Source organism: Tasmannia lanceolata, unplaced genomic scaffold (genome assembly GCF_043159265.1).
Source record: "Tasmannia lanceolata isolate RefF3 unplaced genomic scaffold, GAP_Taslan_0.1 ptg000037l, whole genome shotgun sequence".
NCBI lineage: Eukaryota > Viridiplantae > Streptophyta > Magnoliopsida > Canellales > Winteraceae > Tasmannia > Tasmannia lanceolata.
In genome coordinates, this window is record NW_027518714.1 from 31798536 (window position 1) to 31866211 (window position 67676).

The 67676-nt window shown below is 39.7% G+C and overlaps 3 protein-coding genes across 6 annotated transcripts; 2 read left to right on the top strand and 1 right to left on the bottom strand.

The window, feature by feature from the left end:
• Positions 1-108: 108 nt before the first annotated feature.
• Positions 109-1658, top strand: LOC143861393 (uncharacterized). Its single transcript, XM_077372313.1, has 2 exons — positions 109-690; positions 786-1658. The coding sequence occupies exons 1-2, from the start codon at positions 109-111 to the stop codon at positions 1656-1658; spliced, it is 1455 nt and encodes a 484-aa protein (XP_077228428.1).
• A 34739-nt stretch (positions 1659-36397) lies between these two features.
• LOC143862400 (uncharacterized) lies at positions 36398-42032 on the top strand. 4 transcript variants are annotated; one of them, XM_077373442.1, is made up of 4 exons: positions 36398-36720; positions 40796-40879; positions 41100-41248; positions 41516-42032. In XM_077373442.1, the coding sequence occupies exons 1-4, from the start codon at positions 36573-36575 to the stop codon at positions 41528-41530; spliced, it is 396 nt and encodes a 131-aa protein (XP_077229557.1). In that variant the 5' UTR covers positions 36398-36572; the 3' UTR covers positions 41531-42032. The 4 variants fall into 4 exon arrangements, 3 of the variants coding, with proteins under 3 accessions (XP_077229557.1, XP_077229559.1, XP_077229558.1); XM_077373444.1 differs by having other exon boundaries at positions 36402-36720; positions 40796-40892; positions 41177-41248; XM_077373443.1 differs by having other exon boundaries at positions 36404-36720; positions 41177-41248.
• A 1569-nt stretch (positions 42033-43601) lies between these two features.
• On the bottom strand, positions 43602-47675 carry CLV2 (Leucine-rich repeat (LRR) family protein). Its single transcript, XM_077372751.1, has 2 exons — positions 47372-47675; positions 43602-46364 (listed from the first exon to the last, which is right to left on the bottom strand). The coding sequence occupies exon 2, from the start codon at positions 45912-45914 to the stop codon at positions 43683-43685; it is 2232 nt and encodes a 743-aa protein (XP_077228866.1). The 5' UTR covers positions 45915-46364; positions 47372-47675; the 3' UTR covers positions 43602-43682.
• Between the last annotated feature and the right edge of the window lie 20001 nt (positions 47676-67676).

Consider the following 67676-nt stretch of genomic DNA (forward strand, 5'->3'; position numbering starts at 1 on the left):
ATAGAAGAATGAATAGAAGTTACGAAGAGGGATCTGAAAGCAATAAAGTAAGAACCTCATGAAACGTTTACCTCTTTTGTAAGAAGATGGAGGAGAAAAGCGGCCCAGATGACTAATCGCCCTCCTGAAGAAGATCAGATCAAAATTGTGGTCAAGAATTTGTCTCCGCAGTATTACCACTTCATGGCGACACAGTATTATTCTGATTTCAATCACTTGATCAAGACAGGAACCATAACTGAAGATGCGTTGCTGAAGGGTTCTCTGGCGAAGTCATCTTTTGATCCGAGGAATGGAAAGAAACCAATGGTAGCTTCAAAGCCCGAAGTTAACAATGTGAGTGTTGCACACCCTGTAAGAAGAGCTGTAGCAGAGACAGAGCAGCCAGCGAAGAAAGTGCAAAGGCATTTTGATCCGCTACCTTACCCCTTATCTGTCACTCTCAAGAAGTTACTAAGAGACAAAAAGATCACTCTCTTAGAACCGAGACCTCCACCACCTGTTCTCCCCAGATATTGGCGTGAAGATCAGTATTGTGCATATCATCAAGGAGCAGGGCACCTAACAGATAACTGCATGGCCTTGAAGCATAAAATGCAGGATATGATAGAAGCGAAAAAAATTGTTGTATCTATGCCAAACATTACCCGGAATCCATTACCAACTCATGCTGCACGACCTCCACCTACAGTTGGGGCGGCTTTTACTGAAGAGCCTATTCTTGACCCTGCTTCCTTGATCTGTGCCATCACTTCCGATTCACCGACTTCTTGGCATTTGGCGAGGAAATTGAAGAAGTAGAGGAAGAGAAACCTTATGTGCTGGGCGGAGATGAAGGTGACTATGCCGAGTCTTCTGTTGGTCCCTATATTCTTCATTGTGATGAAGAGGAAGCCCAAGATATTGCTCCGTATGTTCTTAGCTTTGATGATGATGACTTTGATTTCTTGAACGATCAATGTGACGAAGTCCGCCATGTTACTCGTGGTGGGCGAATCTTCAAACGTGTTGAGTTGAGAGCTGAGAACCCAGCTGAAATTGTAAGGGCCGCAGAAGCGCAAAAACAAAACAAGCCAAGTTGCAAAGAAGAAGATGAGAATCTTTTACGTCAACTTAAAAGGACCCAGGCTAATATTTCAATTTGGGGTTTGGTTATGGCTTCCCCAAAGCACCGTCAAGTTATACTAAGAGAGTTGAATGTTGCACAGGTATCTGTAGATATTACACCTGATGAACTGGTTGGTTTAGTAGTGATGGCTATGGTGTCCAAGACTCTTTCTTTCACTCATGAAGATCTGACATCTGAGGGTAACAATCATGCACGCTCATTGAAAATCACAGTTATTTGTAACGGGAAGAAGGTCCTAGACGTACTAATTGACAATGGGTCCACATTGAATGTATGCCCATTAACTACTGCTACTATTCTTGGATTTGGGCCGAATGACTTCATCCCTTCTGAACAAGGAATTTTGGCATATGATGGTACGAGACGCGATGTTATTGGAACCCTAGCAACCGAAATTCTGATAGGAGGAGAAATCTTTGAAATAGAGTTCCAAGTGCTCGATATCAAAGCGTCTTTCCTTCTCTTGCTTGGCCGACCTTGGCTCCATAAGGTTGGGAGTTATCCCTTCTTCGCTGCACCAGAAACTTAAGTTCATCAGAAACAACAGGGTGATAACAGTCAAGGGTGATCCTGATTTAGAGGTAGGCCAAATTTCGCAAGCGGGTACCTCAGAAAAGAAAGGTGATGTTAGTCTGACCGGGTTCTCGGTAGAAGTCACAGCCATATCATTTGAAAAAGCAAAGAATGAAGAGATTTTGTTCCTCACCAGCACTAATCCCCAGGTTGTAAAGATGATGCGTAGACAGGGGTACCTTCCCGGTGCAGGTCTGGGTCGCAATCATCAGGGGATAGTCGAATGGCCTGGCATGAGAAAGAATGAAGGGTTGTTTGGACTCGGATATGAGCCCACTGTAGACACCCCATTTTGACCGAACCCTAAACCGTTGTTTTTGTTAAAAAAATTCCTTTAAATAGGTGAATTTGATGTTCCAAAATATGTCCTAACATAGGTCAGGGTCCCATTTAGGTCCCTCTAAAATTTCAGAAAAATCCGTCGCTGTTTGCATAGCAAACGAGAAGGGTAGGTAGTGTTGTGTAAATTTAGTGTCGCAGAAGGGGGTGCATTATCCTGACCAGGAGGTGGCCTGGTGGGAATAAAACATGGGTGATTTGCTGCAGGAGGGTGTCCCTGGGTAACCAGAGAGGCACGAATTTATCTCTTTTTTATCTCATTAAAATTTTTACTCATGGGCCACCCTTTCCAGCAAATTAATGTAAAAAAATACACAGAGGGAGTGTCCAAGCAGCTCAAAAGGGGGCGTCCAAGTAACTTATAGGGCTAAAACATTAGGTAAGTTTTCTATAAATAGCAATTCGAGCCTTCATTTTTGGGGATCTTCTCTTAGAAGCTAGGGTTTGTTCTTCTTTTAGAGAGAGGAAAAGAGGAGAAAATTAGGATTTTGTGGAGAATCTCATTGCAAATTGCATTATTTCCGATCATTTACCCTTTCTTCTCCGGCGAATCGTGCCGGATCTCGGTCGAAAATTCCGGCCAGCCTTGTTCTTTTTCTCAAATTACTTCTTTTTCTTCTTTAGTTGGATTTAGTACCATTGCATTTTGTTTTTAATTGACTCTAATCTCTTGAAAACCTTAATTTCAGCCAAGAAACCCTAGATCCATAACCTTTTGTTTTGATCCACAAAATTTTAGATCTTTACAAAGCAGAGAGAGAGATTAGAGATTAAGACACCGAGATTTGAGGTTGAGAGGAAGAGATTGAGAAATTTGAGAAGAGAGATACATAAAAAGAGAGAAGAATGAGACTTTATCTTCTCTGACCGATAGATCGGAGCTTCAGCATTCTCTCTCAAATCTGGTTATTAGAGGGGCGAAAGGAGAATCGGCAGACTCATTGATTTACAAATTCTGGCAATATTCTTTTGCTCCTATCACCCTACTTCTGTTTTTTTTATCTCTGAAAGGGGATAAGGAGAAGAAGAAGGTAATTTTTTTTTTAGGTTTATTTCTTATAATTATATCTTCTTGATTGAGGTAGAGGTGTGCATGCATTATGAATTCTAATTTCAGCTCTGATTTGTCCTTTAGTTACTTTCTTTATACGATCTTTAAAAAAAAAGAAAAAAGAATAGGAATGCCTAAAGGATTTCATATAGAATTTCCAAGGCCTTTTGTTGATTGATTAGAGTCCATTAGTTTGGATTATGTGTTTGAAATAATGCTAGATCTCTCCAGTGCCTGAATCGAAATTCATATGAAAATTAGTTTGATTCTCTTATTTCTTGGCTTCATTTTTTGTGCTAATTTTTCTTCAGTTACAATAATGCTTGTCCTTTACATATCCGTAGTTGGCTGTTTCTCTATGATGCTTCTGAAATTTCATTCTTCATTCTTCATTCTTCTTGTTCGAGTATTATTAGTAGACAGTCAAGAGAAATTACTTCATTATTCTTTTCGTCATTAGGGAACCTAATTCACTGTAGCCATATTTTGTTAAGAGCACTATGTTAGCTTGTCTTTTCTTTTTCATGTGGCTTGCCCCTTTTACAATGGCGGTTTGAATCTTTTAGCAATCCCTTTGAACATCAACAGGCAAGCCCCCACCTTGGTGTAACGAAGTCAGCTCACAATCCAGCCCCTGTTCTATGCACGTTTTGAAGCACAATCCAGCCCCTATTTTTTGCATATTTTAAGCCCATGTTTCAGCTTTGCTTTGGTACAAATTCTAGTCCATGCATCAACCCCATTTTAGCACAGGGTCATCCCATAAGTCAGCCCTGCAACTTGCATTTCAGCCCATGAATATGCTCCCTGTTTTAGCATTTCAGCCCATGAGTATAATCCTTTTTTTAGCAGTTCAGCCCTCTAATCAGCCCCCATTTTTAAGCACATTTCTACCCCTGTTTGAGGCACGATTCTGTCCCTGTTTCACCCATAACAGCCCCTGTATTACCCCATAACAGCCCCTGTTATTACCCTCATTTCAGCCCCTGTTTCACCCCATAAGTCAGCTCCTGTTTTACACTAAATTTTGTCCACAAGTCAGCCACATTTTAAGCACATTTCAGCCCTCATCTTAGTCCCTGTTTATGCACATGTTCATTCACGGTTCAGCCCCTCTTTTGCATGCCATCAAATCTTTGTGCCATAATGTCCGTGCACTGTGCTTTGAGAAGGCATTAATTGTTTTAATGCCATGTCGCGGACTTGTGGTCCTTTATTTTGTTTATTTCCCATTGTCATTGGTCTGTTACTTTCAATATTTGGAAAAACAAGATGAAGTTTTGAGTAGACTGGTGTATCTCGCATGGGGTAAGGCTGTTAGTACTAAATTGCAAACCTGATCTGCTCATTGTATGATCTATAGTTTGATGTGAGGGTCTATAGATCTCAGAATATAATAGGGCGTGCGAAATCAGTCTTTGATTTTGTGTTGAATCCGCATTGAATTGACTTTTAAATTCGAATTGTATTGAGCATAGCAGATTGTAGTGTTAATAAAAGGAAAAATAAGATGGTGTGATTGGGAGCGGTTTGCTCCGATAATATGTGGTATTTGGTTCACATTAGTAAGTGTGTCTATGCGTATATATATGAGAGTGTGTGTGTGTGTGTGTGTGTGTGTGTGTGTGTGTGTGTGTGTGTGTGTGTGCGTGTGTGTGTGTGTGTAAGAGAGTATGTGTGTATGCTCCTAGGTATGGTGATCCTTTTTTTTTTTTTATAATGGTAGGTATGGTGATCCTTACACTGTCCAGTTCTGATTTTTTTCTTTTTCGACCTCAAACGGTGAAAACTTTTAAAAACAAACATCATCAATCTTGTAGATCTCGTCGAGCCGGTCAGTTCGACATATGGCGGCCCAAATTTGGCCAAAAGACGAGAGAGTTATGCCCGTTTAAAGTTTTCAGTCCATAATGATGTCAAGGTTTTTTTAGAAATTATCATGTCGAATAATGTTTGGGCTGCTTCTGATCGGAATTGTTCGAAACTGTCAACTGGAAAAGTGTTCGTTATAATATCTCCTAAAACTGTCTTATTTAGCAAATTTTTCCATAAATGCTTTTTAATATGTCAAAAACGACTTGCAAGCTTCAGTTTTTCTGAAACAACTGTCATTTCTGCAACAGCAGCTTGTTGGCCATTTTTAGGCTATTCCAGGTATATTTCGACGGAAGCCATACAAAGAAAAAATGTTCTTCAAAAGATTTTCTAATACTTTGTCCTTGAGTGAATTTTTCCAGAAACGATGTTTTAAGTGTCAAAACTGAGCCCAAACTTTCAGTTAAAATACTAATGTCTTTTAATGGCGATGGATCGGAAGAGGCCATTTTCCAGCCACTTCTGGCCAGATCCAAACAAAGTGGTCACTGAGAGAATGTTTCTTATGCTGAGATCTACAATTTTGATTATTAGAGTTTTTGATGGTTTTGATGTTTGAGGGGTCCAAAAGTCAGTGCAAAGTTGTATTTTTCACACTATGTCATAATTGTGCTATTTCTTGAAAATCATGGACAACTTGAGCTCTATTCAATTTTAATGATTGTTTTGGATGTTTTGAGCTTGGTAACAAGTTTTAAATCATATATTGAATAATATTCATGAATTGTTTGGCAGTTTTCTACCCTTTTTGGTGAAAATTACATGTTGAGTGGAAATTTCATCTTTTTTTTTTTAGATTGTTTTGAGCCTATATTGATTCCAATGCTTGTATTGAGACATGATGAGCATGCTAGCAAGTAACAAATCATATATTGATCAATTTTCATGATTTACTTTATATTTTAGAGCCTTATCTGTGAAAATTGCCTATTCTGTAGAGTGCTTTCAAATTTTTTTTTTATGTTAAATGAGTGGAACTCGTGCTATATGTCAACCTAGACATCTAAACTTCTAGGATCAGTTCCAAATCATGTCCAGACCTTCCAAATTCCATGAGTCTCATTTTAGGGGACACACTTTGTCTCATTAGAATGTTTTCCTTTTTTTGGAGACAAGTCTTGTCTCATTTAGAGAGTTTTCCCTTTAGAAGGCTTACCTAGCCTCATGTTAGAGCCCTCTTTTCTAGAGCGAGCCTTGACTCATTTGACCTCCTTTATAGAGCAATAGAGAGTCTTAGACTCATTTGCTTCCCATTTAGAGTTGGTTATCCTATATCTTAGGAGTTTGCCCCATAGCCTTTTGGTTCGTCTGTCTGATAGGAGTTTATCCTTTAAGATGCTTTTACCTGCTAGGGATCTTAGATCATTTTCATTGTTCTTGGGACACCAGTTACTTGTTGTGGATCGTCTCTTTGAGACACTAGTTGCTTGTTCGAGGTTTCCCCGTTGGATTTAGGGTTTTGCCCTAGTTTGTGATGTTACTTGCGTGTTCCCTTTAAAAGTGAAAACATTTAAAGGTCCGAAGCATTTGAAAAGCTTTAAAATCCAAAAAAAACATTAGAAATTTGAAACTCAAAAACATTTGAAAAACATTAAAACCGTTAAATCATTTGAAGTGTTAGGAGAGTTCGTTCCGAACTACGTTGGCTTGATCCTCTTTCACGAGGTACGTAGTGCAGCTTGGGATCCATATCCCAAGTCCAGCCAAACTTTTTGTAAATAATATTTTAAACCTTCTTCAAAAACCTTTAAAACCTTGTTTTCAAAAGATCTTCCTCTAGAGTTAGGAGTTTCTTTTTTATAGGGTGTTTGATTGTTTGTTTGTTGTGTGCTTGTTTTAGAGTTAGGGGTCTGTCCTAGAGTTATAGGAGCGTCTCCGTCCGGTCAGTTGGCGATTCACATCGCCGACTGATGACTAGGTCTTGGATACGTTAGTGATCCCATTGTTTTCCTTAGGAAACACAGCCTAGTTACACATAGGTTGTAGGAACCACCTGCATTAGCTTAGGGCTAATCTGCATTTAGTTAGGGCATATAGGGTGTCCTAAAATCTACAATTCATTGGAATCTAAATGATCGCTTAAGAAGCTTTAATAACTAGTCCGGTCTTTTAGTTCGTGTTTAGGATAGAGGTTTAGATGTCCTAGGCATCATAGCTTAGAATAGGCGCGAAGAACTACATTGCCTTGATTCTCGTGGAGGCGGGGATACGTAGGCTTCTTTGGATGTGCCATGTCTAGCCTGAGTGTCCTGGGTGCTTTCACGTGTACTTAGCACTGTGCTTAATGACATCGTGTAGCCTTTCTTGTCCCGCATAAGTGCATTGTGTGCGTGCGTCCGGGCCTTGCGTTGCGACGAGCAGCAAAGGCAATCGAGCGGCTGTTTAAGCAGGAGATTCAAAGATCCTCAATACCAACTAACCGGCTAAAAGCAATTAAGAATTCTCAATGGGTACAATTTTTGAAGAGAGTAAGTCAACCCTCGTACCGGCAACATCAGATCATCTAAGAACTCGGGCTTAAACATTAGAGTCTTAGGGTCTGTTGTTAGCAATTAGGGCTTGTGTTTGTATATCGATTCTTACATAGGATCGTGATAATTTGTGTTCATCTCCTTGCTTACTTACGTACTTAGCTATAGCATTTACCTGCTTATGTGTTTTACCTAGTTGCTTAGTTGTAGCTCTTACTTGCTTAGTTGTAGCTCTACCTGCTTAGCTGTAGTTCTCACATGCTTAGCTGCAATTCTCTATCGCTATTAGGTTATTGATTATTATTTCTTTACTATCATCTACTGACGTTTGCTCATTGCGCAGGTTCATCTTTTTAGCTGTAACACTTTACGGTATTACTGCATTTTTTATCTGTTATTTACTGCTTTCTAGATGAGATGTGTTAGGATTTGATATTAGGCGCTATGTATTCACCACATTGTAGATAGGCGCTATGTGCACGCCATAGGTTTTTATTACTGCATTTCCTATCTGTCATTTACTACTTTCTAGATGGGATGTGTTAGGATTTTATATTAGGCGCTATGTATTCGCCCCATTGTAGATAGGCGCTGTGTGCACGCCATAGGTTTTTATTACTGGAATTGCTATCTGTCATTTACTGCTTTCTAGATGAGATGTGTTAGGATTTTATATTAGGAGTTATGTATTCGCCAAATTGTAGATAGGCGCTATGTGCAGGCCATAGGTTTTTATTATTGCAATTGCTATCTGTCATTTACTGCTTTTTAGATGAGATGTGTTAGGATTTTATATTAGGCGCTATGTATTCGCCCCATTGTAGATAAGCGCTATGTGCACGCCGTAGGTTTTTATTTCATTATTCTGTTATTTACCTGGCATTTTTTTATTCCTTATTTCATTTACTATTCATGATTAACTGTTAATTTTAGATTTACTTTTATGTACAAATCCTATACCTTTAGCTGTAGCTTGCATGTGTATGTCCACCAAAACTTAGACACCCATTAGGCATGTCACTCATAACCTAGCTTTGCTTAGGTGACACATCTCTCATTTCATTTTGTGTATGCTTATTTCTTTATCCTCAGGAAATGTATGCTTAGGTAGACGACTCTTAAGGATTGTTCCCATTTCATATGATTCTCGCGCGAAACTCTTCGAAGTTAATAATAAATGGCATAAGAGACCAAGTGTTCACACTCGGACGAATTGGGGGTGCTCTCAGACCTTCTCCATTCGTAATTAGGCACGAACCCATATATTTCTGGTTATCCATGGTATACAGAGCATATTTTGTTTAAGGATCCATGGCCGTATACCATGGATGGCGAATCTGAGTTTGTTTAGGTACGTTTCGAATCCGGACTTGTTCCCGAATCGAAATGTATCTCTTTTATATCGCCACTCATGCTATGCTATGAGGGTGGCACCTGTTTCGAGAGTTCCTTGGTAGAGCTCTCCTTCACACGTGGATGATCCAAGAGGCCGCTGGGGGCTCGTCCCCCACCTCTCTCTCGGATCGGGGTCCACACCCACTCGCGAAGAGATTAGAGAAATGAGAAATTACATGTGGAAATGGTCTGAACTCCGTCGTCAGGGTCTAGAACTGCCAATGAAACCATTTAGTCTGATCAGAAATGGTAAGTACCGCAGAGAGGGAGATGACTTTGCATTCTGTGGGTTCGCAGAGCCGTGGGTTGATGAGTTCACAGGGCAGGAGTTACTAGGGTTCGAGATATTTTTCAATATGGAGCTGCCAGATGAGTACCCGAGTTTGCAGATTCATGAGATTGAACCAGAGGTTGATTGGGCTGATATCCTTGAGCAGTGTCTTCTGAATTCCCTGTTCCAGGTTGAGTTACCGACCGTAGCCATGATCGGAGGAGATGCGCTGATTCTTGATCCTGAAAGCCTTATCACCCCAGCCGAGGGACCTCTCACTAATTGGAGTTCCCAGGTCATACCCCAAGTCGTCATCCAGTACAATCCTGTTTCTATCAAAGAGTCCATTGTCTCTAGGTATATGTCCATTTCTGAGTCAAAAATAGAGTTTGCTATATCTGATGTTTCTTTTGATGCAGGTACATTCGTGATCAAGCCCATCGATGAGATCGATGAGGAGTCTTTTGATGCCGCTTTTCAGTCCGATGCAGAGTCTGTTACATCTCACGTTGAGTTTATAGAGTCTGTTGAGTATGTTCTTACTATAGTCCAGTCTGATGTTGAGTCTGTGAATATTTCTGAGGATTCCAATACTGAACTTATTGAGGGCGCGTCAACAGATGTAACTTCGGTTTCTTTGAATGAAATAAAAGACTCCTCTTTATTTGCCTGTCTCTACTTCAATTTCTGCTTTTTTATCTGATCAAATTAATAATAATAATAATAATCAAGACTCCCCCTCTGATGAGGATGCCGACGAAACTCCCCCTGAAATCAAACACATGATTAGACAGGAGGAGGAGCGTCGAGGAAAACCACTCGAAGAGGAAATTGAGACCATCAATATAGGTGATGAAACCCTAATTCAGGAAATTTGAATTGGCAAAACATTAACTCCTGAAGAGCGTGAGGAATTAATTACCCTATTAAAGGAATTCAAAGAAGTTTTCGCCTGGTCCTTTGATGGCATGCCGAAATTAAGTGAAGACATTGTTCAACATAGACTTCCCCTAATCCCAGGTGTCAGGCCGAAAAGGCAAAAACTCTGAAAAATGAAACCAGAGTGGGACTTGCTAGTCAGAGATGAAGTTCAGAAATAATTGGATGTCGGCTTCATACAAGTTGTTGAATACCCTGAATGGCTAGCCAACATAGTAACGGTGCCCAAAAAGGACGGAAAAGTCAGAATATGTGTGGATTTCAGAGGTCTGAAAGATGATTTCCCTTTGCCACACATTGACATCTTGGTGGACAACACAGCAGGCCATGCTCTCCTTTCATTTATGGATGGATTCTCATGATACAACCAGATCAAGATGGCTCCTGAAGACATGATCAAGACGGCCTTCATCACTCAATGGGGGACATATTGTTACAGAGTTATGCCATTTGGACGCAAAAATGCTGGAGCAACATATCATAGAGCTGCTACCACTTTATTGCATGACATGATACACAAAAAGGTCGAAATATATGTTGATGACATGATCGTTAAAGCGAAGACCAGGGAAGAGCATGCAGGGGCATTGAGAAAGTTCTTCCAGCGAATTCAAAAGTTCAAGCTCCGTCTCAACCCGAATAAGTGTGTATTTGGGGTTACATCAGAAAAACTGCTGGGATTTTTGGTTAGCCAGAGAGGGATTGAAGTAGATCCACAGAAAATCAAAGCTATCCAAGAAATGGCACCTCCAAAGACCGAGAAACAGATTCGTGGGTTCTTAGGCAAGGTTCAATATTTGAGAAGGTTCATTGCACAGTTGACAACGACTTGTGAACCAATTTTCAAGCTCTTAAAGAAGAATGCTTTAAAGAAATGGAACGAAGAGTGTCAAGAAGCTTTCGAGAAAATCAAGCAGTGTTTGGCTTTACCACCAGTTTTGTCACCAATCATACCAGGACAACCGATGTTGCTATACTTGTCTGTTACCGACACAGCGATGGGGTGTATGTTAGCGCAACAAGACCCGGGGTCGAACCGAGAAAGAGCCATTTACTACATCAGCAAGAAAATGTTCGAGTACGAGCAGAAGTACACCATCCTCGAAAAGACATGTCTAGCACTGGTTTGGGCTACTCAAGAGCTTAGACATTATCTGTTATCAAATAAGGTCCTTCTCCTCTCGCGGATGGATCCGTTGAAGTACTTGTTTGAGAAGTCAGCCCTCACCGGAAGAACTATCAGGTGGTTGTTGTTATTGTCTTAGTTCGATATCGCTTATGTCACTCAGAAGTCAATTAAGGGGCGCGTGATAGCTGAACAGTTAGCTGATTCACCAGTAGAAAATAATGAATTTTTGAAAGCAGAATTTCCAGATGAGGAAATAATGACCGTGGAACATGAAGTGCTAGACACAAAGTGGTTGATGTACTTTGATGGAGCAGTCAACAATCGAGGCCAAGGTGTAGGGGCAATGTTGGTGTCACCAAGAAAAGAGTATATCCCTATATCCATCAAACGTCAATTCAAGTGCACAAACAATATGGCAGAATACGAGGCGTGTATCGCAGGTTTGGAAGCAGCCATAGCCTTGCACATTCAGGACCTAGACGTATTCGGAGATTCCATTCTGATCATCTGCCAAATCAACGGAAACTGGAAAATAAGAGAAGAAAAGTTGATTCCATATAATACGTACCTAGAGTCTCTGGTCAGAAAAATCAGAAATATCACATTCACTCTCCTATCTAGAACAAGGAATCATTTTGCGGATGCATTAGCTACTGTGGCTTCAATGCTCTATAATTCTGCAACAATGGAGGTTCAACCATTAGAAGTAAGGCTTCAATGGGCCCCGACGCATGTTAACACCATTGAAATAGCAGCGAGGTGTTCAGATGGCAAGCCTTGGTACACAGATATCCAAAAATTCATCTCAGGCAAGGGGCATCCACAGGAAGCTTCAGGAAAAGAGCGAAGGTCTCTTCAGAAATTGGCCTCTAATTTTGTCATCTGTGGTGAAGAGTTATACAGGAGGTCGTTTGATGGAATCCAACTTTTGTGTATAGATGAAGATCAAGCAGCTGAACTCATAGAGCAAACACATGAAGGAGTCTGTGGACCGCATATGAACGGAAAGATACTGTCAAGGAAGATTCTCAGACTTGGATATTACTGGCCGACAATGGAAGCAGATTGCTACGCTTATGTGAAGAAATGTCACAAATGTCAGGTCTACGCCAATCTCATCCATGTGCCTCCTTCTCACTTGCATTCTCTCACTTCACCGTGGTCGTTCTCGGTATGAGGAATTGATATCATTGGGAAGATAAGTCCGAAGTCTTCAAGTGGACATGAGTATATCTTGGTCGCCATTGATTACTTCACAAGGTGGATAGAAGCTGCTTCGTATGCATCACTGACCTCGGCTTCTGTTGCAAAGTTCATCAAAGCAAATATCATTTGCAGATATGGAGTACCACATGAACTAATTTCAGACAATGGGTCCCATTTCAAGAAGGAGGTGGCGCGCCTGTGTGAGGAGTTTAAGATCAAGCATCATAAGTCTTCGCCCTATAGACCTCAAACAAACGGAGCTGTTGAAGCTGCTAACAAAACCATCAAAGTAATCATCAGCAAGATGACTGAGATTTACAAAGATTGGTCGAACAAGCTCCCATATGCTTTGTGGGCCTATAGGACGTTGATCAGATCCTCTACAGGTGCAGCTCTGTATTCTCTGGTGTACGGAATGGAAGCTGTCTTACCTGTTGAACTGTGAATTCCCTCCCTGAGAGTGATGATGGAAGTTGGGTTGCCAGAATCTATTTGGGCTCAAGCTAGATATCAAGAGTTACAAATGATTGATGAAAAGAGGTTGAGAAAGCATTGTACCATGTTCAGGGGTATGAACGTCGTGTCGAGAAAGCCTTCAACAAGAAAGTTCGTGTTCGAGACCTTAAGAAGGGAGATCTTGTTCTGAAATCCTTTTGGGCACCGGTATATGATCCCAAGGGTAATTTCAAGCAGAAATGGTCAGGTCCATACATTGTTGACGAAGTCCTGCCTGGAAAAGCCGTCAGACTCCTCGATGAAAATAGAGAAAAGCTAACAGAGCCAACAAACCTTGATCAACTCAAGAAATACTATGCTTAGCGCACCAGGAGGCCTTCCTTGGCCGACCAGAACTTCAAACTGAAAACCCTTTAAAAACAAAAAAATAAACATATCAAAAGAATCCTTTGCAAAACCCTTTTGAGCTTACACAAAATCAAAACCATTCTCTTTTCAAAACCAATAAAGTAGGAGCATTTGTGCCTTGAACTACGCCCGACCTGATCCTCATCCTTTGGGGGTACGTAGGCAGTCTGGCTAGTCCATATTCGGTCGAAACCTTGGAAAACAATTCTAATTCTATTCTTTCAAATCCTGACCTACCTAAAAAGTCCTTTTGGTGCAGTAAGCAAAGGTTTGTAAAAAAAAAAAAAACAAACAATGGAGTCTGAAGACCCGTTAGATTGAAAACCCGCAAGGGCGATATAAGCAAAAGTTAGGGTCATTCACCTGCTAAGTTGAAAACCCAAAATGGCGGCTTAGGCAAAACTCAAGGTGTGAGCTTGCTGGATTGAAAACTTGCAAAGGCAATTCAGGCAAAAATTAAGGCAAGCGGTTCGCCAAATTGAAAACCAAGCTGAACAGCTGAAGGCAGACAAAACTTGTAACCTAGTAATGGCATCATCAAAGTCTGAGTAGTCCCAGCATGACTTGTTTTGATCTTCCTCTAAATTAGGGGCATTTAAGACTAAGCAATCGAAGGGGTTTAATGACCATGATGGTAATACCGAACAGGGTGTGAGCTGACTTGTCAGCTGGCAGATTTGAAAGAGACCTTTCAGGCAGAATTGATCTCATGGTTTTCATGTTTCCTCTACACACAGAGCTTTGTAAATCCAATATTCATGAAATGAAATATTTGTTTCCTTGCATTTGTATTGCTTTATTAAGACTCTAGTCATGGAAGTATAAAATACACTAGGGGCATCTTTTATGACTTGGCAAATCACCCCAAGTCATAAAAGCTGTCAAATCCACAAGGACAATCAGAATAAACCAATGTCCCCAGCAAGTTGAGATGAGAGAAGCTCGAGCACATCTCAAGTCAAATCTCCAATTTTCCCAGCTAAGCCTGCTCTACAGCAAAGTCAACTCATCAGCAAAATCAGTCCCCAGTGGAGTCTAGAGTCTACTTCCCTGAAAGTACGTTGTCAACTGCTCGAAGTATCCAACTCTCAGTAGAATCCAATTCTTTCAAAAATGGTCAATATCAAAAATCCCAACAAATCAACTGAGTCCCATCCTCGGCAAGGAACTCACACTCCTCTTTTTCTCAGCAAGAGACAAAGCAATTCTCAAAGGGATCAACCTGAATCAATCAATCAATCAATCAATCCAGCAAGTATATCAACAAAAAAAAAGTTTTCGCCCGCAAAACAATGCTTTCTCTTTTGATTAGTGCGTGAGGGTTCCGCCTAATTAAAGTTCCCCTTTTGTTATCGTGTGAGGGTTCCACGTAACAAATTTTCCCTGCTTGTTACTGCGTGAGGGTTACGCATAACAAAGATTTCCCTTTTGATTAGTACGTGAGGGTTCCGCCTAATTAAATTTTCCCTTTTGTTATCGTGTGAGGGTTCCACGTAATAAATTTCCCTTGCTTGTTACTGCGTGAGGGTTCCCCATAACAAAGCTTTCCCTTCTGATTAGTGCGTGAGGGTTCCTCCTAATTAAAATTCTCCCTTTTGTTACTGTGTGAAAGTTCCACATAAAAAAATTTCCTTGCTTGTTACTGCGTGATGGTTCCGCATAACAAAGCTTTCCCTTTTAATTAGTGCGTGAGGGTTCCACCTAATTAACATTTCTCCTTTTGTTACTGTGTGAGGGTTCCACATAACAAATTTCCCTTGCTTGTTACTGCGTGAGGGTTCCGCATAACAAAACTTTCCCTTTTGATTATTGCGTGAGGGTTCCGCCTTATTAAAATTCCCCCTTTTGTTACTATGTGAAGGTCTAAAACAAATCTTCCTGGCTTGTTACTGCTTGAAGGTTCCGCATAACAAAGCTTCCCTGTGGTTAGAGTGTGAAGATTCCACCTAACCAAATCTCCCGTTTGTTACTGCGCGAAGGTCCCGCCTAACTAAAAATTCTTTTTTCAGGGCATGAAGGTTTAGCCTGATTATTCCAGCCTCATTTTCAGTGCATGTGAGTTCCGCCTGATTGTTCAAAGTCCAAATTGCCATTTAATAAAAATCCAATCCCTTTTGTATCTTTTCATTTAAAATTTCGGGCCGATCAAAATGTGTTGTCTCTTCAGCTTTGGCATTCGTGCGACAGACGCCCTCTGTCAAAGAGGGGCATCTGTAGACACCCCATTTTGACCGGACCCTTTTTCTTTAAAATCGAATAAATTTCTGAAATCGAGTAAATTCTCGAATAAAGTTTTGAAGCCTAATCCCAAAATTCCTAATGGAGTGGGCCCCAAGTGCGAAGAAAATCCAAAATGGTACTAACCTGTTGTGCACATCGACAAGTGCAAAGTTCCCAAAAGATAGTTGATGTTTCAAAAAGGGTGCTCACAAAATTTCAGGTAAATCAGATAAAGAGTCACAAATAAGACAAGCAGAGGCGAGTGCAAAAATCAAATGGATGGAGCTAACATTATTTTCTTAGTCGAATAAGCAGAAGAAGGGTGCATTATCAAGGCTAGAGAGTGCCCGGGTTGATCCCAGATCTGTTGGTGTAGAAAGGACAAAGCAAGTTGGGGCAAATATTAAATCATGGCTGTGCTACTATCATTTCTATTTCTTTGTACAGAAGGATAGTGAATTGAGCACAGAGAGGTGTGCCCGTACCAAGTTGATAACCACCAAAAACCTCCTCTATTTGCGCTTCATTTTCACCCCAAGACCACCCCTTGTAGAGAAAAGTAGTTATAAAATACACTTAGAGGGGCTGTCCGAGGAGGAAAAGGAGGGGCAAATTTATCATTTCCCTTTTTGTGCTCCCTTTGCTATTACTTGAACCACCCCTGTGGAGTAAAAAAGAGTAGTCATAAATTCACTAGTGGCTATCCAAGGAGGGAATAGGGGGTGTTAATTAATCATTTCCCTTTAAAAGGTCCATTCGATTAGGTTTTGGGGAGGTTTTTTTGAGGAGCAAGAAAAGACCTAGAGACAGAGAGGGAGTAGCAGAGAAGGGTCTTGAGCTCCATCGGCCACCATTTTCTTTGGCCAATTTTCTCCCCCTTGCCACCATCTTCCATAGCCACCACCACCAAGCTACCTCCGCCAATCCGAGCACCCTTACCTCACCATCTTCCATAGCCACCACCTTCTTCTACCTCCACCCTCACCTCTAAAACCCACTTCCATCTTTGATTATTACAACCCCTTCCATCAGCCACCATTTTTTCTTCCCTTGATTTTTTATTTTTATTACTACAAACCCACATCAGAGCCACCATTTTTGCCGGCCACTTCGTCTTCTCCGACCATTCCCTCCGGTAAATCTCCATTAATTCCGACCACCCTACCTTCGATCCGACATCCGACCATCACACTCCCATTTTTGCTTCAATTGCAGCCCCACTTCGTCCAAACAACCATCTCTCCCACCTCCACCATTAACCCATCTCAGCCATCCTCCATTCCCCATTACCATTTCAGATTTTCTAGACCCTCCTCACTATCTCCCACCATTTCCAAACCCTAGATCCAAACCCATTTCTGTCAACCCCAAAACTCAGCCATCATCTCCATTTCTTGGATCCGAGCACCCCAACACCAGCAATACCCATTAATTCCAGCCCGGAATCCGGCCACCCTCCTGCCGGTCAAGCACCACCATCACTACCTTCTTCTACCACCACCTCAAACCCATTACCCAAACCCATTTCCACCATTAATATCTACCCCCAGCAAACCCACCTCCTTTTTTCTTCATCTCCATAGAAACCCTCTTCATTTGCAACTCAAACCCATCTCACCTGCTTCCATACAAAACCCATTTCCACCATTAATATCTACCCCCAACAAACCCACCTCCTTTTTTTTCATCTCCATAGAAACCCTCTTCATTTGCAACCCAAACCCATCTCACACCTGCTTCCATACAAAACCCATCCCCATCCACATCATAGCCATCACCATCACTTCCAAAAACCCCATTCTTCATTATCTCAAACCCAATATCTTCCATCAACCCTCTCCATTCTGATCTGCTACCTTCATTTCCATCATCAGACCTTAGATCTAGGGCATTTTGGGATCGGATCCACTTACTATCAGCTTAAATCCGAAAGCTGTTGGAATGGAGCTCAGCCTTTTTCTTCGTTGATCTCATTAGCAGTAGTATCTATTCCTTCTTGATAATTTTGGTTGCAACTCAGGTAACATCTCTAAACCCTTGTATTGCTGAAATTTGTACGGTTATTTATCTTATCTTCTAGTATTACGGTATAAATTCAGGGGTTAGATATTACGGCATAATTTTGGATGCAATCTGATTTTCTGTGTTGAATGGATTATGGGGTAATATGTGTTAAATATAAAATTTGAATCAGATGATCATCTGGCTCCACGTTGTGGGCTGTATGATTATATGGTTCATTTGATGGAGTAGTTATCACCTATTCGGTTGGATCTAAAGCATTTCTATCATATTTAAAGTTATTCTCCTCTTCACCTGCAATGTTCAGCTGGTAGTATATGATTGTAGTTTGATGATAATCTCGCATGATTTGTGTCAATATTTCTTTGTGACGTTCATCTGGGCAGCAATAGCACTTCCAGTATTATAATAACTCGGTTTCAATGATCATTTGTGGGCTCATGGTTGGAATTTTGTTCAGAAATTATTGTTCTCGTGATTCATTGTAATCCTTCTCTAATGATCGCTGGATGATATATGGTTGTGTTTTTGTTTGGCTACTTCTTTCCTATGATCAGTAGTCATGCCTTAGTTTAACCATATGTAATGCTTGTAATGAATGGCAATTCTTCCTTTCTGATCACTTGGACGTAGTCATTATGGGGTGGCATTTGGGTGTTATGGATTATAATCGAATTTACCTTTTAGTTTTCATAACCATCAGGGCATATTTCAAGTTCAATTATGTACACAATGGTGGTTACTGGGCATGAATTGTTGGATGATAAACGAAATATTTTGCCTTTGAGATTGGGGATTACAAACTTGGTACAGCAATGTTATGTTAGGTGATCACATTAAATGCTCCAGTTTGTGGTCACATTGTTTGATCCCTCCCTTGATTTAGTGGAAATACTTTTGTGGGATTTCTCTATCGTTCAGTGAGCTTATGCTTTGATGTTTTGACACTTCTTAGCAGTTTGTTCGACTGGGGGTATAGTCAGTGTCAAGTGTTTATCAGTTTTAGCATAACAGGGTATCTTGTTGTGAAGTACTTAGTGAGTTACAGGATGTTTTGGTAGCAGATGTACTAGAATGTTCAGAACATGGTGGCTTTAGTTATATTTCTCTAGTCATTTTCTTGTGTTTACAATCTACATCTCTTCAGGGTTCGAGTTCTATGGTTCAAATTACTTGAGAGGCTTTTCTTTCAGGAAGCAATAACATATATAGTGCTTTAAATAACCTAATTATGTTTGAGTCATCAAAGGTTGAATTTGTTTTGTTGATTGTTCAGATTACTAATTGAAAAGAGCATATAATGCGTTTATTTTTCTTTTAGGCAAGCCGATGGTGCCTAATACTCAAATAGCATATGCAATCTGTATTTTGAGAAGCCTTTGGTAGTGGTCTGTATTAAACTGATTTACCCTCTTTGAGAGAATGTTTTCTTCTTCTCTATGTTGAAAAAAAAAATGTGAGTCATTCTCTGGAGTATCCCTTGTGAATTTTAAGGTCCCTCGTTGTTGTTGCTTGCTATGTGCATGAAGTGCCACCAGTGCAATTATCCTTGTAGTGTCTCTAAGATTGACTCCTGCTTTCACTCGAGGTAAATACAAAATGATCTTCTTTCATGTAGAAGTGGGAAGCGCGCCCATATAACTGGCTGTTAGTTAGACATAGCGATGGAATCTACAAAGGAACAGAGTGTTCGAGTGGCTGTTTTTCACTTCATTAGATCATTGAAAGGGGATTTACATCAGGGGTTTGCTACCTGTCCTATGTGCCCAAAAGAGTCTTTTAGTTTGACAATTTATAGAGGAAGACCATAAGATTTCAGGTGAGTATCGTACATGTTTGTCTGACGCGTTTTGAAGAAGAAGGGAGCGATCTAGTTCAAATATCTTCATAGTCATAGTTTGTTTTCCTTCCTTTACTGACCCATAATAGAGACCTTGTCTTCAGCACCTTTGTAGGGGTTGACAGTCGCATCATCTCATTCAGTGGGTCATGGCTCTCACCAAGACATTATTTCTTTTCTTTTCTCTTTCTTTACCTTTAGCGACCTTCTCTGTAGTTTTCTCTCGCTAGACGATGACGGAATGTTTCTTGAGCCACCCCTTTGCCCTTCATGTCTCTTTGCTTATCTCATCATTTCTCATGGGCTTAGGGATTGTCCCTTCTTGGAGGCCATCCTTTTTTACTGGGCTTAAGGATTCCTTCCTCTCTGAGATGATCATTTTCTGCAGGGTTAAGGATTCATTTCTTCCCTTCTTCGGGTTCATCTTTTCACACGTTCCTTGTGATTCTCTTTGCATTTCGGGATCCCCATCGATTTTGGGAGCACTCGTCGGGTTAAGGCTATGACAGACGGTAACCTCTTGAGCTAAAACCCCCTTCAATCAAAAGGGATAAAAATACATAAAAATACAAAACAACAAAAATCCAAAAACAACAAAAAAATATCAAAAAACACTCAAAGCGTATTTCGAAAAGTTATTTCGAACTACGTTGGCTTGATCCCTTTCCACGGGGTACGTAGGCAGCTTGGGACCGTCATCCCGAGTTCAGTCAAACTTTTCTCAAAAATCTTTCAAACTTTTTAAGTGAAACCTTTTTAACCATTTCAAAACAAAAAACCAAAAATGGGCAAGGATGATGATTGCCAGGTCATTCGGAGCCCTCTTTTCATCCCATTTCCGATCTTGATCGTGGTTTTCCGGTTTTCATCGGTTTTCCGACGTTTTATCGGGTTTTGGGACGGGGACGACGTAGCGTGGCCCCTTCAATGGGATTGTCCTCGCTGAGCCCAACGATAGACTATGATGATCGTGAGACTTGTCCTGCCGCCGGTGAGTTTCTTGCCCTCTGCGAGCCCCTGGTTCTCCGAGACACTGGCTCCCCGACGAAAACCCGAGGCTCCTCTTCTCTATCCGATGGTGAATTCACTTCTACCACCGGAATTATCGCCCCTGGTTGATCATCGCCGACGAGCTCCTGAGACATTTTCAACAAAGAAAAACTGAAAGAGAGGGAGAAAGGGGAAAGAAAGAAGATATGGCGGATAATTCTTTCCCGTACTCCATTTTATAAGGATCGCTAGTCGGGAAAATCGAGCGGGATTTAATGTCCCGCCAATTTTCGAAATCTCCTCCAAAGCGGGAAAATAACAACCTGACCCGCTTTTCAAAAAAACGCGCAAAAAAATAGGCCGGATTCAAATGTTTCCGCCGTTTCTCGAAAACCCATAAGAATAGAATAACGCGCCAATCAAACGACGTGACACATTGAATTCACCCACCGATTCCCAATAAAGACGCTTCAACTCCATCATCTTTAGAGAGTCGGCACCGGTTCACCGCTTGAGAATTTAACTACTTCCTTGACTCTTACAAAGGGACAAGAAAGTAGGAGGGCAGTATGTTAGGGGTAAAATCGGTATACACGGTACCGACCCTCAAAACTATCCTCCGACACCCTTCCAGATCAATTCAAACCTCCTCGGTAACGCTCGTTAATGGAGGAGATATAAATCCCTTTAATATTTCTCCTTAGCTAGGTGCCGACCCTCGAAAGAAGTCCAACGCAATCGTGGAGATCCCACTCCCAAATGGCCAATCCGGACGACGGTTATACGTAAGGCACGGCTTTTGAATTCGAAACATCCCGCCTAAGCTACCACCCAAGATCGCGAATCTCCTCCCCCACCCGGAATTGCGGGAAATCATATCTCCATGATCTCATTCTCCATCCATCACGCACCACGTGGGCTAAATTAAAGGCCTAATTGATATCTCCAAGATCGTAAATCTCCTCCCCCGCTCGGAATCGCGGGAAATCATATCCCCATGATCTCATTCTCCATCCATCACACACCACGTGGGCTAAATTAAAAGCCTAATTGATTTCTCTAAGATCGCGAATCTCCTCCCTTATAAAAAGGGGTCTATACACTCAAGCAAAAGATCATTCCATTCTTCCTCTCCTCCTTGGGTCTGGTAACTTGATTGAACCATCTCCCATTCGACTTGAGTGTCAAAGTCGTCGTCCGGAGCCACAACTCCGGGCCCACTGACGCTTTTTCTGTGAGCACAGGATTACAGGTTCTGCGAAGCTAGTTCGTGCAGTCAGATTTTGAGCTTCATCAGGGACATATTGTTCAAAGTCTGTTTCTTCTTAGCAATAAATGTGATGTTGAATGAGAGCAGCCACCTCATGAATACGACAAAATCTATTGAAAAGTAATCCTATGTGGCCTCTCTCTCATGCAACAGCCAGCCCGCGAAATGGCTTTTGCGATGGTCCCTAGCAAATTCCATATAAGTAGCAGTTGAAAAAATATTTAGACAAAAGAAGACGGGGAATGTAAAAATCTGCCCTCTTTATAAAACCAAAAACTAAAGCCAACTAAAAAGAGCACAATATCTGAAATTTACAGTTTAACAAAGATTTACCAAAACCTAATAAAAATCAACCACCATCTAACTATAGTGAGAGAAAAAGTATTAAGTTGAGAATAATAACAGAGAGGAAACATGGGAATTAATCCCATGGGATCACATAACGAAGGGAAAACAGACGCAGGGAGAACAACTCCATGTGTGCAGTGCGATCATACCCAACTTGCAGCTGCTCATCAGAGCTGTTAGGTCTTTATGCCATCCGAACGTTAATGGACATGATTAGGGCACAACAAATCAAGTCCATTAGATCCATAGCCTAAGGCCTGAAATTATTTTTGATCGTGACCTAGATGTATGCGTAACAACTGAAATAGGGTACCAAATCCAAATAATGGGTGCCATTGTATGAAAAAACCCTTCATATTTATTAGGGGAATTTTAATGACATTAAAAAGAGGAATGCTAAACTCAGGGGCACCCTTGCAAAAAAGGGCCAAAGACTATTCCCCTCGTAACCCTATGCCCTACTTTTGTACAGTGCAAGGACCTTTATTATACCCCCATTGGCGCCCCCGTTGGCTGTCATTTCCTTCTTAGACTGTACACAAATACAGGGCATAGGGTATATGGGGCGTCCATTGAGCACATGATGCCTAATTTTAAGAGTGGCAATAATATATCTCAAATGAAAAGCTGCAAAAAATAAAAGGTTGACATTATTACCAGGGAAATTGCCTTAATGACTGTATCATCACCATACTCAGGAAACTGGGCATCTTCTACGATTGAAAGCATGACATCCATGAAGTCTTTATCACCTTCGGCTTCGTCGGAGAGTTTCTTCCTCCGATGCTCCACCAGGCAACTTACAAGAAAAGAATCAATTTCCTTAGCAGTATTCTTCATGACTCTCAAGTGCCCTTGCAAATCTATCCACTCAAGAAAAGGAAGTGCATCCGACACTTCAAACACCCCAAACAGATGCTCCATTTGATCAATTGCTTCCCGAAATCGCCTTGCATCGCACTGGTTGCCATCAACATCATCAAAGCTGAAATATCTTTTTCCAGGATCATCATGACCACTTCATTGAAAGTAAAGTCTCCAAACCATCGCTTCATATCTACCTTCACCGGATTCTTATTGTTCTTCACCCAAAGTTTATATAATTCTGTAATGCATAATTTAGCCTCTGTGACACAAATGCTCTTGAGCAACTCAATTCTGCGGTTTGATAGAAGCTCGAGGGTGGCGATCTTGCGAGCCTCACGCCAGTAGGGTCCATATGGTGCAAGGCCAAAGACGCAATGATCGTAGGCCATGTACCTGGGGCGAGTAGCAAGAACCTTGTCACTTTTTAGAAGGGTAAAACTTTTATTAATCAATGAAGATAAAGAGCTTGACCGAGGGGGTCAGATCTAGAAGCAAAAAGAAGAGAAATGATGAAAAACAAGATACAAGTAGAAGAAGTAAGCATCAACGGGGGAGATATTCAAATAGCTCCAGGCTAACCTTGTCGTTTGTAGTGAAGCACTCTCTTGCGAGCTCTGGACCACTCACAACAAGCACGCGACGCATTCCGAGGCGTATCATGAAGGCAGGGCCGTACTTATCGGCCATGTCTCCAAATGTTCGATACAGTGTCTTGGAGGCTCCCAGGAGATGGAGGTGACCAATTACAGGCCATGATCCAGCTGGTTGCGGTGCCTCCTTAATCTTAGTCTTGGTCCTTGCCATCCATAGAATGCAGAAAATAGCCAAGGAAATAAACCCAGTAAGAGCTTTCAATAGGAGAAGAAAATCCATGGCTGGGTGGAAAAATGGAAAGGGCATGGAAATATGCTTCTTAAGATCAATTGTTGGCTGGGTTATATCATCAGAGATTTTATACGGTGCCCGACTGTGAAGTCCCGTGTAGGCTGTACCGCCATTATATTTGATCCAACAGCCGCCCACTTTTTAAGAGGCTGCTGTTGGATCAACAACCAAGGGTAAGTGCGCTGCTGTTGGATCAAATGTCAAGGGCGGTATATCGTGGAGAAAAGTACATAATGAGGGTAGTAGTTTCGAGCAATTATGGATTTCGGATACTTTTTAAAACAACCATCAAACACGGGTGATTCTTCAAAAAGGGGTGGGAAAAGACCTCAATACCCTTCTGACATCAATAGAAATTTGAAGGAGCTTCTTTTTTCATTACTGCCCATTAAATTGGAGCGCTTCAAAAGACTTATTTTGGTTCGTCTGAATGTGATTTGAACCTACAGAACCTTGGGTTCGTTTCTATCTTAGCTGTCGGAATTAGCTAGAGACGGATGGATGCTTGACATGTGTTTAAAAATTTTTGGAATGCTGGCGCCTCTATACACAGCTGCTTTGGTTTAGATTTGAAATCTTTCTTTGAAGAAAAAAGTACAGAATGTGGGTAAAAGTTTTGAGAAGTTACGGATTTCGGGTACTTTTTAAAACAAGCATGAAACACCGGTGATTCTTCAAAATCAGGTGGAAAAAGACCCTGATACCCTTCTGACATCAACAGAAATCTCATTTTTCATTACAGCCTATTAAATTGGCGCGCTTCACAAGGCTTCTTTTGGTTCGTCTTAATATGTATTTGAACCGACAGAACCTTGGGTTCGTTTCTATCTTGGCCGTCGGAAATAACTAGAGACGGATGGATGCTTGACACGTGTTGAAAAATTTTTTGAAATGCTGATGCCTCTATACACAGCCGGTTTGGTTTGGATTCGAAATCTTTCTTTGAACCCAGAGTCCCTTGGGTTCGTTTAAATCTTGGTCGTTGCCAATATGCATAGACGGTCGGATCCATGACACGCGGACATCAATATGGAAAATTGGCGTCTTCTAATAATACCGCCTCTCTGTATGAGATTCCGCCGGCGTACGTATTATTTCCGCTGGTGTACCCACTCTATTTATGCTTACACCCTATTTCCGCCGGCGTACCCCTTGATATTCCGGCGACGTACTCTATAATCCGGCGGCATAATCAAGAATCCGGCGGCGTTCTAAGCCAAAAGAGATGTGGTAAATAATAACATGTTCAATAACGTCGCCGGACGTGAGCTGTTATTATCCAAAAGATACGCATGCGCTCCCCTTATGACGTGATTTGACGTGAAAAGTAGGCAACTTTAATGCCTTTTTTACGATAATGATTGACGTTCTCATCCATCAAAAAGGGCAACATACGAGGACTCTGATCATGTCAGAAGGGTATTGGGGTCTTTTCCCCACCCCTTTTTGAAGAATCACCTGTGTTTCATTCTTGTTTTAAAAAGTACCCGAAATCCGTAATTGCTGGAAACTTTTATAACCATTCCATACTTTTCTCTTCTTTGAACCAAGAGTTCCTGTGTTCGTTTAAATCTTGGCCGTCGCCAATATGTATAGACGGTTGAATCCACGACATGTGAACATCAATATGGAACGGTGGCGTTTTCTAATGATACCGCCTCTCTGTATGAGATTCTACTGGCGTACCCATTATTTCGCTGGAGTACACTCTATTTCCGCTTACACCCTATTTCCGCATGCGTACCCCTTGATATTCCGGCGGCATTCTCTAGAATCTGGCGGCGTACTCTAGCATCCAGCAGTGTATTCGATATTCCAACGGCGTACACGATACGTTTGGAACACATGTTTGAACCCAGAAAATCGGGCAGTATACTCGATATTCCGGCGGCGTACTCTAAAATCCGGCGGTGTACTTGATATCTTTGAATGATGGGTGTTTCTAAATCTGGCGGCGTATCTGATATTCCGGCGTACTCAAAGAACCAGTGGCGTTCTAAGCCAAAAGAGATGTGGGAAATAATAAAATGTTCAATAACGTCGTCGTTCTAAGCCAAAAGACACGTGAGCTATTATTATCCAAAAGATACGCATGCGCTCCCCTTATGACGTGATTTGACGTGAAAAGTGGGCAACTGTAATGCTTTTTGATGATATTTTCACTCCCTCTGCATTGACGTTCTCATCCTTTAAAATTTTTAAAGATAATGATTGACGTTCTCATCCATCAGGAAGAGCAACATACAAGGACTCTGATAATGTCAGAAGGGTATTGGGGTCTTTTCCCCATCCCTTTTTGAAGAATCACCCATGTTTGATGCTTGTTTTTAAAAGTACCCGAAATTCGTAATTGCTCGAAACTATTACCCGCATTCTGTACTTTTCTCATCTGTAGCCCACACGGGACTTCACAGGGCACTATATAATTTCTCATATCATCATTAGAAGATAAAAATCTAAAAATGAAGATGTGGTTGTGGTTAAGTGTTGAACAAAGGTACAGAATCATGTGTTCAGCAACATTATGATAAGACTTTTCTAGGCGGCGCGTAAAATGAAAAAAGAGGAAAATACCGAATGTCGTGACTTCATTTATGAATCTTTAGTTCAGACCACACACGAGGTGTGAAAAAGACAATTTTACCCTTCTTACACATCTTGGATGTGACATGGGAGGAATCTTTGAAAAAGAAGTCTCTAACTTTTTTGAAAACTCAACTCTTTGCTAGCATTTGTAGTTTGCGAGTCCATATATGTTAGCAGACTGAGCCACGCTCGTCTTTGCATGGAAATAGACGCTGGGTGTGAGAGCTTACATATTCCATAACCATAGTCTCCCCAACTGGAACCATTAGACAAAGAATTGATTATGATTAAGATCATGCTCCTTATGCAAGGATTTCAGTCATCTAATAGAAGTATTTCACTGAGTCACAAACACCAATCCTCAAGTGAAAAAGGGCAAAGTAAGAATGGAGGCCAGTCACAAAGGAGAAGACCATTCAAGAAACAACTCCTTCCACCAGAAGGATCAGTGACAAGTCAATGGCCAAAGTTACTACCCAAGCTGACCATATGCAGGAGACTTAGAAAGTGAGTTGTAAGCCCAAGAGTTCAACCCTATCCATGTTTTGAAGATCTACATGCTCAAATTGATTATATGATGCTAATGGCTTTGCTAGGGGTGTTGTTTACCTAGGTTTTATCAAAATCATCACTAAGTGCAAAGTGGAGGCTTGGAGGTGAACTACACGTGGTGACTCACTGATGGACCCAAATTGGAGATTGATCAAGATTGATACAAGTCACATGAATTAGTTGTGATATTAAATAACCTCAAGTGCACGGATCGTGTAAATACGGCTCGAACTCAGGAAAGAGAAATCTTATTTGTGAATCCTATTCTTGTATCACTTAAAATATAAACTATGATATATGTTGTCTGGCATTTACTCGGGATTTCCGTGGACGTACCTCGGAGCCAACAATATCTATAAATTTATATTCTAAACAATCTAAGAATCGAACACAAATAAGATTGAGATTTGAAAATCTTAATTTAAGCAAAATGTACCAAAATTCTATTGATCTCTATTAACTACTTATCTAATCTAATTAGAAAACCAAATTCTAAGGGCTTAAGTAAATTGCAAAATTGCAAAAGTAATTTGGATTAGTGTAAAAACCTTAATTCAATATAAAATAGTACTTAGGGTGAGAATCCACAATGGGTTTGGATAAAATTGATTAATTAAAACAATCCTTTGAATTATGTTGAAAATCCAGCTAAACAGTCAATAAATAATAGGATCTAAAAGATGTCATTATTTATGAGGATTTAATCGAATTAACCCTCTAATTTATATTAATTATATAGAATTTAATCTTTGTTAGTCAACAATCATCCATACGAAAGGGGAAAGCCAATGGCATGGATGATTGAGATTTATACAAAAACAAAACCCTACATAATTCTTACAAGAAGTTTGGATGTAATTAATTGAATATTTTTCTCCTCCCCCATGGCTTCAACTAAACCCTAGTAACTAGGATTTAGTTGTTCATGGAAAAAGGAGAAAAAGATAAAATAGAAGAGAGAGAGGAGAGAGGAAGAAGTACCATCAATCACAAATTAAAAAGAAAAGTAAAGAGAGATGCTTTCACTAATTAAACTTAAGACAAATTACATAAATTAAATCTGAAAATTAAATAAAACAAAAATAAAAACTTATTCTTTTGTCTTCTAGGCCTGGGACAAACCTTTCTCTTTTCTTGTGTCACCCTTGATTGGAGTTGGAATGGCCTTGGAGGTAGAGGATGTGAGAGATGGAAAAAAGAACTTAAAAAAGAAAAAGAGAGAACAAGAGAGTAAAGAGAGAGTAGTCCGAGTGTCGAGAGCCCTCACTTTGATATATAGTCTTCTTCCTCTTCTATTTTAAAACCCAAGAAAAGACACAAACTTGGCAAGTGTAGTGTATTTTAGGCAACCCTACCTGTCCTTGGCAATTTCTCATCTTCCACTATTTGTTTGTAATTTGACAAAGTCCTTTTTTCTTTAAAATTTCAACAACTTTGCAACCTTGCTTTGTAAGTTAAGCAACTTTTGTTGACTTTTTCTCTTCCCTTATGCTCTGTTTGGGTTCCCTTTTTTTGATAAAAATAGCAAGGAATGCAATTCTACTAATTCGTTGAAGGGTGTTTGGTAGGGAATTTAGCAAAATTGGGGAGTTTGACCGCCGGGGATGTCGGGCGCTTGTCGGTGACGTGGAACCCTCAAAATTTGCTAGATGAATTTCTCCGAATCGAAGAAAAAATGGAAGAAATTCTCAAGCAAATTCTTTTTTCCCGTAATTGTCATAAGTTTTTAATTTTCATTGTAGTTTTTTCGGTAATTGTCATATGTTAGTACATCCTGTTGGTATTTTTTCGTAATTTTCCTACTTTGCTTCCATTTTTTCATAATTTTTCATTTAAAACTTAGTATTTCTACCACAAATTGTAATTATTACTATTTTTTGCTATTTTATGTTTTTGCTAGCCACCTTTGCACCCATGTTACTTCTGCCAATCTTTACACAAAGGTTGGGCCACAAGCCGACAAGTGGCCTCGGCGAAGGTGGCTAGCAAATTCCTATACAAAAAAAAAAGGGAAATGTTATCAGCACTACTGTTTTTTGATGAGGGCACTTCTCACTTTATTAAAAGTACGGTATGGCCCACACCATGGGATGATCCAAACCGTCCAAAGATGGGCCATAGCCTAAATAGGTTATGCCCCAAAAATCATTTCCATAGGCTGATCCTAACCCTCCAATCTGAATGTTAGAGGGTTGATCCTAACCCTCTATAGATCAGAGGGTTAGAATCAACCTATAGAAATAATTTTGGGGCATAACCTATTTAAGCTATGGCCCATCTAATTGATGGTTTGGATCATCCTATGGTGCGGGCCATACCGTACTTTTAATAAAGTGAGTGCCCTCATAAAAAAACAGTAGTGTTGATAACATTTTCCAAAAAAAAATCTTAAAAAATACGTCAAAAAACCTCCTTCACATCTCCTAACGCAACCAAACAACGTCTTGGAGATTTGCTCGCAATCTCCTCGTTGACTGATTTCCTTTTGATTTGCTTTTAATCTCCCTTTGACTTCTTCTTCTCCAAATCCTCTCAACATCTACCAGCATCCAAACAGAGCATTACTTTTTGACGTGGGAGAATGGGTGGGAATTTTGGCAACTTTCTCTCCTTCATGGTGGGCCCCACTTATATTAAATATGCAAACAAGTAAAACAAATTAGTAACCACATGTGTATAAAACACGCATGCATATAATGACGAAAATCATATGAAGAATAGCAAGTGGGGCCCACACAATTGCATATGATTACAATACAAACAAATAATAAAAAAATACTATTATTTTTTTCCCAAAATGTGAGAATGGCAACTGTGTATCAAACAAATTTGCAATAGCCAAGTGGGTCCCACATGTAATGTATATATAAAGAAACTTGCATGCAATGTAATTTCAAGTGGGTCCCATTTATATGCTGTACGAAAATTTGGCAAGTGCCAAAATCGGTATTTTTGCTTTTTAAAAGAATCCAAGTGGTACCCACTTAATTTGCATGCAATTGCAATAGCATAAACTAGAAACTACTATTTTTCTCTCAAGGTAAAACGTGTAAAGCGACGAGGTAAAGCATGCATGAAGGTTGAATTTGGCAAGATGCCAAAATTGGTTTGCTTTTCCAAACAGTTCTTTCCAAATTTCCAAGTGGGTCTCTGAATATAGCAACATGCCTTTACCTTTTCATTTTTTTAAAAGAATGAGAGAATATAACCGAAGGAGGCAACTGTTTTGGCTTTGCCATGCATATTTTATTCCGACCGACTCTTCCAATTACCATATCTTATCATTCTTAAAATAAAACCCCGCCACATGGCATTAATTTCGACAACTTGCTGTTGTGTTATTCCCCATTCACAATCCCAAAATATGCTTACTATTTTCCAAAGAGAGTTTTTTTTTTTTTTTTTATGGGTAAGCCTGGGGTTAGGCAGACCCCGACCAGATTTATTAAAACAAAGAAAAACCATTACAAGGGGCCTAAAGCGGCGCCAAAAGAGGAAAGATACATCAACTAAAGCACACAACCAGTCCAAAAGAGAATAAACAACATTATGAGAAATGGGCTCAATGAGCAGCTCTTGCAGCAAGAGGAAGATCGAAAGCAGGAACGAGGAGCGTGCAATGGGGAGATCCCGGAGAGGGCCTCCAAGAAAATTTGGCAGAGCATCTCTCAACAGGGAAATCCATATAACCAGGAACATCAAGAATGGAACCAGATCGAGGGGAGTTTGAAGAGAGAGCAGGTATGGAGAAGGCTACTGGCGCTGGTAGGGGACTCCCAAAGAGTCAGTGTTGATGATGTTAATCAACTCCAAAGGCAGATCAACTACTAGGAGGCTTTCCCCTTTTATGGGACAATCTGGCTTGGAGAGATAGTCTGCCGCCCCGTTAGCTTCCCTCCAAATGTGCGAAATCTCCCAGGAGTTCAGGGAGTTAAGCTTGAGCAGGAGATTTTGAATTTTGAGTTTTTGGCGCCACGGGCATTTTCATATACCTTTGATAATGTTTACTGCCTGAAGGGAGTCTGATTCGATCCACAACATGTTAGCACCTTTCTGCATAGCCAGAGATGAACCTCTGATGATTGCTTCGATTTCTAATGCATTTATATTGGAAGGAGCTGAATCTATAGAGAAAGCACCGATGATGCTTTTATTCCCATCTATGATGATCCCACCTATTGTAGCTTCGTCTCCTGCAAGGGAAGCGTCCTAATTTAGCTTGATCATATCGCCCGAGGGGGGAACCAGATATAGGTTTTGATGCTGGTGGAATTTTGGGAAATATGAAGGCCAAAATTCTCTGCAAATTTGGTTGCTCTGACGCTGGGAGTATCTTCTAAACCCAGGTGAATTAGCCGCTGCTTTATGGTGACAAGGATGTCAGACAAAATTTTCTTCTTGTGGGAGCTCTTTTGATAAAAAATTCTTCGGTTTCTTTCAGCCCAAAGATGGTAAATAGAGGCCCCAAGAGCAATCCTGATTGCAGATGCCATACGCTGCTTACCTTTGAGGGTGTTTCGAATCCAATCTTCCTCAAGAAGAAGTGTTTTGAGGGGTTTTCGATGAAAAGAGAATCTCCGTAGAATGTATCACCCAAGCTGAGTAGGAGCAGTTGAAAAATAAGTGATCAACAGATTCTCTGTCGGCAAAGCATAGTTGACATCGCGATTCTCTGGCTGCACCAAGGAATAAGAGACGATCTCTAGTGCTAAGTCGATTCAACAAGGCTTGCCAGACGACAAAGCTGTGTTTTGGGATGTGTCCTCTGAACCAAACAGAGGTGGACCAAGGAATTTTTGGGTGGTGGGTGCGGTTGATGTCCCAAGAGCTGTTGATTGTGAATTCACCATCATTGGTTGGCTTCCATATTGCTTGGTTTTCTCCCTCTGCGCTGAGCAAGGCAGAAGACAGAATTTGCTGAAACGATGGCATGGTGTGCTGGATAATTTGGTCCCATTCACCATGGTGAAGTAATCTGTTAATGGGTGTATGAGGAATGATTAAGTTCAGAATTTTGCTTTTCAGGGTATAGGTCACAAAGCAGCCCATCCGGGTGCCAGGGCTCCTTCCAAAAATCCACTCCTTTGCCATCTCCAATGATCCTGCAGATATGAGGCTTAGCAGAGTTTCTAACATTGAAGATAGATCGAGCTCCCCAGGGGGGGTTGTGAGGCGTACCCATCGTCCACAAATTTTTTCTTCTGAGATACTTGGCCCTGAACCAGTCAGACCATAGAGATTTCCTGCCATTGATAATATTCCAAAGGAGCTTTATTTGACAAGCCTTACTGACATCTCTCGGTCTCTGAATCCCCAGGCCACCTTCTTTCTTAGGGGTGCAAATGGTGTCCCACGCAATTGGGTGGTAGGATCTCTTAGCACGGTCCCCGGACCAGATGAAGTTGCGAATGATGGCCTGAGAAGAGGGGACCCTCTATCCCCCCCTGTTGTTTTGTATTTGCATGGAAGCATTTTTTGGCATTCTCAGAGAAGTTGCTGCTCTAGGAAAAATTGCAACCCCATTCCTCATCAATGCTAACACCATTAATCATGTTTTATTCGCAGATGACATTCTCATTTTTGCAGATCCTACGCCTTCCTCAGCTAGAGGGATCCTGGAATGCATTCAGCGTTTCAATAAGTGCACTGGTTTGCATATCAACTCCAGCAAAAGTGAGCTATTTCTCTCTGAGAGTGCAGCTCATATGAGACCTATCATTCAAAGAATTCTTCTTTTCCAGCAGGAAGTCTTCCCAATCAAATATTTGGGGCGGCCTTTAATCTCATCAAGGCTTTCTATGGTGGACTGCCTCCCTCTCATTGGTAAAGTTGAAAGGCGTATTGCTGTATGGTCTAATAGGCTCCTCTCTAAGGCTGGTCGAATCGAACTGTCCAAATCTGTCCTCAACTCATTTCAGCTATATTGGTCTTCTTCCTTCCAAAGAGAGTTACTAATAATGCCATATTATTATTATAAACACCACATTATTAGTAATAACACTCACCTGCTATTTTCCAAATAGTAATAACGGCAATATTATTACCATTTCATGTCCACCCTCACAGTCAAATGCCAATGGTGGGCCCCATTTCTTTAGACTATGAGAGATAGTCACGCGTCATTTTGTATGTAATTTTGCATGGTATCAACTCACCACCACGTTCAAAGTACTTACACACTTGGTAGATGCTATTGATAGATGAGCAATCCACTTTTTAAGATAATCCAAACCATCCATTTTATTGAATTTTGCATGTAATTGGAACCGTATCACGGTTGAACCAAACCTGTTGAAAAGTGGACGTGTATGGCTGCACTCTCGCATGCAACATTCCACCTTGGATGATAAAAAATATATTCTGGAAAGAGAACCCACGTATTGCACTCTAACATGTAATTAACCTGACATTCTTCAAAGAGCATGGTGGGCTCCATTTCAACCTCGGAATTTGTGAATCTCACCCCAAGTTGGGCCGAATTCCGTAGATACAAAATTTAATCCTTTAAAATAGTGGACCCCACTCCATTTTTGCCAAACACACATTTTCCATCAAACCAATTTTTATAAGGCAATCCAAACCGTTCACTTGATTGGGCCACTATAAATGTTGACTGCACCCCCTCCAAACCATTTTCTTAGGCTGATCCGACCCATCCATCTAATGGGTTGCAATCTAAATTAGTTGTGGCCCCAATAAAATTTCCATGGGATGATCAAAACCATCCAATTGTTGGCCTGCATTGCGACTTGATGGCGCCCCTATAATCATCTCCGCAGGGTATTCCGAACCAACCAATTGTTGAACCATAGATGATCTAAACCTTTCAATGATGGAAAATTCTTTAGAATTTCATCTCTTTAGCTCCATTTTCCATGAAAATTCAGAAATAATCCTGAAACACCAAAATAAAGAAAATACCTTAGTAGTACCACTTTAAATAACAAAATATGCATGCTTTTTCTACCTACAATTCACACATAAATGTGCTCATCATGATCAAAGCAATCAAGGAGTTCACTTGCAAAAGTGGATTGGCCAAAAGTTGAAAGATCAACTATTGGTGGTGACTCTTTCAAAGCACTCAAGTGTAGTAGCCAATTTAAGTGGAGGTACCCCATGTCCATCTAAAGCCAAGCCAAGTCGAGCAATTGAAGATCTTTGAAGCCAATGCAATCAAGTTTCCCAAGTATTTTCATTTTCTAGATTGTATTGGAGATCTCATTCATGTGATTTTACATTTCAAAGCATTTTTCAAACTAAGTTTCAAAACCACCCAAGACCTTAGAGTTTTTCATGGAAAATTATTTTCAAAGGCTCCATAGGTCTTAAAAATACCCTAAAAATGGTCATAGAAGTTACCAAAGAGAATTGGGCACAAAAGATAGAAGTTGGAAATCATTAAGAGGTAAAATTGTTTCACCTTGGACTTTATCCCAGGGATAATCATGCTAAAATATTTTTAAATATTTTTGAAACTATTTTTAACATATTCCTCTCGTTCTTCTGATATTCATATAGTACAAGAACATCGAAATCCGATAAAAAACGAAGGAGATATGAATTTTACAAGTTCAGTGTGTGAAACCGGACAAAATCTGTGCACCCTTCTATTCTGGACCAGACATCTGGACGCGTAAAAATATAGCCGTTGGGAGTAATGGCTAGTTGTGTTTCTTGCCCAAACATTTACTGTTTTGCCCCTAACTGTCATATCCTCTTTTAGGCTATAAATACAACATTTATGTGCATTAAAACTAGAACTTTAATGATCAAATCTTCACTTTGAACATAAAACTTTCATATTTTCAAGAGTTTTAAAAACCCTCAAGAACTTTGAAATTGCACACCAATTTGAAGAAGATCTTCTTAGGCTTTGATTGTCTTTATCTTTGGAGAGATTGTGAGCATTTATTGTTGTAATCAAGCCTAATTAAGAGGCTAAGTGTTCTTCCTTTGTTTCTCTCATTTGTTATAAAGAGGATTTTACGCTTCAACCCTATTGAAAGAAGAAGCTTACTTGTAAGAGGGTCTTACGCTTCGGCCCATAAGAAAGGAGAAGCTTGTTTATTGTAATTGGCTCATTGATCCAGCCATTTGAAGGAAGGTCGAGATAGTGGAACCCACGCGCGGACGTGGAGTGTGGACATAGGACTTGCTTGGAACACATAAATTCTTGTGTTCATTGTCTCTGTCACTCTTCTCTCCTTTGTGTAATATTATTGGTAATATCTTTCCTTATTCTCTTATAAATTAACAAGGGCTAGTTACACTTTCAATTTCTAGGGTTTATCACGCATTGAATTATACCCAATTCACCCCCTCTTGGTTTGTCTATTAGGATTTCATGAGTGCCTTGGAAACTCCAAAGAGTAGATCATCCTAAGAACCTGGGTTGCCCACAAACCACCCACTCCCCGCACCATCACTTAATTTGCAGAATAGTTACGCAACTTTAGACCAGTTAGAGGTAGTAGAGGATGAAAGTAACTCTGCCCTATCCCCCTGCCCTGGAACAGAGTCCCAAGACTTTGTCACCAATATTGACAAATAATGGGAAGAGGAGAAATAATGGGATGAAGAAATCGAAGATGAATAAGACACAGATGGAAACCATTCATCGAAAACAACCTCAGAAACAGAGTACCTAGAAGAGAGTCAGGATGAAAAATAAGAAAACTCTTTCAATATCTCAACAATGGATATCATAGAAGGTTCCAATAAAGCTCGAAGGAAGAAAGTTACATGGGCGGATGACCAACATCTAGTCAATTTAATCCAAGTGGAGCAAGAGGACAGCGAAAAAGAGGGTCCGAAATTGGAGGACTCCAACGAATCATGGCAAAAAGTCCCACAGAAAACTTCGCCAAGGCGCTCCTAAAGACCCTAGTATGCTCCCGTCAAGTTAGTCGATTATGTAACTCATGGGAATTGAGTAGTGCGATTTCCTAGGTTTTCAGTTCCTCTTTCCCGAGTTATGGTTCTCCCTTCCTCATGTATTTTGAGTTAGGGATTGCATATCGTGCTCATGAATGTATCTTTTCTCTCTTAATCAAATAAAACGGTGGGGGTCCCTGCCAAACCCTAGCTTACCCATAAAAATAAAATAGAACTCTTTGCAATAGCAGTCTCTTAATATTGATGACATTGGTGGGATATTGTAAACCACCTGATGAGCCACCCACATCAAGCCGGTTCACCAACTAACGTGCCATACTCACCTCTTCCAATGTCCCTAATATACATGCCATGAGATTGATAAAGACACCCAGTTGGCAATAAATTTTCAACACCAAATAATAAATCTAGGTAAATGATATCTGCGCCAAAGTGTTTTGATAAACATGCGCTTCAATTGTCTATCGTGTAGTATTTAAAGAGCTTTAAGAGCTTTTTGAGAACCGTAATATCCTAGTATTTAAAAGAGCTTTAAGAGCTTTTTGAGAACCGTAATATCCTCTGACATCTCTTTAAATACTGCACAACAGACAAGTGGAGTGGACGTTTATCAATACACTTTGGCGCTGATATCATTTCCCTAAATCCTTTATAAAAGGGAAAATCCCTGAAAAATCGTCTGTTTCTTTAGCAAAAATTCCATGCCCTTCTTTGTAGAAAAACTTCCTACTGTATCCTATTATCTGGGGGGATTTACGTCATTTTGATGCTGCTACGTGTCTTGGGAAATAGGGTTTTCGTCTTTCGCTTTTGGCGAGGTGTAGATCGAAATGGCGCCATCTGCCATTGAAAATGGCTTTTCCCTGGAGTAGCAGCATTTTTCCTCTACTCATCATTTTTCCAGGAACAATCTCCTATCGGAAGATATTGGAGCTCCGAATCTCAGAAGAATTTCAGGCAGAATTTCAATATAGACGTAAAATGGAAAATTTGCATCCAGGCAAGTTCTATCTTCTTTTTTCTTGAACCGTGTTTTTTTCCCTTCCTTTTATGCTCCCATCCAGCCCTACGAACCTGCTAGGGTTGTTTCTCATTCTCCCAAATTTTCTGTCCCTCTGAGGTTGTTGACCTGTTGTGCTTGTATTTTTTATGACTCTTTTGGTCAAATTCCTGGGTTATGGATGATCGAAACGAGCATTTGATCTTTAGAGGGAGTTTCTATTTTTATTTTTATTTTTAGCATTTTTAAATGCTGTGTTTCTTTTCTGTCGTTCTTACTTTTTTTTTCACCGGGACTAAAGATGTAATTGCATCAATTCTTTTTTCATTCTTATATGTCGGTGGGTTTTTCTTTTTCTTTTATTCATTGGAGTTCCTTGTGGGCACCTTCTATCTCCTATTCTAGCTTTTGATGTTGTTTGGAAACTGAAGTTAGGAATTCTGAATGATCCTTGTGTTAGTAGTGCAAATGATGATTGGATTTTTGAATTCTCTGGTTCAGAGGTCATGCTGGTTGTCTCTTTATTTGTCTGCTTCTATTATTTTTATTTTGTATGATTTTTAGGTGGTTGAGAGTCACCACCTGTAATTTGTATGCAACTTTTATTTATATTCAAAGAAACTAAAGCTTATGAATTTGAATGATTGGATTGACACAATTTTTCATGGGAAGCATGGAATATATAATTTACTATTCTGATAATTTAGGGCTATTGGACTGTTCTTTGCAATAACATTTTTTTATTGTTAAGCTGGGATCAAACCTACCATCTCAAGGTTGTGATACAGAGCCTCAACCATTTAGCTATTGGCCAAACCTCTTTGCAATAACATGTTGCATTTGTATTGGTAAGTAATTTGATTTTGGAATAACATTTTGCACCAGCCTCAGTGATTTTTGAAGTTCTTGCTTGTGCATTGATGCGGATATGCGAGATGCTTTTTGTAGTCTACCACAGTCAATTACACTATTGCCACTGCAGTTTTTTTCCAGAAGATCTGCCTATCAAAAAACAATTTCTCACAACCTTTGTAATTACTTCATGAATGATATTGGTGTAGGATTATTATGTTTATTTTGGTTGTGGAATCCTGGTGTATTTGGTTATTAATTTGATCAAACTTTGTGATTTAGGCCCTCAATTTTCTTATGCCAATCATGACATACGTATTGACCAGTGTTGGTGAAATCTTGTGTTGATGATCCAATCGAATCCCATATAGAACAAGTCAAACTTCAACGTGAATCCTACTTATAAAAATATTCATTGAATTCACTTATGGTCATGCCTCCAGTATCATTGACTAACCTTGTTAGGCAGCTTACTAATGGACGAGGAGTGGCTCTTCTTTTTTGGTATCTTCTTCTTTTTTTATGATTTTTATTAATTTAATTTATGTATTGTAAAACTGATACGACATCCACAAACAAAACAAATGGAAAAGCAGAAGTAGAAACATAAAAAACACGAATTCTTGAACCCGGCCCACCTATCCCGTAGCCAAAATAACCATCTTTCATCAACTTCAATTTAATTTTTTTTATATGAAAGTGGTGATTTTTATGATCAATTTGGTGTTTTTTTGGCTCTGCTCTTACAAAGTTACTTATTAGTTTGAAATTAATTAGTTTTTTTTCAAGACACTAGTTTGATATATGGGAATAGCTAGCAATTTATGAAATCAGATGATTGATGCACTTGAGTTGATTGGTCAGCTTTCGGCAGATGTTTTCATTTTTTTTTAAAAAGTGTAAATGAGTTAGTTTACTTTTCTGAGGAAGAATTGGTAATGTACTTGGATTGAAACCTAAAATATTGTTCTATTTCTCAAAGTTCTGGTTCTGCTCCCCTGCATGGGGGCTAATTTCTTTGATGATAGTGCTATCAAGTTGTGTAGCACTTAAGCAGCTTGAATGAAGTATGTGCAAACGAGAATTTGCTCTGTGTTTGTATTGTGTAGTGTCAATCTTTTGTAATATCATTTTATGGCAAGGTAAGATGCAGTTTATGAACTTCCAAGCCTTGCATGACAAACAAACTCTTATGAACGAGTTAGTCATTCTTCCTCCCAACTTGAACTAACCATTTACTAGGTCTAGGAAGGTCAATGCTTTTCAGCAGCAGTTACCGATAACATGGATCTGATTGCTTAAAGTTTTGAAATCTGTTCCATAGTTGTACTTCAAATAGACTGTATTTCCTTGCTATGGGGAGGCCAAACAGTTTTGGTTCCCCAACCCTTATTTCCCTAAAACATGATGGGGTGGGTCAGAGACACAATTTCGGATGCCAAAACGTGTAGATGGTTGTATTGATCTCTTGTTTGGAAGTGAGCTGGAAATCGAATATGGGTTTTGTTTATAAACATGAATTTGATGTGTTTCTGTATTTCTGTTTTGATCACTCATTCGATTATGGCATGGGTCGAAGCGGACTGTGGTCTGCTCTCCTTTTTTGTTCTTGAAAATAAGGTGATTTAGGAATTTACTTTCATTTTCCATTTCTGATTTTTATTCTTTTTGCTTCTTTCTTTAGAAAAAATCAATGGAATTCATGGGGCGCCAGTTCGGTTTTGTTGAAGGAATATTTTCCACTTGTAATATGTTAATTTAATATAATCTGGTTGTCTGTGAGTATAATTGTGTGTTTGCAATTGGAATTTATGGATTTGGTGTTCTCCTGTATACCTAAGCTGTATAATGATAGAATCTATGAGATAACCTGAAATTGTGGTAGCTTGTTTCTTGAATAGAATAAAGTTTTGTTAAGTAATTTCATTTAAAATTGGGGCCTTAAATAACTCCAAGTGAACTCTCCTGCCTAATTAAGCATTTCTTCTTTGTAGATTCTTATACATTTTTGTTCCTCGAAAGAATAGGAAAGAAAGAAGTTAATGATTTTGATGTGGTGGTAGCCTTCTTCTAAATAGAATTGCAGTTCTCGAAGAGGATATTTAGCTTGAGAGTAATTAATTAAACCGATATGTTATTGTGACAGTTGGTTGATAAGCTTCTGCTTAGTTTAGAAGAGATAATTTCTCCTATGACGGGGGTTGATTGAAAGATGGGCTGAAGAGAACTAAATTGCACCTCAATTTTTAGATGCTAATTGGGCTAGACATCCTTGTATATTACTTCGCATTTTTTGCTATTTATTTTTCCTCTGTTGTCACACAAGTGGATTTTAATTGGGCTAGACATCCTTGTAACTCTATGTTTGTGAGCTAAATTCTCTGTCTTTCTGGAAGATTCTCTCATATCATGTAGGTTCGACAAGCCCATCCTGTGGCTCTCCCTATCATTGTGGCTCAGTATTGTGCTATGCTCAGACCAGGACTGAGGTTGATTGTGCTATGCTCTAACCTGTATTTTTAATTATTTCAACTGCTTTATACTCGATTTTATTTGTTTTTATTCCTGTACCTCTTCTTTACTTAGTAGCCTTTAAGCATTTTACATTACATTTTCGTGATGCTATTTGTTTTTCCCCTCTTGTCACACCTATGGATGTTTATTGGGCTACAAATCCTTGTAACTATTTGTTTATGAACTAAATTATATGTATTTCTGGAAGATTCTCTCATCTCCTATAAGTACGACAAGCCCATACCGTAGCTCTTCCTAACATTGTGGCCAAGTATTGTGCTATGCTCAGACCTCAGACCAAGAATGAGGGTGATTGAACTATGCTCAAACCATGAGGTTGTTTTACTTAGTGGGTTACTTGTAAGTCTTAGTATGATCTGAGAGACCCGACTGATCTCTTTTATATTAAAAGGAATGCTCTGCTGGTCTAAATAGCCAATGCCAATGTTTTTTGAGCCGGCAAAGTATATTGAGGTGCACCATCAGTTTTGTTCGACATAAATTCCTTAATGAGATTGTTTCCTTGTCACATTTATACTCTTCATCCTTCCATATAGATCTTTGATTGCATATTGATTTTTTTTATTTTCTCCTTAATTTGATCTTTTCTTTTTGTTAAAGTGTGAAAGATAAATAACACCTTTCTCCAACAGCTTAAGCTTTTCGAGAAGTTGAGAAGTTAAACACTTTTTTATACTTTCTTGTTCAGGCAAAAGCCACAATCGTCTAGAATCGGGATCTTCTCTTATTTTAGCTGGAAATTCATTACCTTCCACCTTTTGCTCAGTATTTGGTGAAACCTTCTTGTCAGTATTTGGTTTTTTGCTTTTTTAGTTTTCCCGACTTCTTGCTTTCCTGATATATTTATAGGTGCTAGAGCAGAAATGTGCATTGTTGAAGACAATTGATGTCTTTTATTTTGGATATATCAATATATGTTGTAGCATTTGTTACTTTCACCTAGGTGCACATATTAAGGTCAGTTTCTGATTCAATTTTATGACATCGTACAGGTGAATACTCTGTTATTGTGGCTACCTACTTTTTGTATCATTTTAGTCTCAGATGGGTCACTATTTCTGATGAGCAGGAAACAAAAGAATTGGACATTGCCAGCCTTCATTCCTCGCGGCATGGGAATCACTTTCCATCCAATCAGAAGGTGAGACTGGTCGTCGACAAAAGCTCATTATAGAATTCACTACTACAGTTAACGTTATTTGCCAACATCCCTTTCCACCCTTTGAAGGACCAATCAAGATCAAGAAAGTTAATCCTAAGCCTTTAGGCTGTAATTTCCCATCCTTGAACTATCCGATGTAAAATAATGTCCCCGGAACCATAGAATCAAAGCACCCACTTTGTTATGAATTTAACCAAACTGAATTTTTTTTTAAAAGCTCTCCAAATGTTCTTTTTTTTTGTGCAGGTGAATCCCAATTGATGGAGGCAACATGTGGACACAAAACTAGTAGAAATACAGCAGGAAATGAAACAAGGACAACAACACAGTATCAATGAAGCCTCCCCAACTAGCACCAACCCAGCAGCAGTATAATATAGCTAGGATACTCCAAGATAAGAATGTTTCTTTGATGCAGAATTTCTTTCTAGATGAGAATGTTTATTCAGACCCAAATGCACCATGGAAAGAAATGTTAGGAAGAGCAGTGGTGAGCATTCTACTGCTCAAGTTGAGAAGCACTGGTCTTCTGAGTTACAAGGACAAGTTTCTGGAGTGGAAATTTAGATCTCTCTCTACGTTCTTTAATTAATCTTTTAAATGTATTTGATGGTCTTAAATTTGGTCTTGAGTTGAACAGCACGATGTCAAAGGTTTGTATGGGATTTTCTTTTGTTATTTGTCGGGGTATGTATGGGATTTTCTTTTGTTATTTGTCAAAGTTATAATTCTGAAGGGTGAATACACCTCTTCATTTGCCTTTGCTCTGTGTGTGCAAATCTCTACTCGGAAGTCGGAGTGAATCCGTGCTAACTGATCTTTTAGACTATGATGGGAAGATCTGGAACTTACAATTATAGGTGCAGTGATATATATGTCACCTTCAGCTAATTTAGAATAACAGGTACTGATCCTGTTCAAAAAAAAATAACAGAAGTACTGATACTCATTTGAGCCTCATCCAATTCAATTTCTATGAAACTGCTTTAACAAGACAACACTTCTAATTGCATTTAAGTTGTGCTCTAAATTAATGTAGCTTACTTAGTAGATGTCATTTTAATTGATAGATACAATGAAACTTTTCACAAAACCAGTCTTCCCAACCTATAACAAACTTAAGATGTCTTATTTAGTTAATTCATCTAACGTATATACTTTAGCTGCACGTGCATTTTTTACTAGTCTAAAATGATTTATAAAACAATACATGTGCGTGTGTGCAATACATGCAATGGGATTGTCACATGATGATGATCAACATCATGGATCTTCGATAGAGGCAGGCTGACGGCCTCACGATCCAACAATACTAGAGAAACAGACTATAATGTTCCAACATGTTTTGAGAATCCCTAATAAAGAGAAAAATAATCTTGGGTGCTTGGATATTTATGAAGGTTGGTTTAATGTTGGATGGGTCTTCGTTGCTTTTTCTTTTTTTCTCATTTTATTTTCCCTTTTTTTTTTTTTTTTGCTTTGGTGTTGTTTCACCATCTCAATCACAGAGTCCGCACCTTTTACAACTTAGGCCATTCAAAGTAGGAAATCAGATTTAACTCTTTTTTTTTGGAGCAAAATGCTGGTAATAAATTGATTATAATTATGAGGTATTTGCTAGGCAATTTCGCAGAAACCCATTTCGCGGCTGACTTTTGCATGAGAACAGCCACCCAGCCACACTTTTTACTAATTTTTGTCTAATTCATGTAATTCATTTAAGGTGGTTGCTCTCTCATGCAAAAAGCCAGCTGCGAAATGGCCCAGCAATTCCCTAATTATAAAAGTTAAAAATAAGGATTTGCTAGCGTCCATCACAAAAGGCATTTCGCAGATGGCCTGTTGCATGAGAGAGAAGCCACCTCGTGAATAAATATAAAATCTGCTGAAAAGTGAGTGTGGCTCCTCTCACATTCAACAGGCCATTCGTAAAATGCCTTTTGCGATGGATGCTAGCAAATCCCTAAAAGTATATAGATAAATTCTAGATTTTGGACTTGAGAATATTACACTAACCCAGCGGAAAAAAGATTTCACCTTCCTTGCACGAGAATTATCATGTAGAAATTGATATGCTTGTTAACAACTTGCTGCTAAAATGTATGAAACAGAGGAGAAAAAAAACCCCAATCCTTTACACTATAACTTGTCGAGCTTCTACTAAAATGAGCAATCATCGAAAATATCGGAAACAAAAGGACAGGAAAGTCAGATCGGTTGATGACAATGGAAATCCCGCAAAGTATAACCAACCACCCAAAACCTACTTAAAAAATAAAAACTAATTCCTCAAGCGAAATGCATCAAAACACATGGATAAAAACAACAGAGAAATCGAAAACAAATATTTTCTCTATTCATATATACACATATGCCATATCAAGTGAATAAGAGGAAAACCCTTGTTGAAATCTCAGGGTTCCACCTTCAATGGCCGGAGAATATAATTTCTCGCAGACGAAGAACAAAACAGAGCAACAACAGAAACATAACAGCTTACCAAAGAGCTTATCACAAAAGCCCATGTCGAAATAAACCCTTCTTCCTTTTCTCCCTCAAAAACCTTCCCCGACACCCCCTGAAAATTTGAATTCTGACACCCCTCACCGGAGTACTCCACGCATAAATCTGGATTCCCAGCAAAAGCTCCCGGAAACCTCCAAAACCTTTGTCTCTTTGGCACAACACCTGATAAGCTGTTACATGACAAGTTCAAAAAATTCAGACCTCTAAGGCTCGAAATGCTCGTCGGAATCTGACCTGATAATGAATTGTGTGACAAATCCAAGCTTCTCAAATTCCCCATCGTCTCCAAGCTCGCCGGAATCTGACCCACTAGGAAATTATAAGACAGATTCAAATATTCTAAACCCCGTAGTCCGATCAGCCCTGCCGGGATCTCACCGCGAAGAGAATTATCAGATAAATCGATCCCCACCGCTGATCGGAGATCATAATCCATACCCAATTCACGGTTTCCTACAGAAACCCAAATCTCAACTCTACTGGAAGAAGCATCCATTGCTTCTGTTAAGCTCGTTTCGAACTCGCCGCTGTTAAAGCTCAAGCTGATGTTAAAGTTCCCATCTGGTATAAAACCGGAGAAATTATTCTTAGAGAGATCGAGGAATTGAATTGACTCGAATGAGAAAATCCAGTCAGGCAAGTTCCCATTGAAATTGTTGGAAGCAAGAGAGAGGAACCTCAAATTCGACCATTTGAGGATTGCATCATTCAATTCCCCACCAAGATTATTTCTACTGAGATCCACAATCTCAAGCGATTTGCAACCGGCTAATGGTAATGGAATTTCACCTGAGACCTTGTTGTTGCTTATATCCAATATCTTCAAGCTATCCAAAGCGTCGAGCTCTGGTTGAAGAGTACCAGAGAGATTGTTATTGCTTAGTCTCAATTCCAAAAGCTGAAAGCATCCAACTATACTCAAAGGGATTGAACCAGACATCGAATTGTCGGACAGATCAATCGCTTGAAGATATGTTAGATTTCCGATCTCAGATGGGATTTGTCCTGTAAGGTGATTGTGAGAAAGGAGTAGTCCCTGTAAGGTCCTCAGCTCTGTGATTCCTTGAGAAATTTCGCCAGAGAATTGATTGTGGGAGAGATCGAGAAGAATAAGGCCTGATTTTTCAGATGTTTCAGCGATTTTTTCGGGGAGAGGACCGGAGAGACTGTTATAACTCAAGTTTAGAAGTAGAAGCTGGTCGGAGAATACTAATCTCGGAGAGATTTCATAACTCAGGCTATTGAATGACAAGTTGAGCTCTGTTAGCGCTCTAAGAGCAGAAATACAGGTAGGGATTCCACCAAATATAGAGTTATTTGCTATGTTGAGAATCGAAAGAGACGAAATCGAAGCAGAAAAACAGGGAAGAGTTCCTGAAAGATTGTTAGATGAGAGATCAAGAAACAGGAGCGACTGATTAAAATCTTGCAGTATTCCACGTAAAAGATTCTTCGAGAGATCTACATGTTTCAGAGATTGCAAGTAAAATAAGCTCTCAGGAATTTCTCCGAAAAAAGAATTCGATCCGAGATCGAGTTTTTGAAGATCTGTAGAGAAATCCCCAATCCATTCAGGAATTAAACCTCCGATACCAAAATTTTCTGCAAGGGAAAGCTCTTGGAGAGATCTGAGGCTGGAAAGTTCCTTCGGAATCGCACCGCGAAACCTATTTTTTCTCAGATCTAGGGTTTTTACGGTTTGGAATTGTCCAAAACAGGGCGGGATCGAGCCAGATAAGTTGTTGTAAGAGAGGATCAGTGATTCGAGCATCGGAAGATTGCAGAAACTCGGATGAATCGGTCCTGATAAATTCAAGTAACTGAGTTCGACTCGGATAACTCGGCCGGTCCGATTCTCGCAGGTTATTCCAGTCCAGTTAGTGCATTTGGATCCGATCCAACTCGCTAAGCTCTGTTTCGGATCGTTCATCCACGATCTGAATTTCAGAAGCGAATCTCTATCTTCGGTATGGAAATCGACCTCCGTAGAAATCATCACAACAGTTGAACATAGTAGCAGTAAAATGAGTTGAAATATTAGCGAGTTAGGGTTTGTACCGGTCCGAAACGGAAAAGAAACGGAAGATTTGTTAGAAAAAATTATCACTCTTTCTTCCATAACATGAGGCCACAAGACTTTAGAATTTTCAAGCTCGAAATCCTCAAAGAAAAGTGGAAAAAAAAAAAGAGAAAATATTGAAAATAGAGGGAGGGAACAGATGGTTAGCACAGGTATAAGAAGTTCATGGACCTGAAACTGAAATAGAGCAGAGAGGGAAATCGAAATCCATTAAAGGAGCTTCCTTAAAGACTCTGAAGATCTTCCAAAAACCGACATTCTCTTCTGCTCTGTTCTCTTGTCGGGAAAGGAAAGGGAAGTGAAGGGAAGGAAACTGACGTGGTAGAAAGGAAAGTGAATGAAAAGAAACCTAACAGAAACCTGTCAGATGAGCGTTTCGTTGCACAGAAACTTGACAGAAAGCTCACAGAAACTAACAGAAACTACAGAAATATGCGTTTCGTTGCAGGGAAACTCAATAGAATGAAGAATTGACAGTAGGATGATCACCTGCAAAAGAAGGAAAAAAACATGAATAACAAGAAAAAATCATATTTGTGGAACCCTAAATCCACCAAAAATCAAATAGATCAGGTGTTCAAATTGATAAAACCAATTGAGTATCAAATGAACTCAATCAAGTATCAAATAGATAGAGACTTGCATCAAACGGTTTTAAAACTTGGAGGAAAAAACACCCACAAAATACTCAAACTAATATGCTAATACATGGGCCAACCAACAACAGTAAGACATTAGGAAAACATGAAAAATACATGTAGAGATTGCGAAAAATACATGAAAAAAAATACAACTGATTTTGCAATAACCCCACAAATACAAATAACCAACTGATTTTATCATAACCCTACAAATAACCAATTATCACTACTATAAACTGATTGTAGCAACCCTAGCATCCAAAAAACGGAGAGGAACAATCAGAAATCCTAATTAAATACCCAAAAACATCAAATGGAGAACTAGAATAAGTTGATTTTGCAGTTTTAGAAACCCTTAAATCTGTTTTAGAAACCATAAAAATAAAAAAATCAGATTTCTGATTTTAGGGTTTTAGTTTTAGAAACCCTAAAATCAGATTTCTGATTTTGGAGATTTCAGATTTTCCAGGGTGTATTGCTGATTTCAAAAATCTGTTTTAGAAACCATAAAAATAAAAAATCAGATTTCTGATTTTAGGGTATTAGTTTTAGAAACCCTAAATCAGATTTCTGATTTTGGAGATTTCAGATTTTCCAGGGTGTATTGCTCACACCCATACTCGTTCAAAAAATCCTAAACCCTACAAAATCTGAAACCAAAACCCCAAAAAATGAAACCCCCAAAATCCGAAACCCTAAACCCTCAAAATATGTACATAGGAAGAAGGGGAGTGTTGAAAAGAGAAGAAGAAGAAGAAGATATCTCGATCGAATCGACCGAATCAGAGAGAGATAGAGCGAGAAAGGGAGAACCAGACGAGAGAGAGAGTGAGAGAGAGAAAGACAGAGTCTTACGGGAGAGGGAGGCCGGAGGCGACGGGGTGCAGCGGTGGCAAGGAAGGAAGACGAGAATGAGAGGATCTCTCGTGAGTTTTTGTCGAGGAAAACTAGGGTTTCCGATAGTTGGGCTCGGAAATGGGGTTTTCTTTCACTCGAGGAAACCTCATTGACACGTTTTTTTTTTTTTCGTTTTCCACGTAGGTTAAAAAAGTTTCCCACGAAAACAAAGAAACACACATTTTTTGGTTTTCCGCGGAAAATAAGCTGGGTTTCCGTGGAAACCAGAGAGAAAGGAAATCAAAAGAACACAGCATTCGAAGGGCATTTGGTTCTTCGCCATTAAAATGCATCGCTTTATGAGCTTTTTCTTTTCTTCTCGGTTGAAAAGAAAGAAAAGTTAAGAGATAAAAGCAGAACTTTATCCCTTTCATGCCACCCACTTGTGTCGGTAAATTCCACCCACATCTTTTATGTTGCTGTGTAGACTCTAGACTGTAGAGCGCAGGGCTGCAACAGGGTCGGGTTGGGTCGGTTTTTTCAAAACCCTAGCCCAACCCTGGATCCCATTATCTTGGCCCTAACCGGACCTAACCCTGAGTAAGGGCTGAAAAACCTCAACCCATGGCCCGCCCTACAGGGCTCAGTGCTGGCCCTGGCACGCCCTAAATGGGCACAGCTGGGGCGGGCCGGCCCTAATTGACCCTAGTGCAAATTAGACCTGGCAAACGGGTGGGTCGGGCCGGGTCAACCCGCGGGTGATGTGGGTGCGGGTCACATGGGTCTGGTCAGGAGATGACCCGCATTTTTGCGGGTCAGAATTTAGGTTACCCGCACGGCTTGCGGGTGGACCAGGTCAACCCGCGGGTCACCCGCAAATTCAAACAGTTGTTTATTTTGGAAAATTTTATCATTGGATTTTGATGAGGGGGGTATGGCCGGCACCGTGGGATGATCCAAACCGTCCATTAGATGGCCCACAGCCTAAATAGGTTGTGCCCAAAAAATCATTTCAATAGGTTGATCCTAACCCTCCAATCTAAAGAGGGTTAGGATCAAGTGATCAACCCTCTAACATTCAAATCGGAGGGTTGGGATCAACCTATGGTGCTAGCCACAACCTATTTATATTCTATGGTGCCGGCCATAACCTATTCAGGCATCAAACCCTTAAAAAATAGATTAGCATGACAAAATCACCATCCTTTGCATTAGAAAAAAAAGCCATCTAACTAGATTAGCATAACAAAATCACCACCCTTAAAAAAGCCAAGTGACTTGCGGGTGCCCGCTGGTTGACCCAACCCGACCCGTGTTTTTGCGGGTTGGGTCACCCGCGGGTTAGTTTTGACGGGTCACTAAAACTCAGACCCGTGCCTGCAAATTTGCAGGTGGGTCGGGTCGACCCGCGGACACGGGTCGCTTTTGCCAGGTCTAGTGCAAATACCTAGACCTGGCAAATGGGTGGGTCGGGCCGGGTCAACCTGCGGGTGCGGATCACACGGGTCGGGTCTGGAAATGACCCGCATTTTTGCGGGTCAGCATTTACGTGACCCGCGCGGCCTGCAGGTGGGCAGGGTCAACCCGCGGGTCACCCGCAAATTTGATCCATTTTTTAATTCAAATTTCAAACCATTTTTTTAATTTAGGGAAATGTTAAAACTTAAAAGTAGGGTATGGCCGGCACCGTGGGATGATCCAAACCGTCCATTAGATGGCCCACAGCCTAAAGAGGTTGTGCATTTGTGCCCCAAAAATCATTTTAATAGGTTGATCCCAACCCTCTGATCTATAGAGGGTTAGGATCAAGTGATCAACCCTCTAACATTCAGATCGAAGGGGAGGAAAATATTACTGCCCAAAAAAAAAACCCAAGAGTTTCTGCATGAAAAGTAGAAACCCAATTCTTTGCACAAAAAAAAAACCCTAGGTTTTGAATATTTAATGAATGAAAGAGAAGCTTGCACAAATTGAGAATAAGAGTACTCTAGTTATTTGAGATCTGCAAATAGAACAAACCCTATTAGGGTTTGAAGCACACATTTATAAATCGAATCTCTATTGAGGGGATTTTCATTTTAAAAAAAAAGGAGAAGCAGAAATATCGAAGAGAGAGAGAGAGAGAGAGAGAGAGAGAGAGAGAGTACCTGTGCTTCGGCAGAGAGGTTGAGAGAGGGCGATGAGTCGGTTGTAACTCGTGAGGGAGTGAGTGGGGAATGGGGTGGCGACAGTGGGTGGCGTCCCCTTCTCTGTCTTTGAGTTTTGATAAAAAGAACGAAGGAAGAAAGAAACCCTAGTGGCTAAGTTACTAAGTTAGGGCATAATAAAAGGCATAAAAGACAAAAAAAAGTTTGAGTCTTTTTTAGGTTTTTTAAAGAAATAATAAAAAATTTAAAACCAAAAAAAGGCATGGTACCCGCGGGTTGACCCGACCCAACCCATGTTTTTGCGGGTTGGGTGGCCCGCGGGTCAATTTTGGCGGGTCACTAAAACCTCGACCCGTGCCCGCAAATTTGCGGGTGGGTCGGGTCGACCCGCGGGCACGGGTCGGTTTTGCCAGGTCTACAAATACCTATTAAGAGTGCCAAAAATAAAGCAACCACTTATCATATAGAACAAAATGATCAATAAACAGAGAAAGGGAACAAAATAAGGCAATATGAATTCAACAACATGACGGGCAACAGAGACAATTAATAATAATAATCTAAAGAAACACCAATCCAAGATAATAGAAAACATTAGCAAAAGAAACATGCATAGATGGTTCAATTCTATAATAGAAAACTTAGGGTCGGGCCGGGTAAGGGTACCAGAGGCATTAACCCAGAACCCGACCCGACCCGAGTCAGGGTCTAAAAAAATAAACCCTGACCCGTCCTCAGGGTTGGAAAATCCAGCCCTGACCCTGTTTGGGCTCAACGCGGGTCAGGGCTGACAGGGCCAAACTTGCACCCCTAGTAGAGCGCTACCTCTTTGGAATTGGAACCATGGTTTTAAATTTCGATTCGGTGGGGACAGAAACGAAAAGGTGTCGAAACCGAAATTCCTAAAATTTACAAAATTTCATTCGGAATTTCGAAAATTTCGAGAGTTTCATCGAAATTTTTAATAAAATAACATCTTTTTATTACGTTAAAATGAAATTACAGTAATTTCGATCGAAATTTCGTCCTAAAAATCTAGGATTTCGTCAGCCAATACCAAATTTCACCTGAAATTTCGGGATTTCGGCTGAAATTTTGGTTTCGGGTAACTCTAAAATTTTAGCCGAAACCGAAATTTAAAACCATGTTTGGAACACAATAAGGGGTTTCATATTGGGCGTATTTTATCCCAACCGTCCACTCGGATAATCCTAGTAATTAGTTGTTGGGTCCAACACATAGCCATATATGTGAAATCACGACTGTTGAACTTGTCGAAATCATGAGGCGCTCCAATGTCGAGCATATATGATAAATCTCATCCAATTAAGGTGTTTCGATTAAGGTATCCAATCATTTGAGTTTGGACCGAGGTTTTAAATTTCGGTTTGGCGCTTGGAGGTTAATTTTGGTCCTCACCAAAATTGAAATTTTAGCTGAAATCTCGAAATTTGGTGAAGGCGCTTGAAATGTTGTTTTTCCGCTGAAATTATGTAAAGGAATAAAAAATTAATATTTTAACAAAAATTTCGCCAAAATGTCGACTGATATTTGGTAAGTTTCGGTAATTTCGGTTTCTTTCCTCATCGAAATCCGAAATTTTGGATTTCAGCCGAAATTTAAAACCTTGGAGACCGACACCGAAATTTCTGATTTCAGTGGAGACCGACACCGAAATTGACCAAAACCGAAGCGGTCATTTATTTCGGCCGAAATTTCGGAATTTCCAAAATTTGACCCAAAAAAACTGTCTTTTTAATATTTTACCGAAATTTCGGTAATTTCGGCCGAAATTTAATATTAAATAAAATATTCATTTCGTGTTTTGTACCAAATTTCAAGTACCGAAACCGAAATTTTAAACCTTGGTTTGGACTACCCAAATTTTTTTTTAAATATTAATGGTAATATTTTTAGGTCTTACAAGGGTGTATATTGTGCAAAAATCATGAGGCAACCAAAGCGGCGGTTTGGATATGCAGATTTTAGAATCTTGGATTTCCTCAAAACTGTAGATGGGAGACGAGAGAAAAAAGAGACCAGCCGTCGTTTTTTGATTTCTCGCCCTTCTTTTCGACGGCAAGAGAGCAAGAGATCGTCCCATGTTTTTAGATTTTAGAAATCTAAGGATGGAGGAGAGATTTTTAAATTCTGAATTTCTTACTTAAAATCCAAGAAAATCCGTCGGGACAGCATACAACAGCTTGATCATGAGCCCTCTACTGTTTTCAAACTAAAACCTGGATTCTAAAATCCGTGCATCCAAACGGCCCCAAAATGATCTTGGTTTCATCCCAAATGAAGGCTACATGCATAAGATAAAGACTAAAAATCTAAGGTTTAATTTTTTTTTAGTAGGACCCATAACGGGGCTGGAGGACCAAGGGCCTACGATCATTTGATTAATGTGATCTCGAAGGTAATATGATAACCTTATGTTTGCAATTCTAATCAATAATGAATCTCATCGCATAAATGAGGTAGAAATAGGGCCCAATAAGGGTCCACTATCAAAAGGAGGAAAGTAAAATGAAAATGCTCTTTTTCTACTAGAAATCTGATTGAATAGGCGTGTGGACTCCGATCCTGAGGAAACTGGCGAGGATACGAGATCCCAGTCGATCATCTGAGATCTCCACACGTGAAGGAGAGCTCTACCAAGGAACTCTCGAAAGAGTACCCCTCACTGCATGAGTGGCGATGTAAATGAGATACCTCTTGATTCGGGGACGAGCCAGGAACCGAGACGTACCTAAAATAACTCAAAGTCGTCATCCGTGGAATACAGCCACAGAACCAAAAATCTACTCTGTGCAATGGATAAATCAGAGATAATTGGGTCCATGCCTGGTGACGAATGAGGAAGGTCCGAAGAGCACCACATCCGCCCAAGTGCAAGCAGTTGGTCTCTTATACCATTTATTTATTAATTTCAAAGAGTTTTGGGAGAAAATCATGTGAAATGAGAGCAGATAACCCCAAGAAGACGTCTACCTAAGCATGCGTGTCCCGGGAATAAGTAAAAGAAAAATAAACATCCAAGTCCTAAGAAGAGTTGATATTAGTGTCATCTGTTATTGGAATGAACACTAGAATTCAACGTCTCTTAGAGAGGCGTAAAAGACTAATGTTTATCCAATATAAGATAATTCTGCTACTTATCTCCATACATCATGTCTAACATCCATGCCTAAAGAGAGTTGGTACCAGTACCATCTGTCATTAGAATGAATACTAGAATCCGCCGTCTCATAAAGAGGCGTAGAAGACTAGTATCGATCCGATAACAGATAACTATGTTACCAATCTCTATCAATCATATCTAATCCTAACACAACGCATCTAAGAAAGCGATAAACATACACATGCACAACTACAGCTAAAGAGATAAACATGCACAGTGAGCAAACATCAGTAGATGATAGCAAAAATAATAATCAGCGAAAATAAAGAGATGCATCTAAGCATGTAAGAGCTACAGCTAAGCATTAAGAGCTACAACTAAGCAGGTGAGTAAAGAAATAATCTCAGTCCAAAAGAAAACATACAATCATGGATCTATGCAATAAATAGTGATAACCAAAAAATCCTAAATTACTAACAAACCCTAAGACTCTAATGTGAAGTTTGACTCGGACCAGGATGGTCATCCCGGCTGCTCTACGTATCCTGGCCACGGAAAGAATCAGAGTCAACGTAGTTCGGTGATCTATTCTAAACTACGATGCCTAATCATCTAGAACTGTTACCCTAGACTCGATCAACTAGACTTGACTAGTTTTTAAAGCTTCTTGTGTGATTACTTAAGGTCAAGTGAATTGTGATTTTTAGGACTCCCTATATGCCCTAACTAATGCAAATTAGCCCTAACTAATGTAAATTAGCCCTACATCCTATGTGTAATTAGGCTGTATGTCCTAAGAAAAATAATGGGCTAACTAAGTGCATCATAATCTAGCCATCAGCTCGACTAAGTGTCTAACCGACCACGACTCGATGCTTCCTAACTCTAGGGACACTCACACGAAAAGACGCACAAAGCATTAACATAACCAAGACAGACTCCTAACTCTAAGACATCCAAAATGTTTAGGACAGACTCCTAACTCTATGGGAAGATCTTTTCAAAAATTGTTTGCAAGGTTTGTTTGAAGAATTTTTGTATTTTTGAATTATTTGAACATGTTTATTTTGAAATGTTTGACTGGACTTGGGATAAAGATCCCAAGCTGCCTACATACCCCGTGGGAGGGGATCAAGCCAACGTAGTTCAGAAATAGACTTTCCTAACTACTCTCTTAATGACTCATTACTTTTGAGAATGTTTTTTATGTTTTTGATTTCTGTTGTTTTTTAATTTTCATGTTTTCAAGTGTTTTTGTTGTTTTGAATTTTTTCAATATTTTTATTCTTTAAAGTTTTCCAATGTTTTTGAATTTTTAAAGTATTTTCACCCTTTTAGCCAAAGGGAACCTATATGTCTGCACCTCGTGATCCACAGCATGAAAGAGTGTCAGTGCTAAGGGCTGAATCCCTATAGCCAAAAAGAGAACTCCTATCTAAAGACAGACTCACAAAAGGAATGGACAGACTCTTAAACATCTATAAGGGCAGGACAGACTCAGAAGATTTGCAAAAGTTGGACAGAATCCTATACTTTGCAAGGGTTTTATAGAATCCCATGACTTAATGAAAGGTATGACAGAATCCTAACTCTCTATAACAGCAGGACGGAATCCTATTACTCTATAAAGATAGGACAGAATCATATAACCCTATGATGGTAGGAAGAAATCCTAACTCTCCCTAAAAAAAAAGAAATCCCTCAACCTATGAAAGCTCTAACATAGGGAGGGAATGGATTGGGTCAAGAAGCATTCCGTCCTAGACAGAGCCAGAAAGAAGATTTGAAACTGATGACGAGATTAAAGATTGATAATAATTTTGAACTCTAATGAAAGTCCTAACAATGTAGCATTCTGGAAAAGAAACCAAATTAGAGCCTGAAGAATAAAGGAATGAAGGAGACAATGAATAGGTCTTAAATCTGACACTTATGACATGGGAAAAGGAACACCTGACTCTGATAGATACTTCTCCTTTTGGGGTTGCTACGTAAGGCCAAAACATTTTTGTTTCTTCGTAGGACAAAACGAAACAAGGGATTACATAATAGTTCCTCCACCTCTGGCTTCTTGAAAAGGCAACACCAAAAGGACAGATAAGAACCAAGATTGAAAGAGGAGAGGCTTGTACAACTGTAAGCTAAGACAAATGGCCCAAGCCTCTTTGAATCAATTCGAAACAAATCGAAGTGTGAGCAACATTTTCATGAAAGGATTTCAATACTTAATAACATATTACCCATTACACTTCCAGGGATAAAGTGAATTCTTTAATGTAGTGTAACACGAACCAGAGATAAGCGAGGAAACCCAACCATTTTTCTATTCCATTGAAACACAGAGATGCCATTCAAATGTATGTATATATAAAAGAAATCAAACATCATAGCAAGATTGAATGATTAATGCGTTTACTAAGACATGGTTAAGCTGCTAGCAGACCCGAACGGAAGCGCTAGAAGAAGGGATTTATTCACTAATTCAAAATATGAATGACAAAAAACATGTTCCAAACCTCAAATTGCTATCATTTATATAATTTGATTCAAGCCAATAACTAAAATGCAAGAAGATATTATTTGTATTTGTGAGCAAAATCAAATGAGGTCACTTCTCTTAAGTGAATTTTTATAATGAGCATTTGTGTAAGACCAAATCTGACCGAATTTTGAAAACATTTTTAATATGTTACTCCACTGAAACCTGAGTTAAAAGGCTTGAAACAAACATCTTAGTAGAATTATACCAGCACTAGCAGAGATTAAATTTGGATAAAAAAAATGGTACAAATGGGGTCCGAGGATTACCTGGGCTTCCCAGAGATTTCAACAATCATCTACAAATGGGTGTTTTCAGGTTCCTTTACATTTTAGGGCACAACTCTTCAAAAAAATTTGGCTTCGGTTTCAGAATTTTATCCGGTTTCGAGAATTAGGGTTCGGTCAAAATGGGGTATCTACAAGGCGTGTTTGGTTTATAGAAGATGTAGTTTGGGAATGCCTTGTTGACTCCCTGTCGGCCCATGTGAAAGCCTATATCCTCATGTCTACTTCCTGTCATGAAAGGAAACGTGTGAAATCCTCTCTCTTTTTTGCACTTTTTTTTTAGTTTCCTTTTTTTATTTTTGTTGGGGTAAAATCAGATGGCAATCGGATTAAGCGCCATGTGGCAACTCTCAAACTAGATGAACTGTTTGGCCAGCTACCCCACCGGGTGGCTAGCTAGGAAAAGGCCCCTCGGAGCCAAAGGCCCTCGCCTGGGTAGCACCTCGTAAGACCCGCCCTCCTGCAATCCTATCCTTCGTGACGCGATCACCACTGAAGTAATTTTTGTTACCCTAGGAGACCGTGCCATGTATTGTCGCTCTCTGGCGTTTTGGGACAAAACACAATGGCTTCTCCTTTGGAATATGACCAATGCATTTTTGCATTCTTCCCTTGTCCTAATATGAATCTATCAGTTACTCTAGCCAAATAAATAAGATTGGATTTTGCTTTTGGCATATGATCATCTTACTCTCTAAACTAGCCAACTAGCATATGGCTATGAATGGCCATGAGGATCAATCCTTTCGTTCAATTCCCCATTTAACAACTTAATATTCTTTAAGGGGGAATTATATTAGGGAGTATAATAATCATATTATCCATTTTTTAAACTAACCATTCCATGGAAAAATAAAAACATAAGCAAACATGCCATCAACCAACTATCACATGGGAAATTTAAATAAACCATCCAGCTCATGGAAAAATATAAACACACTAGGGAAACACAAATAAAACATATCCATGAACTCAATTTGGTATCTTTGATTATAGGGATTCCTCCACTAACCTTATTTGAATAAGGGAATCTCTACAACACCATATTACCAAATTGATGGTGAAGTATGGGCAACTAAGTGCTTTCGCACTAAGAAAAATCCGCTGACCTCAAGCCAAATTTTCCGAAGGTTTTTATTTCAGATTTGCTTCATCAAATAAAGCTAAGAATGTCAGTAATATCAGTGTGCATGTCTGTCCTCAGTTGGATTGAATTCCGCCACCATCCGCTAGACTTATTAGAGCATTGCTATGCCGTGGTTCCCACAATCCATCCATCAATCTCTAAGAGAGCAATCTCATCCTTAAATAGTCTTGGACATATATGAAATAAACAAACCTAGTGTCCTACACTAGCCTATGAATCTATACATCAGGAATAATCTCCATGGGACACCAGTCGCACCCTAAACCTCCCTTGTTTGAGCAAAACCGATCAAATCAGTGAGGTAGGACCCCAAATTGTGTCCTAAGCTAGGTTAGGGTCCCATCTAGCTCCCCACAAAATTTCATCGAAATCCGAGCATGTTTGCCTAGCGAACGAACTAAGATGGTGTCGTAGTACAAGTTCAGAAGGGGGGTGGATTATCCTGGATGGGGCCGAACCTGGGCCGAATGGGACAAAAGTTACGGGCGCGCCATATCAATTTTCCGAGTGCTTATCAACTTGGAGTGCAAATATCAACCCCCAAAATTTGCTATAAATGCCATCAAAACCTCATTTATCGAAAAACGAGAGTTTTTTTTTAGAATTTTAGAGAGAAAGAGAGAGAGAAAATTTTTCCCTAATTCTGAAGCCCTAAATTTAGTCCTCTAATCTCCTTCTTCTCCGGTCGTTCTTGCCGAAGCTCCGATCAAGCCCCGATCAATATGTTGTTTTCATTTTTTTCTTTGTTCTCTCTTTAATCCATTGATTCCTCTCTGTTTCCTCTTACCTTAGTTTCCTAACCTCAAACCCTAACCCTAGCATTTGCATCTCTTAGCAAGATCTGTCATCTATGGCTATTTCCTGTACTTAAATCGTTAAAATTCTATCATCATTACTCCATTAAAGCTATTCTAATTCCAGATCTGTGTATTTTCTTTTGCAATCCTGAGATCTTGATCTAAAAACCTTAACTCAATTTCTACTCTGTTCTAGTAGGTCTAATAGATCTTGTTATTAATGACTAATTTCTGCAATTTCAATTCAAAGCATTAGTAGAGATGTGTGTGATCAATTTTGCTTGAGAGAAGGCCATTTTCATTCGAGCTAAGAAAGGAGGAGCTCTGATAGAAGCAAAAATCTAAAGAAAATCAGAGATTCATCGCTTTGCTGCTTCAATATAGTTTGTCATCACTGTAAAAGTTCCCCTTCATCAGATCAGACCTCATCCTTGTTCAAGATTTGAAGTAGTACTTCAAGGATAAGTGAAAAAAATAGAAGAGAAAATGTATTTATTCTTTCATTCCTTTAAATCTTGTTAAATCTTGTCAATTAAACTCTAGATGTTTTTTTTAGAGAGAATGATAAAGTCATTATATAGTATTAAAAAGGTAAGGAAATTGTTATGAAAACCTTACTGATTGATGATATGTAAGACAATTTTTTTTTAGACTAGAACAGTTGAAGATCCTTGATTCAGTTATATTGTTCCAATTTTCCAAATTTGAAGAGCATGTTGTACTGAATTTCTGGATTTGAACTGAATACTATATGTCTATAATTGATTGTTGATAGAGCTTTTGGCTTGTGTGTAAACAGCATGCACATATTTGTCTTCAGTAGAATTCCTAACATATAGCCTCACTTGAAGAAGAGATTCCGATGTTTTTTTAGATTTCTGAATTTCATTCTATCTATGTTATTTCTCATTTGAAAGATGCAACTGGACTATACAAGTATAAGTTAATTTCTGATGGTTAAAATTGATTGTATATGAGTATGTGAGTATGAATGTGTTTGTGTGTGTATTCATCAGGTTTTATTTAATCTATTTATTTGAAAATCAGATGTTATGTTGAGTGCATTGATTTCTCTTTCAAAAGCCAAAATTTGTTTTGCAATGTGTCACGCATTTTAACAGGGATCAGGGTATATGTTTAATCATTGGATTTAAAAGGATGAGTATTTTGTCAAGTCTAAGGTTATCTACCTGAGGTTTTTAGGTGAGTAATTGATAAGGGAGCCCAAATACCTTTAAATAAAATTTTTAATTATTAGTAGTATTTAGGAGTCTCTGAGCTGATAGCCTCCTTGAAAATTCACCTTTGTCTTCGTTTGAGAATAATATTAGCCCAGCCATGTTTTGTCACCAAATCTCAATTTGTCTTCTTTCTTTAACTGGCTGTTGGAGAATTCCATTTTTTTTTGTTAGGTTCAATAGTGGAGCATACATAAGAAATGCCATGAGTAGAGTGGGTTCTTTTGGGATATTTATTCCAGTATTGTTAAAAATGCTTGATTTTTTTTTTATAGTTATAGGATTGAATGACTTAGATAAAGTAGTACAAAATAAAAGATATGGAGGTTACTAATGAAAGCTAAACTGAATGCATATGATGATAATTGTATTAAAACAGGTTCATTTTTTATTCTAATTTTTTTTTGTATTACTAGCCGCATGGTTCAAATTTCATTTGAAAATTTGCACACTACAACTGTATAGTTCAGCTGAAGTAAAAGTGTTTTTCATTTGTTTTGTATTTTGTGTTCGGTTAATGGTCAGTGAATAAGCAATTATGTATTGGAAAGTTTCAAGTTAGAACAATAAAGTGATTGTAATATGTTTACTTCCTTAGGCTTGAGACATGGATGTTAGGATAGATCTATCGTTTTACGACAGGAAAAGTTGTTCATAATCATAATAAATGATATCTCATAATCAATACTAGGGAGAAAAATTGCTTGCATTGTTGAGATTACATAACAAATGTTAATTGTCTGATAAAATTTTTGGAATGATTAGTGATTAAAAATTGAGCATACAGAGTTCATTGGGTATGAACGGTTCGTGAGTTAAATATTCTATCCATTTACCAAATCTGAGATAATACTATTTTAGTTATGGCCTGCAATATGCACAATTTTATCTCACATGCTTTTGTATATTTATATAATAATATCAATTCAGCTTTCAATGAGGAGTAATAAAAACCAGTAATTTTCACTTATGAATGCATAGTCATAATGAAAGAAAAGTAAAAGTATTTGGCTTACATGGATTAGGATATGTGTATATGGGTTTTATTGATTTTTGAGTTATTTGTTCATAATGAATGGCTAGGCTTGATGTCTGTATACATACTTGTGAAAGTTAGGTATTGACATCTAACCTAATAGACTTGGAATATATGTACATATTTTTTTTAGTTTCTCTGTGGTTTCATGAATTAGTGTTATTTTCTCTAAGGTAAGGGTATAAGATAAAAATGATACCTCTGAGAGATGGTGGTGTTGGTATTAGCTTTCTATGTTAGAAATGGTCACATTGGTTTTTAATACTTTGATTAGTGTTATTTTCTCTAAGGTAAGGGTATAGGATAAAAATGATACCTCTAAGAGATAGTGGTGTTGGTTTTAGCTTTCTATGTCAGAAATGGTCGCATTGATTTTAAATATTTTGAAAAATTAATCTGAAATAGAGTAATTGTTTGAAAATAAGAAAGCTACTACTAGTGAAATAAGAAAGGTTACATGATTACCATATTGTTTGATACTTATACATTTTTTTTTTACTTACATAATGATGTCTGCAATTGTATTTGTATTAAATAAGCTCCTTGAAGCTATACTAATTACATATTATTCAAAGAAATAAGATAAGTATGCTAAAATAATTTAGTTCGTACATCAGTGCTTTTGTTCAGGCTTGGGATGTTTGGAATTTTACGTTTTAACGGATATACATATTCATCTTACTTAATCATTCCTTGTAATGTGGGTCTAAAAAGGTTTTGAATTGGTTCTCTAGTGGAAAAGATATAATTAAACTGTGATCAAAGCCTGATAAGATATGGTTTTCCCTTTTGTTGTGTTTTACTGAAGGTGGTTGAGCTTCTTGGGTTTAATTACATCTTTATGCATAGAGGGTTAGAACCTTATTCAAGTTATTTCAAGATTACAGGTTATAATTGCTTTGGAATATTTAGTTCTTGAGAAAAATAAAGTGTTAACTTTGGATCTCTTTCGTGTGCATTTTTCTTTGAGATTTGGAAATAAATAAATCAAAGTATTAGGTTTTTCTTGAGTGTTGGTTAAGCTAAATTCTTTCTTCATTGCAAGGGCGATGAAGGCGCTAGCCCAAGCCCATCCTTAGGGGACTTGCTCAGTCCAAATAGCACTCCCCTCTTTAATTTGGAAGACTCGCTCAGTCTTTTAGATACTTTTAAATAAAAAGATTCTTCTTCTCATTGCATGGGCAATGAAAGAGTCATCTTAAGCCCACCCTTTAGGGAGACAAGCTATGTCTCAGTAGAGAGTCATCTAGAACCCCTTTAGGGAGACAAGCCATGTCTCAGTAGAAAAATCAAACCCATTTGGAGACATGCTTTGTCTCATTGGTAAGTCAACCCATAATAGACTATTCAAATCTCACAAAGTTGCACCCTAAGAAACTAGCTCAGTCTCATGCTAGAGTATTTCCCCCTCATTAGTCAGAGGCTAGCTTAGCCTTTTATATACATATCCAGATATGTCATTGCAGGGGCAGTGATAAGGTTACTTGGAGCTCATCTCCGTGTTTAGGAGACTTGTCCAGTCTCACTAGCACCCTTCTTTATCTCCTTTTCGTTTAGGAGACTAACCTAGTCTCATTAGCACTCCCCTCTTAGGATTGTGCACTAGGAGTAAGTCTTTTCTATTAGCCTAGTAGTTTGTCTTTAGCTAGAGAGTCAATCCTTCTTTCAGGAGTCAGTCCTACCATCATAGGGGTTAGGATTCTGTCCAACCTCTCATCAAGTCATGTGTTTTTGTCCAACCCCTGTAAGGTATAGGATGCTGTCCAACCCTTACAGAGTTGTGATTCTATTCCCCCGCAAAGCATAGGATGCTGTCCAACCTTTGCGGGATATCAGGAGTCTATCCTACCCTTATGATGATGGTTTTTTGTCCTCTTGTGTCAAAAACATTCAGAAATTTCAAAACATAAAAAACATCTGAAAAATCCAAAACGTTCTAAAAATCTTGAGTCTTTGGGAGTAGTTAGGAGAATATGTTGCCGAACTACGTTGGCTTGATCCCTTTCCATAGGGTACGTAGTGCAGCTTGGGATCCACATCCCAAGTCCAGCCAAACATTTCAAAATAAGCATTTCAAACCTTCCAAAAATATAAAATTTCTTCAAAACCTTTTCAAAAAGATCTTCCCCTAGAGTTAAGAGTCTATCCTAGATATTTGGGGTGTTTTAGAGTTAGGAGTCTGTCCTGTTTGTGTTGATATGCTGTGTCTTGTCGTGTGAGTGTCCCTAGAGTTAGGAGGCCTCGAGTCCTGGTTGGTTAGACATTTAGTCGAACCGATGGCTAGACTAGGAAGCATATAGTCAGCCCGTGGTTTTCTTTAGGATGCACAGCCTAGTGTAGACACCTCATTTTGACTAAGCCCTAAAAAATAAAAAAATTTGGAAAATCCCTGGGCAGCTGGGCCCCGATCAGTCCTCGAGTGCAAATAAATAAATAAATATATATATATATATATGTAAATAAATAAATAAAAAAAAATTAGCAACTCAGGGCTCTGGGGTTAAATCTTGAATAGTTCGAGACCGTAAGTGGGCCCCCTGAAGTTTCGTCGAGATTCGACAGAATTTTGCCTGGGTAATGGGGTTTATTTCGAAAAATAGTGCAGAAGAGGGTCGAATTAGTCAAGTCGGGGGTACCCTGGGCAGAGAAAAGCCAGTGAAAAAATCCAAAAGAGGTTCGTCCCTGGGAAAAAGAAGGAGCGAAATTCGTGCACTCATCAAGGTTGGGTTTTGGTGCGCTTAGAGGATATTGGTGTGCCAATATCTCCCCCCAAAACCTAACTATATATGGCAAAGAGAGGGAAGAGAAGCCCAAATGTTCCTTTCACCCTCATTAAAAAAAAAAAAAAACGAGAGAGGGAAAAAGCTTGAGCCGCTGCCTCCACCACCACCTCTCCCAACTCCGGCCACCCTCCATCTCCTCCACTCATCTGCCAGTTCTCCACCACCATCTCTGCCGTTTCCCCTAAAAAACCCATCATCTCAAACCCATATCCACCGAACCCACCTTCTTCTCCGGCAAGCTTGCCGGAATCCGGCAAGCCTACAACCTCTCCATCTTCCTCCTCCATTCCTTTCTACCACCGCCTCCACCATCCAAACCTCTCCACGGCCAATCACAGCCGCCCACCTCCATCGGCCACAACCTCCACCACAACCCAAAACCCATGTTCGAAAAACCCACCACATCAAACCCATTTTCTGCCATTTCCGCCTCCAATCCACCCACAACCACCTCCTCCTCCATCTTCCCCTTTCTCTACAAACCCCACCACCGTCCGGCCTCTTCCTCCACCCATTTCATCAAAACCCATCTTCATCTCCTCTTAAACACCATTTTCTGCAAACCCATTTCAAATCTTCATCTCAGACCCATCTCCACCATCACTTTCCTCCATTTCCGGCCCTACCACCATTTCCACCTCCCGAAACTCACTTCGATTTTTATCTTCTCTGCCATTAAAACCCCCTATTTGTATCAAACCCATTTGATGCTCCCCCATTTTCGTCAGCAGAGAGAGAGAGAGGGAGGAGAAGGTGCTGCCGTCCATCCTCTCTGCAACTTCCGACCACTTTTCGAATCTCCTCCATTACAAACCCTCATTAAACCCTTTTCTGTTTAATTCGAAAATCCTATACCCAGCTTTTCTTGCCTTATAAGCCTAAGATCCGAGGCTCTGTTACTTAGATTTGAGCGATTGGAGAGAAGTTGTTGGTGTTTGCAAAGAAGAAGGCTTAGAGGCGCGGATATTTGGTAATCTCTAACCTATTCTTTGTCTCTTTCATCACATGCCATGATTTTAGAAGATGAAATTTCAGTTTGTGTTATGGATTCACTCCCCCTTTGATTCTCATGAAGATCTTTAGATTTTTGTAGTTTTACTTTAATTTACATGTTATAATCCTTTCTTGCTGGAGGCCATTAAAGCCATGAACGCTTCTTGTTGGAATCATCCCCGTTGGAAATCTGTCTCGGGGATTTATTTCATTGTCTAATTTCGAGTAATATCTGGAAGAATGTAATACAGATCTAACCTATGGTTGTTCGATCAGTTGTTGATAGAGCATGAGCTTCGTTTAAGTTCTCTTTCATTGCCCTAATATCTTGAAATGTTGAGATGATATACTTCCGTGTGGTTGAAATTTGCACGATTATTTCCATTGTCTTCTTTTGTCTGAGCTATGCTATTTGATTTGATTTGTTTATCTTCAAAGATAGGGCATTATTTCTAAAATGAGTTCCTTGTGTTAATGACATTAGCTTTGAATGAACCATATTATACTTAGGCTATGACGGAATGCTTCTTGAGCCAACCCCTTCCCTTCCTGCCTTGGAGTCTTCGCAGGTGAAGGGATTTCTTCCTCTTTAGAGTCAGTCCTAGAGAGCTTAGGAGTCAGTCCTACCACCCTAGGGTTTGGGAGTCTGTCCTACCCTTGTAGCGTTTAGGATTCCGTTCTTCCATCTTTCAGAGTCAGTCTTCAGCACAGGAGTCAGTCCTTCAGTCTTTCCGGAGTCTGTCCTATCATCATAGGGGTTAGGATTCTGTCCAACCTCTCATCAAATCACGTGATTTTTATCTGCTCTCGCAAGGTATAGGATGCTGTCCAACCCTTGCAGAGTCGTGATTCTGTCCAATTCCCCCGCAAAGCATAGGATGCTGTCCAACCTTTGCGGGATATCAGGAGTCTGTCCTCCCCTTGTGATGATAGGATTCTGTCTTCTTGTGTCAAAAAAATCAAAAACACTTCAAAACATCAAAAATCTCAAAAATCTCAAGTCATTAGAGTGTAGTTAGAAAAATATGAGTCCGAACTACGGATGGCTTGATCCCTAGCTGAGGGGTACGTAGGCACCTCAGGCGTGCTGCTGGCATCCTGAGTTCAGTCACCTTTTTTTTGCAAATATCTTTCATAACCTCAAAAACTTCTATAAGCTTCAAAATCTTTCAAACCTCTCAAAACTTCAAAATTTCTTCAAAATAACCTTACCAGCAATTTTCAAAAGCTCTTCCCATAGAGTTAGGAGTCTGTCCTAGGCGTGTGGGGTGTCTTAGAGTTAGGAGTCTGTCCTGATTGTGTTGCTTTGCCGTGTCTGGTCGTGTGAGTGTCCCTAGAGTTAGGAGGCCTCGAGTCGTGGTCGGCTAGACACTTAGTCGAGCCGATGGCTAGACTAGGACGCGCTTAGAGAGCCCATGGTTTTCCTTAGGACACACAACCTAGTCACACATAGGGTGTAGGGTCCACTTGCATTAGTTAGGGCATATTGGGAGTCCTAAAAAATTACCATTCACTCAAACTTAAGTAATGGCGCAAGAAGCTTTAAAAACTAGTCGGGTCTAGTTGATCGAGTCTAGGATAGCGGTCCTAGAAGGTTAGGCATTGTAGTTTAGCATAGGTCGCCGAACTACGTTGGCTCTGATTCTTCCCGAGGCCGGGGTACGTAGTGCAGCTAAGATGGATGGCCATCTTGGTCCGAGCCAATTATCGCATTAGAGTCTAGGGTTTGTCATATTGTATGTTTTGCTGTGTTTTCTTACTCTCCTGTACAGATCCTATACCTTTAGCTGTAGCATGCATGCGTTTGTCCACCAGAACATAGACACCAATTAGGCATGACACTCATAACCTAGCTATTCTTAGGTGTCATGTCTTTTGTTTCCTTTTTGTGTGTGCTTCTTATTCATCTCCGAGACATGCATGATTAGCTAGACGTTATCTCGAGGATATTCGTTCCCATTTCGCATGATTTTTGCCCAAAATTCTTCAAAGTTAATAATAAATGACATAAGAGACCAGGTGCTTGTACTTGGGCGAATTGGGGGCGCCTAACCCCTTCTCCATTCGTCATCAAGCACGGACCCTTTGTATCTCTGGTTATCTGTTGCGACAGAGCACAGCATGGAATCCAGGGCCCACTTCCTTGGATGGTGACTCTTTCTTTGTTCAAGGTGCGTCTCGAATCCGGGCTAGTCCCCGAATCGAGAGGTATCTCACTTTACATCGCCGCTCATGCTGTGAGGGGCACTCTTTCGAGAGTTCCTTGGCGGAGCTCTCCTTCGCGTGGACGATCTTGAGACTCGCGCGGGGGCTCGTCCCCCCGCCTCTCTCGGATCGGGGTCCACAGATTGGCGACCCTGCTGGGGAAATTTTTTGAAACATTGCCTAACTCTGTAAAAATGCCATTTTAATTAATTTTGAGGAAATTTGGGTCAAAACCAAGTTAAATGGGAACTTTATCGTTAGAAATCCAGGGGCACCAAGTAGGTGCGTAAATAAAACAAGGGATTCACACACTGCACATCATGCATTGTCATATTCTTTATTTCTTTGATTATTTTCATTATTGGCCTCAGGGAATAGATATGACGCATACCAGATGGGTAATTATGACCTTGAGGGAACCATTGTATCTATTTCCGAGCTATGCGCCGGAGCTGCAGCCGTAAACACTGGGTGTGCTGGTGTTCTACAGCAGCCGATGAGCAATGAACATACTCTGTATAATGCTGGGTGTGCTGGCGTTATACATCAAGAGTATGGTCATAAGCATAGTACCCTGCAGAAATGCCTGGGCCCTACTTTCATTTCATTATATTATGTATATATATATTAGTTGCTCCCTTTAGAACCAAAATTAGGGAACCCTTGCTAGGACACTATATATATGTACTCATATAGGACGAGCATGTGCGACTGGCATGTATGAGCCAAGGATAGAAGTCAGTCTACCCTTGTAGTGTAGAAGGGTAAATCACACTGTGATTACCCGCCGCGCTGTCTAGTACACTCACAGACATTTTTGAGTCAAGACATCCTTGACTCCGCTAGGTTAGACTAGGGATGGTGCCCCTGGTTAGGATATATGTATATATGTGTATATGTATATATATTTATATGTATGCATAGCTATTATTAGATTAGGGTTTACTTCTTAGTTAAGTTTTCCTTCATAATCTAATCAATTATTCCTCTCTATCCATTATGTGGATCATCATCAGATTCTTGGCTCTTTTAGTCATGATCTGTCTTCCGTGAGCTTGATCATTTGATTGATCTTGATCAGATGTACTCTGCATGTCGATTATGAGTCTATCTTGCCATTATCATTACCGGAGTGCGTGTTCTTGCTAAGAGCCCTGCTTTATCTTGACCATAACGGCATACTCTTCATGTTTAGTTGCTGAGACCCTCATAGTATAGTCGTCAAGCTGCCGATTTTTTTTCAGATACCTTGAGTGTGGTCATCATCCTTTTAGGCTTGTTGACAAACCATGTACTTGCCGTACCACATCTTCATGTACAACCGTTAAGCTGTCGGATTTTATCCAAGGGAAGGATGTGTTGGTGCTACCTTTTGTCTCAACTTGCGCATTACATTGCCATGCGATTTCTTCTCATTGAACCTAGTGTTTGTGATGTCCATGATATGAATCTTGCCCGGTTGGTTAATCATAGCTCTCGAAAGATTCACCTTTTCAAAACCCATTTGGCCTCGCCCAGCTTCAAGGCTTAACGGCAATTCTGCTCCACTCATTTCACCTCTCGCATTGCCCAGATGGCCGAGTATACTGACAATCTCATCTTGACAGAAATGAGAGAGATGATGATGGTATCCATGACCTGATAGATAGGGATCCCCTTATTTTTCTTGAACTCAAGTGCTTCCAAGAACCCTACACCTAACCGTGTTACACCTCATTCACCCACCATGTGAACCATTTCACCATTCAACCCGTCATATATCTTACCACCTTTACCCGTACCAGCTCTGGGCTGGAAAATGATTGGGAAGGAAAAAGAAAAATGTCAGAGCTTGAACTCCTTGAAAACGTCATACCAGAGAAAGCCTTGCCATTGTCAGGTGCTAAAGAACAATTTGAGCTGAGTCAACAGAAACCAAAGAGGCCCTCCCTTCTGAGATTCTAACTCCAGGATTGCTCTCTCCAATCATTATCATCATTAATGAAGGCACGTTGTCCTTGAACTTTCAGCGCCAATCCGTTGCCTCC

Bases quoted from the DNA above. Each gene is read 5' to 3' on its own strand.
- LOC143861393 (XM_077372313.1), top strand. From the start codon at position 109: ATGACTAATCGCCCTCCTGAAGAAGATCAGATCAAAATTGTGGTCAAG. The intron at 691-785 runs GTTGGGGCGGCT...GCATTTGGCGAG, and splicing joins CTGCACGACCTCCACCTACA to GAAATTGAAGAAGTAGAGGA.
- LOC143862400 (XM_077373442.1), top strand. From the start codon at position 36,573: ATGGCTTTTCCCTGGAGTAGCAGCATTTTTCCTCTACTCATCATTTTT. The intron at 36,721-40,795 runs GCAAGTTCTATC...TTTCTTGTTCAG, and splicing joins AATGGAAAATTTGCATCCAG to GCAAAAGCCACAATCGTCTA. The intron at 40,880-41,099 runs GTGAAACCTTCT...GACATCGTACAG, and splicing joins CACCTTTTGCTCAGTATTTG to GTGAATACTCTGTTATTGTG.
- CLV2 (XM_077372751.1), bottom strand. From the start codon at position 45,914: ATGGAAGAAAGAGTGATAATTTTTTCTAACAAATCTTCCGTTTCTTTT.